The sequence below is a fragment of the Nicotiana tabacum genome, chromosome 6 (assembly GCF_000715075.1).
Source record: "Nicotiana tabacum cultivar K326 chromosome 6, ASM71507v2, whole genome shotgun sequence".
Lineage (NCBI taxonomy): Eukaryota > Viridiplantae > Streptophyta > Magnoliopsida > Solanales > Solanaceae > Nicotiana > Nicotiana tabacum.
The window spans coordinates 22,285,370-22,357,458 of record NC_134085.1 but is presented as its reverse complement, the minus strand read 5'-3'; the positions used below and the strand labels follow the sequence as shown (position 1 = coordinate 22,357,458).

Genomic DNA, 72,089 nt, shown 5'->3' with positions numbered 1-72,089 from the left:
AGATGCTGTGATTACAGGTATTATCTCAGTCTTCCATAGAGATGCCTCTATATTATTTGATCCCGATTCCACTTTTTCATATGTGTCATCATATTTTTCCCATTATTTGGAGATGCCCTGCGAGTCTTTTGTTTCATCTATTCATGTATCTACTTCGGTAGGCAATACTATTATCGTAGACCATGTACATCGGTCGTGTGTAGTGACTATTAGGGGTTTGATACCCGAGTGGATCTTTTGTTGCTTAGTATGGTTGATTTTGACGTGATATTGGGCATGGATTGGTTATCTTCGTGTCATGCTATTTTGTACTATCATGCTAAAATAGTGACATTGGCTATGTCGGGATTGCCACGGATTAAGTGGCGAGGTTCGACGGATTATATACCCAGTAGAGTGATTTCATTTTTGAAGGCCCAACGGATGGTTGGGAAGGGTTGTCATTCTTATTTGGCCTTTGTAAGAGATGTTAATGCAGAGACTCCTACCATTGATACAGTCCCGGTAGTGAGGGACTTTCCAGATGTGTTTCCTTCAGACCCACTAGGCATACCACCGGAGAGGGATATTGATTTTGGTATTGATTTGGTGTCGCGCACTCAGCCCATTTCTATTCCACCATATCATATGGCACCAGCGGAGTTGAAAGAGCAGCTTCAGGAACTCCTTGATAAGGGGTTTATTCGGCCTAGTGTGTCATCGTAGGGTGAGCCTGTCCTATTTATGAAGAAGAAGGATGGAACTATGAGGATGTGCATTGATTATAGGTAGTTGAACAAGGTCACAATCAAGAACAAGTATCATTTGCCTCATTTGATGATTTATTTGACCAGCTTCAGGGAGCGAGGGTGTTGTCCAAGATTGATCTCCGTTCAGGTTATCACCAGCTAAAGATTAGGGACTCGAACATTCTTAAGACAACTTTTAGGACCCGATATAGTCATTATGAGTTCCTTGTGATGTCTTTGGGGCTGACCAATGCGCCAGCAGCGTTCATGCATTTGATGAACAGTGTGTTTCGGCCTTATCTCGACTCGTTTTTCATTGTGTTCATTGATGATATTCTGGTGTACTCGCGTAGTCAGAAGGAGCACGCTGAGCATTTGAGAGTTGTGTTGCAGAGATTGAGGGAGGAGAAGCTTTATGCAATGTTCTCCTAGTGTGAGTTTTGACTCAGTTTAGTGGCTTTCTTGGGGCACGTGGTGTCCAGTGAGGGTATTCAGGTTGATTCGAAGAAGTAGAGGTGGTTCAGAGTTAGCCCAGATCATCCTCAGCCATAGAGATTCGCAACTTTCTTGGTCTGGCGGGTTATTATAGCCTGTTCATTCAGGTATATTCATCTATTGGATCACCCTTGACCAGATTAACTCAGAAGGGTGCTCTATTCATGTGGTCGGATGAGTGTGAGGCGAGCTTTCAAAAGCTCAAGACTGCCTTGACCACAGCTCCAGTGTTAGTGTTGCCATCAACTTCAGGTTCTTATTCAGTGTATTGTGATGCTTCGAGAGTTGGTATTGTGTGTGTTTTGATGCAGGAAGGTAGGGTTATTGCATATGCTTCTCGTCAGTTGAAGCCCCATGAGAAGAACTACCCCGTTCATGATTTGGATTTGGTTGCCATTATTCATGCATTGAAGATTTGGAGACATTATCTGTATGGTGTGTCTTGTGAGGTGTTTATTGATCATCGTAGCCTCCAGCGCTTGTTCAAATAGAAGGATCTCAATTTGAGACAGTGGAGATGGTTAGAGCTACTAAAGGATTATGATATCACTATCTTATACCATCCGGGAAAGTCCAATGTGGTGGCTGATGCCTTGAGTAGGAAGGTGGTGAGTATGAGGAGTTTGGCATATATTCCTATTGGGGAGAGACCTCTTGCAGTTGATGTTCAAGCCTTGGCCAATCGGTTCATGAGGTTGGATATTTTGGAGCCCAGTCGGGTATTGGCTTGTGTGGTTTCTTGGTATTCCTTATTTGATCGCATCAGAGAGCGCCAGTATGATGATCCTCATTTGCTTGTCCTTAAGGACAAAGTTTAGCACGACGATGCCAGAGATGTGAATATTGGTGATGATGGGTATTGAAGATGCAGGGCCAGATATGTGTGCAGAATGTAGATGGGCTTCGGGAGCTGATTCAGGAACAGACCCATAGCTCGCGGTATTCCATCCATCCAGGTGTCGTGAAGATGTACCAGGATTTGAGGCAGCATTACTGGTGGAGGAGAATGAAGAAGGATATTATGGGATTTGTAGTTCAGTGTCTCAATTGTCAGAGGTGAAATATGAGCATCAGAGACTGGGTGGCTTGCTTCAGCAGATAGATATTCCAGAGTGGAAGTGGGGTGGATCACCATGGACTTTGTAGTTGGACTCCCACGGACTTTGAAGAAGTTCGATACTATTTGGGTGATTGTGGATCGGCTGACCAAGTCCGCGCACTTCATTCCGGTGTGTACTACCTATTCATTAGAGCGATTTGTAGAGATCTATATCCAAGAGATTGTTCGCTTGCATGGCGTCCTAGTTTCCATCATTTTGGATAGATGTACTCATTTTACTTCATAGTTTTGGAGAGTCGTGCAGTGAAAATTGGGTACTCAGGTTGAGTTGAGCACAACTCTTCACCCTCAGACGGACGGTCAGTCTCGTACTATTCAGATATTGGAGGACATGTTGTGCGCTTGTGTCATTGACTTTGGAGGGTCGTGGGATCAGTTTTTACCGCTCGCAGAGTTCGCTTACAACAACAGTTATCGGTCGAGTATTCAGATGGCTCCATATGAGGCTTTGTATGGGAGACGGTGTAGGTCTCCAATTGGTTGGTTTGAGCCGGGTGAGGCTAGGCTTTTGAGTGCAGATTTAGTGCAGGATGCCTTGGACAAAGTGAAGGTAATTCAGGAGCAGCTTCGTACAACGCAGTCCAGACAAAAGAGTTATACTGACAGAAAGGTCCGTGATGTGTCTTACATGGTTGGGGAGAAGGTTATACTGAAGGTTTCACCCATGAAGGGTGTTATGAGATTTGGAATGAAGGGTAAATTGAGTCCTTGGTTCATTGGGCCTTTTGAGGTGCTTCAGAGAATTGGGGAGGTGGCTTATGAGCTTGCTTTGCCACACAGCTTATCGAGCGTGCATCCGGTATTTCATGTTTCTATGCTCTGGAAGTATATTAGTGATCCATCTCATGTTTTGGATTTCAACACGGTTCAGCTGGATGGTGATTTGACTTATGATGTGGAGCCAGTGGCTATTTTGGAGCTTCAGGTTCGAAAGTTGAGGTCAAAGGATATAGTTTCAGTGAAATTGCATTGGGGAGGTCGGCCCGTGGAGGAGGCTACCTGAGAGACCGAGTGGGAGATGCGGAGCAGATATCCTCACCTATTTGAGACTTCAGGTATGTTTCTTGACTCGTTCGAGGATGAACGTTTGTTTTAGAGGGGGAAGATGTAACGACCCAGCCAGTTGTTTTATGAGTTAACACTCCGTTTCCCCTATTTCTTCTTCTTTATGTCTTTTTCAGCTGTATTATGTGATATCGGGTTGGTTGGTTTGGGTTCGGAGTGATTATGTAGAGGAATGATACACTTAGTCTCTTAAGTTACCATTTAGTTGGAAAAGTCATCTGGAAGTTGACTTGTGAGTAAATGATCTCAGAATTTGGTTTTATGATTCAGATAGCTCCGTGAGGTGATTTGGGACTTATGAGCGTAGTCGGAATGTAATTTGGAGGTCCGTGGTAGATTTAGGCATGAATTGGCGAAAATGAAATTTTGGCGATTTCTGGTTAGTAGTGGAAATTTTGATATCAGAGTCAGAATGGAATTCCAGAAATTGAAGTAGGTCCATTGTGTCATTTGTTACGTGTGTGCAAAATTTCAGGTCATTCGGAGGGAGTTTGATAGACTTTTTGATCGTTTGCGAAATTCGAAAGTTTTGGAATCCTTAAGTTTGAATCCGAGGGTGATTTGATGTTTTGCCATTGTTTTTAGTGTTTCGAGGATTGGTACAAGTTTGGATAGTGTTATAGGACTTTTTTGTATTTTTGGTTGAGGTCCCGGGGGCCTCGGGATGATTTTGGATAGTTATCGAGAAGTTGGAAGTTAGAGTTTGCAATTGGAGCCGCTGTGTTCCTGTCATAACGCACCTGCGGTTAGGGGACCGCAGATGCGATGATTGTAGAAGCGAGAATCAGCCGCAGATGCGGCCACAAGTGAATAGTGGAGAAGTCGTAAGTGCGGAGAAAGGAACGCACCTGCAGTTATGCAGGTGCGGATATTGCGTCGCAGGTGCGGTTAGGGAATTTAAATGAAAAATCGCAGAAACGGTCTGATGGAGCACAGAAGCAGTCCTGCAGGTGCGGGAAATGGACTGTATGTGCAGTATCGCTGGGCAGATCATATAAATAGATGCCTTTGCGAATTTTTGGCTTATTTCACAAATTTCTCATTCGGGTTGGAGCTTGTAGGAGCATTTTGAAGAGGGAATTCAAGGGAATTTCGTGGAGGTAAGATTCTTGGAACTAAAACTTGTCTATATGGTGATATTTTACTGATTAGGCATGGAATTTGTGGAAATTAGTGGTTAAAAATTGGGGGTTTAGGGTTTGAAATTGGAGACTTTGATTTAGGGATTTGAAGGGTTGTTTGTGGTAGGATTTTGGTGTATTTGGTATGTATGAACTCGTGAGAGTGTAAGGATTCTAGTTTTGTTAATTTTATCAGAATTTGAGATGTGGGCCCGAGGGTCGGGTTTGACCAATTTCGGGATTTGTGATGTAATTTGATTATTTTCGTGTGGGCTTTGTTCCCTTAGCGTATATTGATGGTTATATACTAATTTTGATTAGATTCGTGGCATTTGGAGGTCGAATCGAGAGGCAAGGGCGTCGCGGGCTAGAGTTTGGCTTGGCTTGAGGTAAGTAATGCTTCCAAACTTGGTCTAAGGGTTTGAAACCCCGAACTACGTATCTATGATTACTATTGAGGTGTCGAAAATGCCAAGTGACGGGCGTGTGGGCATTCACCGTGAGAAACGCGGCCTGGATCATTCCATGGCATCGCTTAGAGACTCTTTCTTACTGATATTTGTGTTATAACTATGTGATTAAGTTAATGAGCTATAAGTCATGCTAATAATCATGTTAAGGCTTCACGCCAATACTGTTGAGACTCGAGAGGTCATTTCATGCTATATATCATTAGCTTCATTGCTATTATGTACTCAGTCCTGTTTATGCATATTATATCATGCCTCAATCTCGATTGTTGTTATTTGGCACATCATATCATTGTTCGGGCTAGTATCATGACATTTTGAGCCCGTGTGTGTGAGACTAGAGAGTAATGGCTGAGCGAGGCCAAGAGCTTGATATTGAGCGACAGTATGGGATCGGGCTTCACGCCGCAGCGAGATATTGAACATGCCTTCATTGGCTTGTTATAGCACTTGGGCTAAGAGAAGCCCCTTCAGAGTCTGTACCCCCAGTGAGTATAGTTGTGATATTGAGGGATGGATCTTCCCTGGACATGGATCTTATCTGAAGTATTGATATCTGGAGATGATCTTCTTCATAGGGCTGGAATGGCCTTCCTCGGTACGAGATGACTACGGTCAGTGATGTATATATATATATATATATTCCGGGATGGATCTTCCCTGGGTCGGATGACCATATACAGTACCGAGTGGTTGAGCACTTGTGAGTGGAGGTTTACGGATCATTGATCATGCTATTTGTGCATTAGTACTTTGGGGTTTCTTGAGCTTTATACTCTTTACTGTTCATATCGTGTTTAGTTACTGCTGAGAATTTACTTGAACTCCAAGCATGTCTACTTTCTGTACAATTAAATGTGTCTACCTGTTGATGTTTGGTTCGTCACTACAGTCTGTCCATAATTTGGACTTGTTACTTACTGAGTTGGTGTGCTCACGTTACCCCATGTATCTTGTATGCAGATCCAGGTGTTTCGGGCCACGATAGCGGTTGCTGATCATATCGGTTATTGATTTTCCTTGGAGATTGCAAGGTAGCTGCCTAGCGACCGCAGTTCCGCCTTCTACTTCCTTATCTTCCTTGTAGTACTTTTGTTGGATATTCTCAGACTATGTAATCTTGTTTATTTCGAACAGTTGTAGTATTTTTGTCATGACTAGTGACAATCGAGGTCGGGCTTGTATTTTCCGCTTGTTTGGATTTTCATTTTATATATCTTATCGGATTTCTGTTAAAAATTATTATTTTACTTAAGCTTTAAATGAAATATGGAGTAAATAGGTAATAGTTTGGAGTCCACTTTGATTAGCATGAAGTAACAAGAATCCATGATGAACGAAGTTAGCCTTTGAGGCTCAAATGTCACACTAGAATTACATGAGATGAGAAAGATGCACCTTTTCGAAAATTTGACACATTGTCTAAAATACACTCAGTATTGCGGATAATTGTTGGTCCCAACTGAGTATAAATGACTTGTGGGTGGCTCCTAGAATTGACCATAGAGTGTGAGAATGAGGGTGCTAATCTAGTTACTTGAGGACAAGCAAAAACTTATGTTTGGGGAGTTGATAACTGTGGAATTTAACCATTCATTAATGGTTTCTTGTTATAGTTTTTAGTTTGAAAGTACTAATTTTATCACCTAATCTAATGAAAATGATTGAATTTGCAGGTGTGCTGGAAAGTATAAGGTCAATTAAGAAGAATGACTCAAAAAAGAGATGATTCTTGCCATTTTAGTGAAGAGGAGAAGTGAAGAGAAAAGTGCAGTCCGCATAATTACAACTGCGGCCGCAAAAGCATTTACTGTCAACAAAAAAATAAAGTGTGGTCCGCAGAAGAAAATATATTATCGCACTTTGATACGCAAAATGGTTCGCGCTGACACACTTGAAAGATAAGAGAATGAGTAGTTGGTTGATTCTAAAGCTTCCCCAAATGCGGTATGCAGAACAAAAAGTGCAGCCACAAAAGCTTATGTACGGCCGCAATGCTTGAAGTACGACCGGCAAAACTTCACCCACTAAAAGCATAACTTCACCCACTAAAAGCATAGACAATGTCAATCCAGTAAAGTGTGGACCACAAAAACCCATTTGCCAGCCGCAAACCCTCTAAAGGCCATTTTTGTTAGAGATTTTGGGAGCCCTATAAATAACACTTTATAGCTTTTTAGGGCATCTGTTTCACTGTAGCAACTTAGAGTTAGTTACTTTTATCTATTTTGAGCAAGTGTGAGCTACAAATTGGAGAAGATCGTTTTCTTTTTCTTTATTTTTGATTTTATTTCGTTGATTTCATCTTTTTATATCTTTACATGACTTGTAGTATGAATAGCTAGACTTTAATCTAGAATTGTAATTCAACCCTAGTGTGTAAATCTTATGGGTTATTAATATTATGCTTGTTATTGATTGGGTTAAGTATTATTTAGCTTTATTTATGCTTTAAAGTTAGAATTGATGGTTGCAAATATTGATTCATGCCTTTTTGACCTTGTTCTTGCTTGAGAAAGAGGAACGAAGTCTAGAAAAACTTGGCTAACAAGGAATTAAACTAGTTAAGGGATTGATTAGTTTAATTAATGAATTTGGACTAGAGATAGAGATAATCCAACTTGGGGTCATAATCAATTACACTTATAGCTACCCATTTAGATTTGAGAAAGCTAAATTAGGCACAATTACACTTTGGTATTGAGAGAGTACTTGAGTTTTGAGGGTCATAAAAAACATCGATCTAACAAGCAAGTATAATTGCCTTTGCCCATTAGGTTTACACCTAGGTTAGGACTACAACTCTAGGCTTTTCTCCATTTGTTGCATCTTCTTAAATATATTGCTTATTATGTGTTTGTTAGTTTACTTCTTAAAAATGTACTATTTTAATTAGTAGATTTGATACACTACTTGCGTTTGAAAGATAAATTAAGCTATATCAAGTTGTCTACTTAAGTGTTTACTATAAGCCCATTATGAACTCTTTCAAGTTCGACCCCGACTTGCATTGGGTAATTATTATTACTAACGACCGCTTATATCCCTTATTAAAGTGTGACTTAGACGTGATCAGGCATCATGATCCAAATTCATACCCGACATTCGAGTCTCACCAGGCTCAAACTAACCAATAGGAGAACGACACTTCCTACATATAAAGCCTTATAGAGTGCCATTTGGATGCTGGACTGATAGTTGTTTTATAGGAAAACTATAAAGTTATTAAAAATTGGTCCCAATGGCATCCAAACTCAATAACACAAAGCTCTCAACATATCCTCAAGGATATGAATAGTCCGCTCAGATTGGCTATCCGTCTATGGATGAAATGCTATGTTGAGCTCCACCTGCATGCCCAACTCTTGTTGCACAGTTCTCCAAAATTGCAATGTGAACTGAGTACCACAATCTGAATAATAGAATTAGGCACACTGTGCAAATGAAAGATCTCTATAATGTAAATATGGGTCAACTTCTCTAAAGTGTAAGAAGTCATCACCGGAATAAAATGTGCGGACTTGGTCAACTATCTATAATAACCCAAATAGCATGTAACTTCCTCAAAGTCCATGGTATTCCTACCACAAAGTCTATAGTAATACGCTCCACTTTCACTCCGGTATAACTAACCTCTAGGTCAAACCACTTTGTTTCTGTTGTTCATACTTTACCTGCTGGCAATTTAAATATCGTGAAACATGACCAACAATGCCCTGCTTCATCTTCCGCCACCAGTAATGCTATTTTAAGTTACAATACATCTTCGTGACACCTAGATGAATAGAATACCTCAAACTATGAGCCTCTAGGAAATCAACTCCATCAAACTATCAATATTCAAAAATACAAATCCGACCCTGAAACCGCATAACACCATTATCTCTAATCTGCCTTCTTGGCACTACCTTATTGCACTGTATCCTTCAACACCAACAAATAAGCATCATCAAACTTGAAAGATTTGATGAACTCCAATAAAGACGGCTGCACCACAACACAAGCAAGGAATCTGCTCGGATTCAGAAATATCCAATCTCACAAATATCTTAACTAAGGCCTGAACATCCATAGCCAATAGCCTCTCCTCAGCTGGAATAAATTCCAAACTGCCCATACTCTCGACCTTTCTACTCAAGGCATCAACTACCACATTAGTTTAATGATACAAAATAATGATATGATATTCTTTCAACAATTCCAACCATCTCAACAACTTCAAATTCAAATTATTCTATTTGAACAAATGCTAGAGACCGAGATGACAGTATAGACCTCACATGACACACCGTACAAATAGTGTCTTCAAATTTTGAGCACGTCTACACTATTTGTCAACTCCAAATCATGAACTTGATAGTTTTTATCATGGTTATTCAACTGACCAGATGCGTAGGCAACATCCTACCATCCTGAGTCAAAATTTCACTAAGCCCCATGCACAAAGCATCACAAAATAAAGTATAAGGCCTCAGACATATGGGCAACACTAATACTAGAGCTATAGTCAAAGAAACCTTGAGCTTCTGATATCTCTCCACACACTTATTACACCGTTTAAAAGGATAACCCTTCTGAGTCAACGTTTTCAATAGAGTTGCAATAGATGAACACCTTAACAAAGGGCGATAGTAGCCTGCCAAACCCAGAAAATTTTGGATCTCTATAGATAAAGTAGTTTTAGACCAATTATGAACTCCCTCAATCTTCTCAGGATCAGCCTTGATACCATCACTAGACACAACATGACCCAAGAATGTAATTGAGTCCAACCAGAACTCACACTTTGAAAACTTGGCATAAAACTGACCATCCTTCATAATCTGAAGCACAATCCACAAATGTTGCTCAAGCTCCTCTCTACTACGAGAGTAAACATGAATATCATCAATGAATACAATCACAAAAGAATCCAAATACGGCTTCAACACTCGGTTCATCAATTCCATGAAGGTTGTTGGGGCATTAGTCAACCCAAATAACATTACCAAGAACTTATAATGATCGTAACGGGTCCTAAAGGCTATCTTAGGGACATGAAAATCCCTAATCTTCAGCTGATGATAACCGGAATTCAAATCAATCTTAGAAAACATCTTGGCATCCTGAAACTGATCAAATAAACCATCAATATGAGGCAATGGATACTTGTTCTTAATAGTAACCTTGTTTAACAGCTGGTAATTAATGCACATACTCATAAAACCATCCTTCTTCACAAACAACACTAGAACACCCCACGGGGAACTTTCCGTCTAATGAACCCTTTATCAAGCAAATCCTTCAACTGATCCTTCAATTTTATAATTAATAATATGTGTATTGTATAATATAATATATATTTTGGTATGGTATCGATCTTTTGGTATTTTATTTTAAAATACCAAATACCATACCTAATACAATTCTTTTAAAACTTAAATCAAATACCATACCGAATACTAAAATTTTCAGTTTCAGTACGGTAATTCGGTATTTACCAAATTATGCACAACCTTAGTCTCGTCCTCTCTAGCTATCTGAAGTCTAATACCATAAACAAGCCCCTATATAAATCTCCGCACCTTCTCCCTCTCAGTAGGGATAGAGATATTTGCATGACGAGACAAATCAAAAAATTTCTTCTCATATTGAGTGAATGTCATACCATCCTCTTGAAGATGCTCAAACTGGCTGCACAAGTCATCCCTCTGAGTGAGCGGGATATATTTCCCCAAGAAAAACTATGAAATTGAGCCTAAGTAAGAGGACGCGATCCTACTGGTCTGATTATCTCATAAGTTTTCCACCACCTCTTGGTCGAACCCTGCATCTAGAAGATAGTGAACTCAAATCCATTGGACTCAAATAGTCTCAAATCACGTAAGATCTCATGATAGATCTAAGAACTCTTGGGCATAATCAGAAGGTGCACCAATGAAGTGATGAGGAAACAACTTCGGGAACCTATCTATCCTCTTCAGCTTATTAGCTGACATCACGGGACTATCCTTGGGTTGTGCTGTAACAACATGATGAACTATACTAATAGTAACACTCTTAGGGTCTAATACTCATGCACGATCTGCTCTAGAATGTAGGCGGAAGGAGTCTGAGCTCCTACCTCGGCCTGAGAAGTAGCTGGTTCTATACAAAGCACACCTTCCTTAACCATGCTCTCCATAAGGCCAACCATACTTACCAAGGCGTTCTAAAGCACTGGGGTAGTAATAAACCCCGTTGGAACCTAAGATGGCCCTACCGTCTCAACCTAAATTGGAATCCCATATTCTAGTTTTATTTGGGGCTCGATAGACACTACCTTAACACGAGCATAAGTAACTATAGGTACCGCTGCACGCGCTCTAGGTTGTGCTCTACCTCTGCCCCTGCCTTAGCCTCTACCCCTAGTACCGGCTGCAACCTGGGGATTTGGCTCTTGCTCTGCTAAAGCTGAAGCGTGTGCCCTCACCATCTATGAGAGAATAGAGAGTAAAGATTTAGACTTTAGGATAGAATAAAGTTGCACGATAGAGTAAGAAAGAAAGGGAAGTTTCCTAAAAGCCTTATAGCCTCTTAAAGATATGTATAGATATCTCTGTGCAGATCCTTAAGACTCTACTAATCTTGGTCATGACTCGTGAGACCTATGAAAGCTAGGGGTCTAATACCAATTTTTCACTATCCAAAATTCCAACCAAAGGGTCGTGATGGCCTAACCTACTTACAAGGAAAGCGGACACATTTACAATAGGCAATGAAACAACAACTAAACGATTAATAACATCATATCATAAATAGGGGTAAAAGCTGTGAAATTATATAATAAGTCTAAACCAGTACACTGTCTAAACGAATCTCCGAGACTGGTGTCATTGAGTACACGAACTCTAAAGAATACTAAATACAAAGTCTAAAATAATATATAATACTATCTGATATAATAAACAATAATAGAAATAATGAAAAGGTGACTTCAAGTCTTGCGGACGAGAATGCAGTACCACCTCGAGTAACTGGTAATAGCTAAGTACCACTTGGGACTTTGCTTGTACCGATAACTGAATTTGCACAAGAAGTATAGAAGTATAGTATGAATAGAACTGACCCAATGTACTCAGTATGTATCGAGTTTAATCTCGACAAGGTAGTAAAGAGGTTATAACAACCTGCTTGCCATATAAACATGTACACTTAATAAACAATACAAATAGCAAGAGAGATAACAAGAGAAATAGAAAAATAATATCAGGATTAATGACAGATAATTGTAAAAGGATTCAATAAAAGAAGTAATAACCACGTTTCTCGAATAAAATAACCAAAACTTTTCTTAACAGCTCAAATCAACGGGAATAAAACGTCGGGGAACATATAGCAAACCCACAAAAGAAGACAATGTCACAAGTAAGACACCAAAATTTATAACATATATGTTGTGGCACACAGCCCATTCAGACACAAAAACTATTGTGGCGACAACTCGATCCCATGCCATATTGTTGTGGTGAGCAATCCAGTCTTATCCTAAAAATGTTGCAGCGACAACCCAATCTAACATACCAATTTACATGGGAATATATAACAACAAACGAAACATAACAAAGCTCAAAATCTAATATCAAAGAGAATAGATAAGCATAATTTATTAAGGAAAAAAATGAATGCGAACAAAGTGTAGTAGCAATCCAATATCCAAGAGCTAATCTCATACATATATTTCAACAAGAACTCAAACAGGGTCATTAATACATAAATAATCAAGTATTCACATAAGCTAACATATCATAGGACAATAAGGCATGAAACAAGTAAAAATATAAAACAAGTAAAGGCATGAAACAAATAAAGGCATGAAATAAGTAAAGGCATAAAATATACTAGTTATACCCGCATGATTTAACCCATGAAAATGTGTATACATTCGTCACCTTGCATATACTCTGCCCCCAATAAATTTAGCACTAGAAAATAAGCATTCAAAACCTAAATACCTCAAGTTAAGGTTAACCATGATACTTACCTCTTTTCAGAATAAATCAACAATTTAAAACATCTTTTCCTTTAGCATAGGCCTCCAAACAACTCGAATCTAGTTAATTAATACTACAGTAAGACAAAGCAAGCTTTAAAAATTATCCTAGTATAAAAAAGGTTCAATCTTTATTATATTTAGACAGGTCAACATAAAGCCAACTCATGCCTACTTGGTTAAAATCCAAAATCAAGATCAATCTGATTATTCATTCTTTCCCGAGTTCAAATATATGATCTGTATAAAAATGGAGTAAAATGAACTAAGGATCAAAGCTCTACACCTTTTCCCAACTACAGATGCCACAAGAGCAAGAAAAGGCTCGCAAAAGCAACTTCGCAAGTGTAACCAAATGGATCACAAGTGTGAGCCTGTATTTGTCACATGGCACGACTAACACCCGGGCCTTACTTACTAAGCACCAGTATAATGTAATTCAATAATCATTCTAGCGTATATAAGTGTGCCTGAAGGTTATCATACAATAATTCTGATAAAGCATGAGAGACTATCCAATAATAAATAACCCAAAAGGATATGCATAAGTGAATACATGGGACATATAGGCCGACGAGTCCGTTGAAACTTTTATATACAGGACATTTGTCTACAAGCCTTTAGAGAGTATATAAACATCATAGGGTCGAGACAGGCCCCCACCATACCCACAAGTATATGTACATAAACATATCGACTCAAAAGGCAACTTCGGAGAAAGTAGAACAAATAAGCTATGGGACTAACATCATCAATATATGTTTCATTAAGAGTCAAAGATCAATAAAATGGATTAGAAATACATCATGGAAGACAAAGTCATAAGCTTCTAAATTACTAAGAGTAGAGCCATTATACGTATCGTTCTTTTACGTTTCGTTCGTTTAGATCATGCCAAAAGAAGGAATAAGAGTTCCTTAACATACCTTATATTGACGTATCAAGACGGAATCATCCTCTTTCATGTCTAAATCTACAACTAACAATAAGGGTACTAATGTAAGTTACGAGTGGTTAAACAATCCCCTGCTAGCAGCAAGCTCATTCTATATAAAACCGGACAACATCTCCCCCTGTATACAGTGAAATCGGAGGGTCCAATTCCTCGTTATTAAAGTGTTTCGGGAAATCATCTCGAGATCTCAAGGCTGCGAGATTGCGGTTGAGTTCTCTCCCTCGATGTCCATTTGAGCTCGACCCAGCAACGATGCTAAGGATGGGGAGTTCCCAAGGCGAGCAGATAGCACTGGTAAAGCCTGGCGTCACATCTGGCTGTCCCGTCTCCATACCTTTACAATTAATGCATTTTGTACTATGTTGGGATTCCCCTCCTATATAAAGGGGATCCTTGCCATTTTGTAAGTGCCCCAGCTATTGCTCCAACTATTCTACAAGAAATATACAAGAACTCTCTTTATTTCCTCTCTAACATATTCTCTCGACACTATTGCTACTACTTATTACTTTCATACTTGTTCTTTATTTATTGCTTGTTATTGGACATAAAGAGCCCCCTTTAATTATATTCTAGCTGTTAGCCATCTCCCGATTATCCCCGATAGCTCAAGATTGAGCCCAAGCATCGACCTCGAGGCCCCTAGACGGTCGGTTCGAGACCCGAATATCTAACCCCTCGATTTGATTATAACTCTGCTTTATTTAATATTTCATCTTTAAGCTTCACATATCTAGCATCAACTATTTAAACAACTAGCATAAAAATAGATCACATATTTTTAGAGTCCCATCAACAAATTTAATTGTTATTACCATTTTTACGATAAACAGTTTGGCGCCCACCGTGGGGCTAAAAATAATAGTGATTATTTTCTTGTTGGTTTCGTCGCACAACGCAAGTTATCTTTCACACTTTTTCTTGTCTAAGGTCGTCGATTTAGGTCAAAATGTCTGGCTCAGTGAACAGAGTTGAGAACGACAACCTTCAAGACCACAGAGAAAACGGTGTGGCTGTTCCAATTATTGGCGCGCCACCACAGAACCCCGACAATGTGCCCGGACCGATTCCAATGGACGCGGGTTCACAAGACGCATAGCAGATCGACGAAACCTCACACACCGACAGGAGCATACAACATGACAACCAACAGGAAGCCCGAAAAACCCCAGCTCGGGAAGAACGGGAAGTTAGGCTTCATGTTATTCTCGAAATGTTGCAGGCACAACAGTTGGTTATCGTTCAGCTGCAAAGCCACCCAAAGATTCCTAGCACGGTAGCACCGGAAGCTACTCCCCTGGCCGAATAGGTACCAGAGAGGTCGAGCAACAACGGATTGGTAGCCGATCCTACCATTGTAAAAATGCTCGAGGACCTCACCAAAAGGATCGAATCGGGCGAGAAAATGATAGCAGCCAACGACAAGAAGGTCGAAACCTATAACTTCAGGGTCAACCAAATCTCGAGCGCACCCTCGGTCCTGAAAGGTGTAGATTTGAAGAAGTTCGTGCAACGACTGTTCCCAAAGGAAACGGCTCCGAAACCCATTCCAAAGAAGTTCAGAATGCCAGAACTTCCAAAATACAACGGGACCTCAGACCCCAACGAGCACGTCACTGCCTATACATGCGTAGTGAAAGGCAACGACATATAAGATGACGAGATCGAGTCCATCTTAATGAAGAAGTTCGGAGAAACACTCTCGAAGGGGGCCATGATGTGGTATCACAACCTAGCTCCCAACTCCATAGACTCATTCTCCATGCTTGCAAACTCCTTCATAAAGGCACACACCGGTACCATCAAAGTAGCAACAAGGAAGTACGATGTATTCAAGATTAAGCAGAGGGAGAATGAAATGCTACGGGAATTCGAATCTCTCTTCCAAACGGAACAAATGGAACTACCCCCGATCTCTAACGACTGGGCGGTGGAGGCCTTCACTCAAGGCCTAAATGAACGAAGCTTAGTGGCATCAAGACAACTGAAAGAGAATTTGGTCGAGTACCCTGTCGTAACTTGGTCGGACGTCCACAACCAGTACCAGTCAAAGATCAGAGTCGAGGATGACCAGCTGGGAGCCCCCTTGGGCTCAGCGTATCCAAGCAGACTCCTGGCAAAGGAGTCAAAACCGAACAAAGAGAGGTATCAGCCGTATCCCGAAGATGGAAGGAATGCCCCGAGATGCGACCCGCCTCGCAACGATCAATTGGAGAACCGAGGATAGAATTCTTGGGGACACATAAACAGAGGCGGATTCGACGGGGACATAGGGCCAACAGGGGCACCTCGCCTATCAAAATACAACTTCAATGTTGATGTATCAGACATCATGTTTGCCATCAACAAAATCAGGGATGCCAAATGGCCCAGGCCTATACAGTCGGATCCTTTACAAATGAACTATAACTTAATATGTGAGTTTCACAACTTGCACGGGCATAGAACCGAGGATTGCCGGCAACTCCGAGAGGAAGTGTCCTGGCTACTCGATAACGGGCACCTTCGGGAATTCCTCAGCGACCGAGCTAAGAACCAGTCCCAAGAAAGAGAAGCAACCAAAAAGAACAAAGCAGATGAGTCCCAACACATCATCCACACGATCTTTTAAGATGCACATTCGGTTGTGTTCAAATAAAGGACCACATCGACTCCGTCAAACGAATGCGGAAACCCGAGAGTGCCGTCGCCACTAAGGTATAATTGTCCTCCCCCTTTTCTGTTTTTTACTTTACGATAACTTTTGCGTAGGACATCGACCAAAGTAGTCGAGATGCCGATCCAGCTCGAAGACTTTGAGGTTTCGAAGCGTCCGTTGCACTCTTTTCCTTCGATCGAGTTTCTATCCCAAAATGGGTTTTTACCAACAAGGTTTTTAATGAGGTAACGTCCACACTCTACCTAAGGAGGATCCAGCAAGCATACGAGGCTCCTTTTGCAATTAACCCCGAACATTGGAGGGCATCCACTTGAGTGGTTATCCACTCGGAAGAACCAGGGAACAACAAACAAGGTTCCAATAGGAAATGATGTACCAGGCCAAACGGTCAAATGAACCGTGTCCGCTTAAGCCGGGCTCACGGCAACAAAACAATATGTACTTATGATAAACAATCAAAAAATATCTTTCGCCAAAGCATCTCATACTCCAAAGAAAATTCAGCATTTTCACAGCAAGGATTCCTCCACCAAGAACACCCCAAAATACTCGGAGACTAGCGTCAATAACTCAACACCCGCATGGCCTCAGTGTCAAAACTCCATACTCATAAGACCTCAACAAGGAGCACGAAAATCACGAAACATCTCCAAATGGGAAAATTGTCCCGAACACTTGGAGACTGACATCACAAACTTAGAAAGCATATGACCCCAGGGTCGGAATCTCCAAGATCATAATCCCTCAATAAGGCAATTCCGAGCTCACAAGTAATGGACCCCGAGCCTAAGCAAACTCGATGACTGTCACCAATCGCCATTCATTTAAAAACATGGGGTCGTAAGACCCTAAGAGGGCAGACTCGGTCTCAAAAAACTCGTACCGAGTATCGACAACTACACCTGTAAGACCTTAATGGCATGCAAAAATAGTAAGACCTCAACGGCATGAAAATACTATAAGACCTCAAGCAATGCATGAATCATATTTGTACCAAGTATCAACAAAACAGTAAGACCTCAAGTAAGGCATGAAGCATACTTGTACCAAGTATCAACAAAACTGTAAGATCTCAAAAGGCATAAAAATTTTGTAAGACCTTACTATAAGCATAAACTCAATCCCGAAGTTTAGGCTATATGTCGCATTTGTAAGACTCCCGAAAGGGCATACCATCGATGTAGACGTCTAAACTACTACACTCGGGATCAAACATGGTTCCGGACAAATACAAATGACTACGGTCATACTGTTGTACCAGCCGAGTTAACGCAACTCGGGGACGCCCGACCGTCGCTACAAAATTAGAGGTCATTACTTCGAATCTACTTTGAAAAGAACCAGTTAAACATGGTACCCTCGATAGGCAAAAGAGCTTCGACCATGTCAGCTCCAAATCACAAGGCTTCAAGCTACTCAGCCTACAAGCTAAAACTCTCGAGGTGCTCGAGCATCGCTGAAAACGACTTGAAATCGAGGTTCTTCTTGAACCGACGACGGGTCAGGAAAAATCATTTCAAAAAGTCCTTAACGGGATGAAAACAAAGCCTACATATGCTTAAGGTCAAAGCGTAAGATCCATTGTCGCTAGCCTAATGAGCCCCAAGGCCACACACAATAAAAGGGCGTAACGACCAAAAACATAATAGCCACTATCGCCATCTTAAAATTTGAAAGCTTGAGGGTCAAAATGAGCTCGAGTCGTAACTCGATTAGGAGACCAGACCCAAAATAGTTAACTATACATGCCTAAGGGCAAAGCATAAGAGCCATTGTCGCCAGCTTAATGAGCCTCAGGGCCACACATATAGAAGGTCACTTAGACCCAAGGCATAAGAGCCATTGTTGCCAGCCTACACAAATACAAAACTTGAGGGTCGATTGAGATCGAGTCGAAACCCGACTCGGAGACTAAACCCAAAATAGTTAAAATGTATATGCCCTAGGGAAAAGGGTAAGAGCCGTTGTTGCTAGCCTAACGAGCATCAGGGCCATACCATGGATTTAAAGATTTCTACTGGCTCAAAGGTTGAATTGACCTGATTGAAATCTTGACAAACAGAAACACAGAATGCACAAATTGCGGGGTTCCCCCTTATGCATACGGGTGATAAAATACAAGCTCCGTTTACAACATACTATGAAAGCTATGTACACAAGAACAAGGTAGGAAGTAAAACGTCCCCTATAACTATGGCCCGACAGCCCCTTCCTCGCCATATTCAGCATCGGACAGAAGGAACTTGACATCATACTCCTCCCATTTGGCTTGCTCAATCTCTTCCGAGAGATCAAAGCCCCTGGCATGAATCTCCTCGAGAACTTCCCTCCGAGATTTGCACCTCGCATACTCTTTGTTACTGCTCGTACGATCAAGGGCTCTCTTTAGATCAGCTTTACCAATGGCAGCACCCTTCAAATAGGCTTCCACTTTCTGTCCCACCCTGATGTTGCTCACCACAACCTCGGCCGAACATTCACCACCTCGGCCTTTGCCTTCGAAAGCTCAGACGAAAGCCTTGCGATCATATTCGCCCGTGCGGAATCATTTGCGTGAACGGTCTAGATTTGCACCTCAAGAGCAGAAACTATGGCTAGAGCACTCTCTTTGGCCGTAAAATGGGTACTTACATGCGCCTGCAGCTTGTTGAATTTGCGTTTGGCTCGACCAACCTCGCCCCAGAGCTGTCACAGCTCATCCGCTTTGTTCCTCAACAAAAATATTAAAACATCAAGCCGCCGTGATAAAAAGGGGAGTGCAAGCCGGCATGAAATGCAGGTTACCCATTATTCTAGGCAGATCTCATGGCTCCGGCTCCAGTCCACCTCGCATCGCAAAGAAACCAGCTTGCTATCTTTTTCCGCGCAAAGAAGCTTAAGGGATTTTTCCCTAACCAAAACCTCCCACAACGGGGCCTCACAGCGAAGCAGCTCGGATTTGATCCTGTTGAAGGCCTGTGAAATAAATCCAAATGAAAAATGAAAGGCATGGGACCGGAATAATCTTACAGCGATCAAAACTCACTATAAGGCCGAGCCGCTGAGAAGGAGTCGCTCCACTGCAGGCTTACTACCTTCAGAAGGTATCCAATCGATCGAATCGCTTCTTCTTAACCACTGAGAATGAGTCGCTCCACCGCAGGCTCCTTCGCACCCCGAGGAATCTTTTTGTTTGTCATCAATCTTCGATCTCGAGGCCAGCAATCTCTCCTCCTCCTCCGGAGGACACGGCCTCATTTAAGAAAAAATTCTGATACCTGCGGCAGTTGAGGTAATAAGCCGACAAGAAAAGCACCATTTTTAGGAAATAAAACACCGGACACCTACCACGATGCTTCGCCTCCCATCTCCCTTTGGACAGAACTCGCCACCGACGCCTATCTTAAATCCAGCAAGCTACCAGCTTACGAGACCATTCGGCTAAATCGGGGACCTGTTCGGAGACCAATGAGTTGCTACAAATATGGAACGGAAATATATCATTATGGAGCCTGCCTCCAATCAAAATGATGATAGTTCAGATGAGACACTTACGTGTGAAGTTCCATTTCTCAGGAAATGGCAAAAATTCTCTAGGGATGACATCGGTCTTTCGAATTCGAACAAACCAATTCATCCATTCACGATCCTCGTCCTCTTCACTACCGACGATAGGAGCTCGGGTGGATCGATGCTGGAGAGCAATCAAACCCTGATAATGCAGTAGCTGATATAACCTCACGAGATGGCTGAGAGTAAATTCTATCCCGGACTCATTAGAAAAATATCTCATCGTCTGTACTATTTTCCAAAGGAAGGCGTGAGCCTACGCCAATGTAACCCAATATCTCCAGCAGAAATCAAGCACGACCTGGTCGGGGGGACCTGACGCAAAAACATACGTGTATACGCTCAAAAAACCCCTCGACGTATGTCGTGACGCTCTCCTCGGAAGAAGGTACTTGTAATACCGCGCCTTCTCCCCATCCGCAATCTTTCCTGATCATTTCGAGGCTTTCCTCTCCCACTAATGAGATGATCCTCGACACATGCTCCCGGTGACCCGGAACATTGGGAGGCCTCCCCGGCGTGACGGCTCTCCTCGAGGCAAGGAACCCCAAGGCCCACTCACCGAGCACCGGCGGTGCGTCACTATCACCAACCAAATGCAGTTCATAGGAAGAACTCCCCTCTCCCTAGCGGTCGGACGTCGACGTAGTAGTCATGACTACGATAGAAAATGGGGAGAAAGATGTGCATCTGAGCAAAAATTGTGAATTGAAGCAACAGAAGGACTAACACAAAGCGTCATGCTCTGTGGAAGAAGTAGTCTCTCAAAGCAGCAGAATCACCAGTGGAAAGGCAAGTGAATGAATATATAAGGGCAGAACAGCAACTGCCTGCCTACCTAAAAGGAAAATTAATTCTGGCCGCGTTAACATCACCCTCTCCTAGGGAAATACACTGACAGAATCGCCCTGGGGCCCCCTTTACCAGGTCGAGCAAATGTTGCAACCCAACAGAATTCGAGAAGCTGGGAGGCCTCGGGGGCTTTTCGGTATCACCGGCACCGGCTCGTTAGAAGCTGTTGATTTAACCCCGGGGCATGGCCCAATTTGAGGGTCCCGGTCGCTCCAAGAACGGATTTTGAAAGGCTAACATCAAAAGTCAAAAGTCTCAATCCGCAAAAATAGAGGAACAAAAAAGAAAAAATGAAAGGAGTAAAGTCCCTCTTTTACATTGCCAAAAACGTATCCACAAGAGACATCTTTAAAAAATCCATCCCCCGGGGACTGAATACAAAAGGAAAAAGAAAGGATGCAAATGACTTGGGGACTATTCTTCATTACCACTATCTTCGCCCTCATCTGGGACAATTAAAAGTGCCAGTTCCCTCTCCAATTCGCAGGCTTCCTCGAGATCAACTAACAGATCGATGCCCCGGGCTCTAATCTCCTCTAGGGTTTCTCTCCTCGCCTCCACCTTCGCATGATTAATAGCCCGATCTAGCTTCTGCTAGGCTGTTATCGATATGTCACGAGCTATTTTATGTGTCGTGGCTACGTCATCCAGATAAGTAGCAGCATTTCTTTCAATATCGGACTTGGCCGCGACCAGGGCAGCAACCTCCTTATGAGTATGCTCAAGAAGATTATGGGATGACGCCAACTCCTCAGTAGCTACCTCACTTTGCTTCTTCAGCCCAAGGATCTCTGCGTTCAGTCGACTAATCTATGAACCATTTTGCTTGACCTGTAAAAGAAAGATAAGCCAATTTGTGTCGGAATGTGGGAGCAAAGGTCGGGTATGAGCAGGGCGAGATACCTGTGCAGCAAGATCAGCCTTTTTCCGGAGCGCTCTCTCCAAAGCAGCTCGGAGCTCTCCTAATCCTTTCTCTCTTAGGGCAGAGTGAGCCTCCGAATCCCGCAGCATCGAGGTAAGCTTCTTATACTCCCTTTCGCGGTAAGAAAGCTCCTCGCGGAGCTGAACGAGGGCTTGATCATATATATCTTTGCACTGCGACATAACAAAAATGTTAGAAAGACGAAGAATGATGCCCAAGACTAAAAGCAATATACGAAAGACAACTATCACATGCCGCATGAATCTCTCCACTGCCTTGATAGCGCCAGGAACGTCAAGACCGACACTATCGCTAACACCATCAAAGATGTTGGCAAGGTACCTCCCCCTTGGAAAGGAATCCCTACTTTGATAGCGTTCGCTTCTTGAGCATCCCTCAACTCCCCTGACGAGACCTGAAAGCACGAGATGAAATCATTCATGTCGCTAATTTCTCCAAAAGGTAACCCTTGCTCCTAAAAAGCTCTAGGCCCTGACCCTTCAGGATCGATAGCAGCGGTCCCCCCAACGGAAAATGTGCCAAACTCGGTCATGCGATCTGAGGCCACATTAACACCCCCCTCAAGGGTCTCTAGTCTACGGGACTGACCTGAGTCGGCCGTTCCAGACTCAGCATCCTCTGATCGAGGCACCTAAGATGCTCCCACACTCGACCTCATCCTCCAGGCCAACTGGAATTCATCATCATCCTCGTCCTCGGCGCCAGGATTTGCCCCTGAAGTTGAAGCAGAGGTCCTAGCAGTGGCTTGATGTTCGAGTGACCTAGATTTCTTTGTCGTAGGAAGGTCGACAACCGCCTTGCCTTCCATCTTCTTGCCCTTGCCGAGCTCTGAAGCCTCCGTCCTGCCACCAGGGGCGACCTCATCACCATATTCTCGCCAAGGCCTGCACAAGCACAATAACCTTAATTTTTCAGCACAAGGGATGTAGGGAGAAATGTAAATCTAAGACATAGGCAGCAAAGAAGCCCTACCATGATTCTTGGCCATTCATCGCTCCTTGGCCAGGTCGGTCCAACACCGAACATGATACAGGAATGTAGCGTCTAACCGTCTAATCCACCCTGACAAGTCCGAAACTGCCTCAAGGTACCAAGCAGCAGCTGCGTGAAACAACAAAGAAATCATCAATCCGGGGAAAAGGGAAGAAAATTACAAAACATGGTTGAGAGAGAGTTGCTTACGCTGTGTGTTCCACCTCTCTGGGAAAAGCATCCTTCGGGTCGGAATGATTTTCGAGGTCCTTACCCGGACGAACCTACTCATCCATCCTCGGTCCTTCCCCTCATCGATGCTCGAGAAAAATGATTTTTTGGATCGATTATGGAGCCTGATCAAACCTCGATAAAATTGAGGGTTGTACAGCCTAATCAAATGGTTGAGGATAAAAACCTCGCCTGTAGCCCCTTTGGTGAAATAACGGAGCATCAACACTATCCTCCAGACAAAGGGATAGATATGGCCGAGTGTCACTTGATATTTGTTGAAAAAAATCAAGGATAACCGGATCTATTTCCGGGGGAGAAGGTTTAGAAGATTCAGAGGACTTAGCAGGACCTAAGGTTAACGGGTAGGTATACACATGAAGGAAGCCGTCCTTGTAGTCCGTTATATTCTCTTCAGGGCCGAGAATTTCCACCTTCACTGCCTCGCCCCATTGACATTCTGTCTTCCCTATTTCGATATTGGTCACGACACTAATGTATCGGGGCACATGTTCACATCGGCCCGGTGTGATGAAGTGGCATCGACGGTAAAATCTTTTGACATGTCAAGCTTGAAGAGAGTGCACTGTTCCAATGTAGGTACCGCTTTGGCTTTCTCCTTGGATGACCGAGATGAAGATGCAGCTTCATTCCATCGAGGAACCATTCTAGAAGTCCTGGCCATATCAATGGTAATTTCCTCTCAGAAAGCAAGACAGAAGAGTGCAAAAGAAGATGTGTGTGGACTCGTGAATTAAAAGATGCTACAAAGATGAAGATTATCAAACAGTCGATGTATTTATAGGAACCGCTTGGGCAGCGGAAAGGATGAGCCAATAGCAGTTTGTGGGTTCCTCGATAATCGCATTTGACGGCGACCCTTGCACGGTTTTTTGTGACATGGAATTTAATGCTCTTGACGTCACAACAATGATGCTCTTGGAACGACGGCTCAAAATCGTTCCCTATTACTTCGTTCCAGCAAATGCGGAGACTATCTATATACGTGAAATCGCAGGGTCCAATTCCTCATCATTAAGGTGTTTCGGGAAATCATCTCGACATCTCAAGGCTGCAAGATTGCGGTCGAGTTCTCTCCCTTGATGTACATTCGCGCTCGACCCAACAACGATGCCAAGGATGGGGAGTTCCCAAGGCGAGTAGATAGCACTAGCAAAGCCTGGCATCACATCTGGTTGTCCTGTCTCCATACCTTTACAATTAATACATTTTGTACTATGTTGGGATTCCCCTCCTATATAAAGGGGATCCTTGCCATTTTTTAAGTGCCCCGGCTGTTGCTCCAACTATTCTACACGAAATATACAAGAACTCTCTTTCTTTTCTCTCTAACATATTCTCTCGACACTATTGCTACTGCTTATTACTTTCATACTTGTTCTTTATTTATTTCTTGTTATTGGCCATAAAGAGCCTCCTTTAATTATATTCTAGCTATTAGCCCTCTCCCGACTATCCCCGGTAGCTCAAGCCCGAGCCCAAGCATCAACCTCGAGGCCCCTCGTCAGTCGTTCCCAGACCCGAATAGCTAACCCCTCGGTTTGATTATAACTATGCTTTATTTCGTATTTCATCTTTAAACTTTACATATCTAGCATCAACTGCTTAAACAACTAGCATAAAAATAGATCATGTATTTTAGAGTCTCGTCAACAAATTTAATTGTTATTACCATTTTCACGGTAAACACCCCCATTTTCCTTACTTTTTCAAGTCCATAAAAATAACAAGAACACATACAACCTTCAACTATATACTTTCAGCACCACAACATACCTGACAACCCAACAACACAAATCAATCTACACAATAACAAGTGCACAAATGTCATCAACAAAACTACTATTTAACACGACAAGCAGCAAGATCGGACTGGAACTAAACTCTAACTCTTATTCCCATATCCCCCATGCTTAAAACACCATCAACATGTCCAGTTTATAAACATATACATTGACATGACATTCCAGCCTTATATCTATCTTAAAAGTAACATCAAACAACCCAACATTAACAACTTCTAGGTATTATATGTCCGCTTCTTCTCCTAATTACAATATCATCAACATGCTCAACATATTAACAAGCAAAAAAATAATAAAAATATTATAACTAAGCTATTCCCCATGATTTTCAGCCATATGAAGTCATATATACAACTCCAAAACATTCCAACAAGAGACAACAACAACTTATACCACTTCAAGTGATATCTCATAGTTATTCATCCAAACAATTTAACCAACACATAGATACGCTTAATCAAAAGTAATAGGGTGTTATAATTACCTTAAATAATCAGAACAACCCTAAACCAAAGCTTCTATTAACTTACAAGTGCCCTTAATGAAATCACAACACCATAAAGACTCTTTTCTTCACGTAGGCTTGTGAGTGTGTGCTTTTTTCCCTATACGAAATACTCCTATAAAATCAAAGAAAATAGACTTCTTCCTATTATTTGCCATTTTATAGGATTTTTGTAGGATTTATTAATTGTTTGCATTTTTGTGCACGTTTAATTTTTGTTAAAATCATAAAAAAATATCAAAAATACCATGCATTGCATTTAGATTTTGTTTTTACATTTTTAGGATTAATTAGTTAATTAATTATTTTATTAAAAATGAAAATCACAAAAATGTCTCATTTTTACATTTTTACCTTTTATTGTAATTAGATAATTAGTTTAATTTTATAATTTAGATTAATTTAGGAATTTAATATAGGATTTTAATTAAAGAAAAACAAAGAAAAAGGAAAATAAGAGAGAATTTGAAAGAATGGATTTTAATTGAATTTGGGTTGTTTCAATACCCAAAACTAACCCCAAACCCGTTACCAAACCCAGGCCCAAAATAGCCTTACCCGATCCACCCCCTTTCATAGCTAAAACGATGTCGTTTCTTTGCCTTCCAATCACAGCCGTTGGATTATTTTGATCCAACGGCTTGGAACTAGGCAATCAATGGTAATATAACTGTCCTAAAACTAGTCACCCCCCCCCCAAACCCCTGACATCAGTCCATTTCCCTTCTCAAACACTCTCTAATGAGAAACCCTAGCTGCCCCTTTTACCCTCGCCGTCTCCGCCGTGGTCCGCTAACCGGAAATCGCCTCACGGCGGCGGACCACCTCCAAACTCCACCAAATTAACACCAGATAACCACCATAACTTCCTCATCCTATATCTATCACCAATTTCTCCAAAATCTTTACCTATTTGCTCCAACTTCAAATCTAAAACTCTGAAAGAAAACCAAAACCCTAAACTGTCTTTTTCTCTTTGATTTTTATGGTTTCAAAGGCTCGATTTGAGCCAAAGTTTATGCTAATCGATTGTTCTTGACAAGAACAATCGATTAGCGTCAGTTTTGGTTTATTTCAAGACCTTCCGGGCTCCGACCAAGCACCCACTGGCCCGCCAAAGCTCTGTGGCTTACACAGCTCATGCACCCGCCTCAGTTACCTACTTAATCTCCCAGTCGTTTGATCTTCTTTCCCTTTTCTTTTCTGTTTCTTCTAATGTGTTATTATTTCTGCAACACTATTTTAGGTTTCAAGCCCATCTTTATTTTTCTTTTTTTAGCTTTGCTTGACTACTGCACTACAATAAAGTTTTAGTTCGAATTTAGTTGCATAGTCTTCTAGTTAACAACATTGTTATTTAGTCAACCTCTCTTCTTTTAATTTAGTTTGAACCAATTTAATTAAAATAGTTTCTGTATTTAGATTACTCAAATGCTTGATTAGTTAATTCAGATTACATGTTTGTTTAATAAGCCCTAAGGTTGTGACCACATGATGTCTTAGATTATTTAGAGGTCTGATGTGTGTTTGCTACTTTATTTTATTAATTGGAAATCAGGAGTATGAACAAGTAATAACAAGAACCTAAAAGGGGGTCAATTGGGAAATGAGATAGGGGTTTGATATCAGAAGCTTCTAGAAAGAGCTAATGAGTAATCAAACAAGCTGAATTTAGGTCAGAATTGGTGGGGATTGAAATAATTAGTAAATGGGAGGGTAAAATTGGGTTTTACATAGATTAAATATCAGAAGGTTCTAGGTCTTTGGACAGTTGTCCCCATTTTTAGCAAAAGATGCTGAAATTGGGTGGGAAAAAGGACATATATTTGTCAAAGATGATGTACTATCCTGAAAATTTGGAATTTAGGTTAGAATATACTTTTTTGATGCCATCTTTGTACATCTATAAAAGGAAAGCATTCACTCATTCTCACAAACATTCATCAGATGCTCCAGATAGAAACTCTTTGTCTAATTTCAAGAAAATGTCTTCGGAGAGCTTCCGAGAGTACGCCGTCAAGTGGCGTGAGCAAGCTGCTAGGGTGAAAACCCCGATGGATGAGACCGAGATGGTCAGTGTTTTCTTGCAAGCCCAAGAGGCTAATTACTTCCATAATATGATGTTCGCTATGGGTAAGTTGTTCGCAGAAGCTATAAAGATTGGGGAAATGGTAGAGAATGGTTTGAAAACGGGTCGCATCCTGAGCCAGTCGGCTATAAGAGCTACTACTCAAGAAATCCAGAGCGGGTCAGGGGGCGCAGCAAATCGGAAAAAGAAAGAATAAGTGGCAATGATGGCTTCAAGTCTGAGAAACCCCCATCAACCCCGAGGATACTTCAGTTCCTCCTCAAACAGCCCGCAATATTATTACCCTCACCAAGATGCAGCATACACCATGACTCCTCAACCCTATGCAATGATGAATGCCCGGCTGTATGCTCAACCATAACAGCAGTATAACTAGAATCGAGCTCCACCTCCCAGAAATAACCCTCCTCACCAAGCTCAATATAATCTTCGTCCCCCACAAAAAAATTTTCCATACAATGCCCATGCCCATGAGCCTCCTAGAAGAACCAACTTTACGCCCATCGGTGAATCATACTCTAGCCTTTTTCCATAAGTTGGTCCAAATGGGTTTGTTGCAGCCCGTACTTCCAAACAGACAAAATCCAGAGTCGCCCTCCTACCGACGTGGTACCCAATGTGCTTACCATTCAGGGGTAGAAGGGAACAACACTGAGGATTGTTGGACCCTAAAAGGGGCAGTTGAAAACCTGATAGAACAAAAACGAGTAGTTCTAAGGGATGAAGAGGTCCCCAATGTAATAAACAACCCATTATCAGCTCATAACAACAGGCCGGGTATTGGGATGATCTATGAAGACAAAGAGTTTGACCTGGCTTTGAAAGTTATCATTGCTATTGCCGATGTTGAAAAGAAGCCCAAAACGGTAGCAAAGCAAGATAAGGATGAGAAGAAAAACAATCCCATTTCTCAAAGTGTAGAGAAGGTTGTGGAAACCAAGACCGGGACAGAACCACCCAAAGACACCATTCTATATGTTCCCAGGGCACCCAGGAAAGAACAGTTTGTGTTAAGCTCCCCCAAAAAGTTTGAGCAAAATAAGGTCACGCTGACATTACCAAAAATATACGTACCAAAGGGTATTTATGTGGCGCGAGGGCTGGTAATTTCACCCAGGCTGACAGAGTACGTGGTTATCAGTCGCGCACCACAGAAGCGCATGAAGGATCCCACTGTCATCCCCTGGAACTACAACAAAGCGGTAGTGACATAAAAGAGAAAAGAAATCATGGGGGAAGTGAATGAAACAACCCCATCTGAGAAGTACCTCAATCTGGAAGAAGTGAACAAGGCCAAACAGAAGTGGTTTCCTCTTAAAAAGCCAATCACTACCGAAGAGGTAGAGGAATTCTTCTGAAAGATGAAAACTGTGGACTACGATGTAATTGACCAACTCCGAAAGTCTCCTTCCTAGGTCTCACTTTTGTCTCTACTCATAAGCTCGAGTGAACATTAGAAAGTGCTGATAAAAACCCTTAATGAGGCATATGTTCCGGTCGAGACAATTGTTGAGCAATTGGAAAGAATGGCGGAATGATTTTTTGAAGTCAATCAGATCTCCTTTAGTCAAAATGATCTGCCGCCAGAAGGGGCTGCCCACAACAAAGCTCTTCATTTAACTATTAAATGTGAAGGGTACCACGTGAAAAGAGTCATGCTGGATGGCGGGTCTGGGGTTGACATCTGCCCTCTCTCAACTTTGCAAAGAATGGAAATTGGGACTGAGAGAATTAGGCCAAACAATTTTTGTGTACGTGATTTCGATGACGTCAAGAGAGACACAATAGGGGAGATTGATTTGATCTTAACTATTGGTCCTATGGATTTGGAAGTGACATTTTAGGTCTTGGACATGGACCACCTCCTACAATTTTCTCCTAGGGAGGCTTTATATCCATGCGAAAGGGATCGTACCTTCTACTCTCCACCAAATGGTGAAGTTTGAACATAAAGATCAGGAAATTATGGTACATAGAGAAGATGAGCAATCAATTATCGGGACTCGTCAGTCCTATGTCTCGAGGCTAAGGAAGGTAGCGAGCACATAGTCTATCAAGCTTTTGAGATTGTGGTTGTGGATTAGTGTGAGGAAGGAAGCACGTGTCCTCAACCCTTTTTGTCAAATGCGTCAATCATGGTCACTACTGAAATGATCAAACCTGGGTATAAGCCCAGAAAGGGCTCGGGATAACTTTTCAAGGTATCACGGAACCTATCACTTTAGCTGCCAGTCAGAAATTCTTTGGCGTGGGTTTCCAAGCCAAAGAAGATGATGTAACACGGGAAAATGAACAAAAAAGCAATGGTTGGGTGTTGCATCAACCTGTCCCACATCTCTCCAAAACATTCACCAAGCCAAGATACATAGAGGAAGAAGATGAGTCCTTCATGGCCGAGGAAATTGAGTGCATATGTGGAGCCATGAGGCAAATGTTGTATGAGGCTCACATGGTCCAGCCGGGAGAAGGCTCAAGCACTGCTGAGGTGCAATATATGGGGCCTGACACCAAGCTTTAGAATTGGAAGGCTACTCCATTCCTAGTCAGGCGGGAATCCCGGTAGTCCAGTCTTGCCACCTTTTCTACATTCCGAGTTATTCCAGGGTGTAACTCGAATGTTTCTTTTAGTTTATTGTCTTTAATATTCCAATGTAAACCCTTCTATCTTCAAATTTAATGAAATGAAATCAATATTTCATCGTTTATGAATCTCTTTCTTTATTCTTTCTGATTTTTTGTTACTTTTCTTATTTCTTCTTTTCAGTTCTAATAATGCGGACTTAAATAACATAACATGCTTGCGGACTTCATGCCCAGATGTTAGCACACTGCCTAACTATGAAATAATGAATCAAGAACCAGAATATGATGAAGATGAGGCTTTTAGGAAAATAAACCGAGAATTGGAACAATTTGAGAATAAGCCTAAGCCAAACCTAAATGAAACTGAGCCAGTTAACATGGGTAGTTCAGAAGAGATTCAGGAAACCATGATAAGCATTCTCACTGATGAAAAAACTATGGATGCATTGATCCAATGTTTGTTCGAGTTTAAAGATGTGTTTGTCTGGTCCTATGATGATATGCCATGACTGAGTATTGATTTAGTGGTGCACAAATTTCCAACTTACCCCGATCATCCCCCCTGTCCAACAAAAGCAGAGAAAGTTCAAAACTGATATCAGTGACAAGATCAAAGAAGAGGTCACCAAACAATTGAAAACGGGTGTGATCCGAGTGGTCCAATACACCACATGGTTGGCTAATGTAGTCCCAGTGCCAAAGAAAGACGGGAAAACCCGAGTGTGTGTTGACTATCGGGATTTGAACAAAGCAAACCCCAAGGACAACTTCCCGTTACCAAACATCCATATCCTTGTTGACAACTGTGCCAAACATGAGATACAGTTGGATTGTTATGTTGGGTATCATCAGGTCTTGATGGATGAAGACGATGCAGGAAAGATAGCTTTCACCACCCCTTGGGGTACTTACTACTACAGGGTCATGCCTTTTGGTTTGAAGAATGCCGGGGCAATGAGAGCTATGACTTCCATCTTTCACGACATGATGCACCAAGAAATCAGGGTGTAGGTAGACGATGTGATCATTAAATAAAGAACAAAAGACGACCATGTGCGGGATCTGAGAAAGTTCTTCGAGCGTCTGCGTAAGTATGACTTGAATTTAAATCCAGCTAAGTGTTCATTTGGAGTACCATCTGGAAAACTTTTAGGGTTTGTATTTAGTCGGAGGGGCATTGAGCTAGATCCAACAAAGATAAAGTCTATTTAGGATTTGCCTCCTCCGAGAACCAAGAAAGAGGTTATAAGTCTGCTGGGTATTTTGAATTACATCAGCAGATTCATTGCTCAATTGACTTCCACGTGTGAGCCCATCTTTAAGTTGCTGAAAAAAGATGTGGCGATTAGATGGACAGATGTCAGGAAGCTTTCGACAAAATCAAAGAATATTTGCCGAATCCGCCAATGTTGGTTCCACCTGAGCCGGGAAGGATTTTGTTTTTGTACTTGATAGTGTTGGAGAATTCCATTGGATGTGTTCTCGGGCAACATGATGTTATGGGAAGAAGGAACAAGTCATATACTACTTGAGCAAGAAGTTCACTAGTTATGAAGCCAAATACACTTTGTTGGAAAGAACTTGTTGCGCCCTGACCTGGGTCCCTCAAAAGCTTAGGCATTACTTGTTGGCCTACACCACCTACCTCATAACCACATTGGATCCTTTGAAGTAAATATTCCAAAAGTCGATGCCCACTGGAAGGTTAGCAAAATGGAAAATCCTGCTCACCGAGTTCGACATAGTCTATGTCACCCGCAGAGCGATGAAAGCTCAAGCTTTAGCGGATCATTTAGCTGAGAATCCTGTTGATAACGAGTATCATCCTTTGAGTACTTACTTTCTGGACGAGGAAGTAATTTCAGTTGAGGTAATTCCAGAGGACACTAATGCTTGGAAAATGTTCTTTGATAGAGCTGTCAATGCAAAAGGTGTTGGGATTGGGGCAACTTTGATTTCGCCCACTGGTCAGCACTATCCGGCCACAGCCTGGCTTCGGTTTTTCTTCACGAACAACACTACCAAGTATGAATCCTGCATTTTGGGCATGAACATGGCAATCGATCAGGATGTGGAAGAATTGTTAATCATGGGAGATTATGACTTGATTATCTGACAAGCACAAGGCGAGTGGGAAACTATGGATGTCAAGATTCTTCCATACAGGAAATATGTGGAAGATATTAGCAAACAGTTCAAATCCGTCGAGTTCAGGTACATTCCTCGATTTCACAATGAGTTAGTCGATGCACTAGATACTTTGGCCTCGATGCTGACCTATCCAAGCAATGTCCACATTGACCCATTGGAAATCGAAATCCGAGAAAGACATGGTTATTGCAATACAGTTGAGGTGGAACCAGATGTTCAACCATGGTATCATGATATCAAAAGATTCTTGAAAACAAATGAATATCCCGAGAAAGCTAGTGGAGACCAAAAGAGAACCATTACAAGGCTTGCCAATGGCTTCTTCTTGAGTGGAGAGGTTTTGTACAAAAGGACTCCAAATATGAACCTTCTAAGATGTGTGGTGTCGCGCCCCCTTTTCCCTCTTTGCATCGGAAAATCGGGTTTACGACATTTTGGGTGTAGGACAACTCATTCCTTTTGGGAATTGGGTTTTGCGTTTGAAGAGTCGCCACCTAATGAGTTAAGGTGCATTAGGACACCTATAGGGTTCATTTCCAAGTTTGCTTGATAACCAGAGATAGGGTAATGGGTTGAAATTATCCTAAGGGGAAGGTGTTAGGCACCCCTCAGGATCCACTAGTGTGGTTCCCGGCCAGACAGCTTTGTGAATTTGTACAATTAGCAAAGAGACAAGTGTAAGCTCAAGTAGTAGGGGATTTGAGCTTAAACACATAAGGGTTTGAAAGAACAATCATTAAAGGCAAATTTTGAAATGGAGTTACATTTTTTACAAATACTTGAAAATATAAAAGGAGAGAGGAGTCCTAGATTTATTTATGATATGGATCACATCAATGTGATACCCGGTATGACACTCCTCAGAAGAGGGGATACACGTGGTATTAGCGCATCAGTCATCATATCCATATCTACCCTTCCTACCCCGTTAAGGTATTAAAGCGCGGATTGGTCTCGACCTTTATTGCATGCCATTACCCGTCCCATTCCTATCAGTTCCAGAGGAATTGAGGACTACTATTCCTATAAGAGGGAGGATTTTAGGCTGACTCTTAGGTTTTAAAGGTAAAATAATAAGGCGACATTCAAAACACATAGGACTACATATTAGGGGAAACATGTAAGCAACCAAAATGCTCATATATACCTCCTCAAGTAAAGCACATAAGTAGCAAGACTCAAACACATTTAGGGTCAGAATTTAAAAATACTAAGACAGGAGAGGTTTAGTTGTTGAAGAAAACCAGTTTATTACATAACTCAAATAAGAAGTCCGAATCAGGTCTGCCTGCTGGTTGTAGCAGTTACTAATTAACAAAGGCGGATTCAGTTTTGTTGTTATCACCTAAGGCTTGCCTAAGTGTGTTGGTGATATCCTATAAGCATGATATCTATTACTGATTCAGAATGTAGCAAGGTAGTAACAGTCTTAAACGAGCGATTTAGAGATCCTATAGGAATGCTTTCTAAACCGTATTAATAAAAGGAGTAGGTTGTTTAAGACTGATTCAGAATAATACGAGTTAAACTAATTTTAAATTAGACTGGTTTCAGATCCTCTAGGCATGATCTCTATTATTGCTGATTTTTAATCCCTATAGATATGATATCTAGTTGAACGTGAAACGAAGCAGGCAGGATTTACTTGAAATTCCTATAGGCATGAGAGGCTAAGGGTGATTTGAAAATAGTAGTAGTAAAACTTAAATTACACAGAATCAGTAATTGCACAAAGGGGGTCATGGGTTTCAGGAATACATTGCATGAAGCATATGACCCCAGAAAGGGTCAGATTTGGACATGCACATCAATAAATGATACTGGCATGCCTACAAACCAGCCAAAGAACACAAACACAAAAAGGGGATGTGGGGTTTGGGATTCATACACATAGGGGAGCATTAATTAAAAGGGGTAGGGGACATATTTCACATGTTAGTAATGTAACTTGATTGCAGAAATATAAGCGAAATGGACAAGAATAAAAGAAGTTGGGACAATCAAAGAAACATGTTGTTGTTGATGCTTGAAGATTAACTAGGACGTACCAGTAAAAAGCAAAGTGCAGAAAGAAAAGTGAGCCAATTTCCACAGCCTAGCCTTGGCTTTCAGCCAGCTAGGCGAAGTAGTAGCACAAGAAGTAGTAGAGAAAAGAGAGAGAGAGTTTTTGAGTGAAGTGTGTGTTCTGAACTCAGATGGTTCATTTGTGTCTTTGAAAGAAAAGAAAGCGGGTATTTATAGTTCTGAAAACAGGTGAAGAATAAGGTAATAAGTAAAGCCTTAACACAAATATAGAAACAATCACAAGTCAGAATCAATTACACAAGTGATTCCATTCAATTAAGGAATCACTGATTAACGGGTAGTAACAGGTTCAAATAAGGAAAGAAATCAGTTTGATTATTGCCATATAAGGGATAGTAAAAGCATGCAGTGAAGAATCAAGTCTGAGTAAAAAAATATGCTTATTTTTGGAAAGGATTCAGCAAGGTAAAACATCACAGCAAAGGGAAAGAAATCAATTAATTTTAAACAGGCGAGTAAAATTAGGGCTCATATAAGAAAAGCTTTTGAAATCAGTCACAAAATCAAGGTCAATCAAGGAAGAAACATGCTTCTGTACTTCAGTATATAAATAGAGTGAACAGAAACATCAGACATGTGAGGCCAAGCACATTGGCAAAAGAAACAACATACAATAGTAACAGAAATAAGCATAGGATTTAGTAGTGAACAAAGATAGTCAGGGCTCACACGAATAGCCAAAGTGAGGAAGAAAGTCACAACAAGTAAAGGTCTCACAGTGACAAGTGACAAAACCCTTTTGAGAAATCAGGGTTTCAACAAGGATTGAGTTGAAGAGATAGTAAAACTCGGAATCAGATAAGTCACATAAAGAAGAGAGAGTTAGAAACAAAGAACTTTAATCAAATCAAGTGCATACTCAAACAAGCAGTTTCAGACCAAGAAGACCTAGGGTTTTTCAACAATAATCGAGTTTAAAAGATGATAAAACAAATAAGTCAAATAAGAACGAGGAACTTAATCAAACAAGTACACATCTAACAAACAGTTTCAGAACTCGAATGAGACCACAAAAGGAACTAGGGGGTCAGGTTTGAGTGGGAATTGGGCCGGGAAAATTGGGCTCAAATTGGGGTCAGATTAGGCTATAATTGAAATGAAATTGGGCTATCATTTAAATAGTCATTTTCGCCTTTTAAAATTATAAATATAGTAAATTAATTTATGGAAATAAATTGAAATTTTTAAAATGATTTATGACATATAATTATCAATTAAAAAATATTGGACTTAATTTTCATGAATATAAACGTAATTAACTCCTAAAAGAGGCTAATATTGCAATTATATACAATTTAGCTTAAAATTACTAAATAATTTTGTAAAGATATGCAAAAAATTACATTAGCTATATTTTAACATAAATATAAAATTCCAATAAAGGAATTACAAAAATAATAATTTTGGAAATAGTTATTGGGTTTTTAAGGATAAAAGAGGGAAATAAATTGATTTAAAAACCTTTAAAAATTATGAAAAAATAATAAAACATTTGGATATGCTTACATATGCATATATATGCCATTTTGAAGGGTATTTTGCATACTGAAAATATATAGGGAAAAATTGGGTATCAACAGTTGCCCCTCTTTACCCGGAAAAGATGAAAGAGTTGTCAGGTAAAGATATGATGGCCAATTTTGACTGAGCGAAATGGTTTGAAGGGGTTAAACCGCACCTTGGCTTCTGAGTTGCCTACATATCCCTGCTTTTACATGAATCAGGCCGTATGTAGTTTAGGATTCGTCGGCGGAGTATGCTGATGGAGACTTTTCAAGAACGGACACAATATCTAGATTCGGGTGAGTGATCAGTTTACGGGAATGGTTAGGTTTTATATGGCTGCGGGAACTGGAGCGGGATCTCTCCTGCCCGGTTTACCTATAATTAGAAACAATAAAAAGCGTATATTGTGCATAAATTTAAACATGATGCAAGTTCCTGTTGGACCATGAATATTGTCTTTGGATGGTTTGGAATGGTGTCCTCAGACCATGATGTCCTAGGCCATGAAGCGTATGATAAAGGATTCGCAGGCCATGAAATGATGTTCTCGAGCTATAAGGATGGTGCCTCCGAACCATGATGCTTTTGAATAATAATATGCAAGAGATTGAGAGAGATCCTCAAGCCATGACATGATGTTCTCGGGCTATGAAGATGGTGCCTCCGAACGATGATGCCTTTGGATGAGTTGGTGATATTTCAGCCCATGAAAGCTGCAGTAGTATGGTGCGGACAAGACAGAGCTTAGTCTTGTGAATTTAAGGGCTGATCTTAGCCCGTAAGAAAAGCGAAATAAACAGTTCTTGAGATAGTGCTTAGTATCAAAGAAAATGGGAGGCAGAGCTTAGACTTGGAAGGCATAATGATAGCCTTATGCAAAGGTGCGAATGCAGATGGAGGTAGAGCTTAACCTCGGAAGGCAGAATGGTAGCCTTATGCATATTGGAAGGCAAAATAGTAGCCTTATGCAATGCAAATGCAGATGGAGACAACGTTTAGTCTCGGAAGGCAGAATAGCAGCCTTATGCAAATTAGAAGGCAGAATAGTAGCCTTATGCAATGCAAATGCAGATGGAGACATCGTTTAGTCTCGGATGACAGAATAGTAGCCTTATGCAATGCAAACGTAGATGGAGACAGCGTTTAGTCTCGGAAGGCAGAATAGTAGCCTTATGCAATGCAAACATAGATGGAGACAGCGTTTAGTCTCGGAAGGCAGAATGGTAGCCTTATGCAAGAAATAAGATAGCAAATGACAGTAGAGTTTTTTTAGCTGATAGCAGATTGCGGCATTGTGATGACTGGAGCATTATGACTGCAGAGCATTACTTGTGCGTGCTGATAGCAAATGTTGGCAAGTGCAACGATTAGGAGGGTCGTATTATCGAACGATGTTTGCCCCATGGGTATATAGTGTGTTTAAAGATTTCGCAATCCTAGTGCCTGCATCCAAAGAAAAATCATGAGTTTTGTAGGGGGAAGGTTAGTTCGTATCCCTGTTGGTTTTGCTTGACTTGTTCGGCTTTGCTCTGGTGATACCGTATGTATTATTGGGGTAGCGTTGCTAAACAAAGCAGTTTCAATAATAAACATGCATGATTTTGTAAAAGTATGACATAAATGTATAATTTAAAATAGCTTTTAAATGAACCAATGACTGTGATGTGGTTCGGGACATTGCAACCTCTCTTGCTACGGAATTTTGAGGGTCCTCCTCAAAATTCTGCCCCAGTTTGATGGGTTGACGTTTCTGACTGTTGCTTGTGCGATGATCGGCTGAAGTTACTTCGGAATTTTGAGGGTCCTCCTCAAAATTTTGCCCCAGTTTCCAATTGCGGGGGGAAATGAGAATTTTATTGAATTTTGACCGAACCCATAGGGCTGCCTACGTATCCCCTCTTAAATGGAAATCAGGTCAGGCGTAGTTCAATTTACATCATATAAGGAAAGCATAAAGATTATGCATAGTAATGCTTGACTGCATCTGAATTGATCGGCTTTGGCCAGACTTCTCCGTCCATTTTTGCGAGTATGAGGGCTCCTCTTGTCAAAACCCGGTGAAACATGTATGGACCCTTCCAGTTGGGAAAGAACTTCCCTTTGGCTTCATCTTGATGTGGAAAAATTTTCTTCAACACCAGCTGCCCCGGTGTGAATTGTCTTGGCTTGACTCTTTGTTGAAGGCTCTCGACATTCTGTTTTGATAGAGTTGACCATGGCAGACTGCATTCATTCTCTTTCCGTCTATAAGGGCTAGTTTCTCGTAACAATTTTACCCACTCTGCATCGTCGAGCTTAGCTTCTTATATGATCCTTCGGGAAGGGATTTCTACCTCAGCAGAAATGACAGCCTCTATACTGTAAACCAGCATATAGGGGGTTGTCCCGGTTGATGTGCGAACTATGGTATGATACCCCAGAAGAGCAAATGATAACTTTTCGTGCCACTGTCTGTGATTCTCTATCATTTTCCTCATCCATCCAGACCTGATGATAACTAGCGAAGCAATCTACGAATGACTGTAGCTTATACTTGGCGCAATTGTCAATCAGGATGTGTATATTTGCAAAGGGAAGTCGTCTTTCGGACTGGGCCGATTGAGATCCCGGTAGTCGACACAAACTCTGACCTTCCCATCAATTAAAAAATACTGGACATAATTTTCATGAATATAAACGCAATTAAATCCTAAAAGAAGCTAATATTGCAATTATATACAATTTAGCTTAAAATTACTAAATAATTTTGTAAAGATATGCAAAAAATTACATTAGCTATATTTTAACATAAATATAAAATTCCAATAAAGGAATTACAAAAATAATAATTTTGGAAATAGTTATTGGGTTTTTAAGGATAAAAGAGGGAAATAAATTGATTTAAAAACCTTTAAAATTATGAAAAAATAATAAAACATTTGGATATGCTTACATATACATATATATGCCATTTTGAAGGGTATTTTGCATACTGAAAATATATAGGGAGAAATTGGGTATCAACAGTTGCCCTTGTTTACCCGGGAAGGATGAAAGAGTTGTCGGGTAAAGATATGATGGCCAATTTTGACCGAAAGAAACGGTTTGAAGAAAATAGGCTGCACCTTGGCTTCTGAGCTGCTTACATATCCTTGGTTTTACAAGAATCAGGCCATATGTAGTTCAGGATCCATCGGCGGGGTATGTCGATGGAGACTTTCCAAGAATGGACGCAATATCCAGGATGGGGTGAGTGGGCGGCTTGTGAGAATGGTTAAGGTTTGATATGGCTGCGGGAACTGGAGGGGATCGCTCCTGCCGAGATGGTCGTTGCTCGTCGGCTTACCTGCAATTAGAAACAATACAATCGTATATTGTGCATAAATTTAAACATGATGCAAATTCCCGTCGGACCATGAATATTGTCTTTGGATGGTTAGGATGACGTCCTTTAGACCATGACATCCTGGGCCATGAAGCGTACAATAAAGGATTCGCAGGCCATGAAATGATGCTCTCAAGCTATGAGGATGATGCCTCTGAACCATGATGCCTTTTAATAATGATATGAAAAAGATTAAAAGAGGTCCTCAGGCCATGACATGGTGTTCTCGGGCTATGAAGATGATGCCTCCGAACGATAATGCCTTTGGATAATTTGGCGATCTTTCAGCCCATGGAATGTAGTATGAGGCTATCTTTCAGCCTATGAGATGCATTAGGAGGCGATCTTTCAGCCTATGAGATGTAGTAGGAGGCGATCTTTCAGCCATGCAGATGCAGTATGAGGCGATCTTTCAGCCTATGAGATGTAGTATGAGGCGATCTTTCAGCCATGCAGATGCAGTATGAAGCAATCTTTCAGCCATGCAGATGCAGTATAAGGCAATCTTTCAGCCATGCAGATGCAGTATGTGGCGATCTTTCAACCATGTGATGTAGTATGTGGCAATCTTTTAGCCATGTGATGCAGTATGTGGCGATATTTCAGCCATGCCGATGCAGTATGTGGCAATCTTTCAGCCATGCGATGCGGGATGAGGTGATCTTTCAGCCATGCAGATGCAATATGAGGCGATCTTTCAGCCTATGAGATGCAGTATGAGGTAGTGCTTAGCCTTATGCAAGGATGAAGGCAGATGGAGGTAGAGCTTAACCTTGAAAGGCAGAATAGTAGCCTTATGCAATGCAAGAATGCAGATGGAGACAGCGTTTAGTCTCGGAAAGTAGAATGGTAGCCTTATGCAAGAATGCAGATGGAGACAGCATTTAGTCTCGGAAGGCAGAATGGTAGCCTTATGCAATACGAAATGCAGATAGAGATAGTGTTTGGTCTCGAAAGGCAGAATAGTAGCCTTATGCAAGAATAAAATAGCAAATGGTAGTAGAGTTTTCTTAGCTAATAGCAGATTGCAACATTGTGATTGCTGGGACATTGTGACATACGGAATATCACTGGTGTGTGTGGATAGAAAATGTTGGTAAGTGCAATGGTTCTGAGGGTTGTATTCCTGAATAATGTTTGTCCCATGGGTGTATAGTATGTTTGATGATTTCGCAGTCCAAGTGCCTGCATCCAAAGAAAACGCGTGGCTTTTGTAAAGGGGGAGGTTAGTTTGTATCCCCGCTGGCTTTGCTTGACCTGCTCGACTTTGATCTGGTGATACTGTATGTATCATTGGGGAAGCGTTGCTAAACAAAGCAGTTTCAATAATAAACATGCATGATTTTGTAAAAATATGACATAAATGTATAACTAAAAAAAGCTTTTAGATGAATCGACGACTGTGACGTGGTTCAGCACATTGCAACCTCTCTTGCCACGGAATTTTGAGGGTCCTCAAAATTCTGCCCTAGTTTGATGGGTTGATGCTTCTGACTGTTGAATGAGACGATTGGCTAAAATTACTTTGGAATTTTGAGGGTCCTCCCCAAAATTCTACCCCAGTTTCTAAATTGCGGGGGAAATGAGATTTTATTGAATTGTGACTGAACCCACAGGGCTACCTACGTATCCCCTCTTAAACAGGAATCAGGTCAGGCGTAGTTCAAATATACATCATATGAGGAAAGCTTTAAACACTACACATAGTAACGCTTGACTGTATCTGAATTGATCGGCTATGGCCAGACTTCTCCGTCCATTTCTGCAAGTATGAGGGATCCACCCGTCAGAACTCAGTGAACCATGTATGGACCCTGCCAGTTGGGAGAGAATTTCCCTTTGGCTTCATCCTAATGCGGAAAAATTTTCTGTAACACCAGCTGCCCCAGTGTGAATTGTCTCGGCTTGACTCTTTTGTTAAAGGCTCTGGACATTCTGTTCTCATAGAGTTGACCATGGCAAACTGTATTCATTCTCTTTTCGTCGATAAGGGCTAGTTGCTCATAATGACTTTTCACCCATTCTGCGTCGTCGAGCTCAGCTTCTTGTATGATCCTTAGGGAAGGAATTTCTACCTCAGCGGGAATGACAGCCTCTATACCATAAACCAGCATATAGAGGGTTGCCCCGGTTGATGTGCGAACTGTGGTGCGATACCCCAATAGAGCAAATGATAACTTCTCATGCCACTATTTATGCTTCTCTATCATTTTCCTCGGTATCTTCTTGATATTCTTATTGGCGGCTTCTACAACTCCATTCATTTGAGGCTTGTAGGCTGTGGAATTCTTGTGTTTGATCTTGAAGGTTTCACACATAGCTTTCATCAAGTCACTATTGAGGTTGGAGCCATTATCAGTAATGATCGACTCTGGAACCCCGAATCAACAAACAATGTGGTCGCGGACAAAGTCTGCCATGACTTTCTTAGTTACTGCTGACGCTGCTTCGACCCATTTGGTGAAATAATCGATTGCCACTAGGATAAACCTGTGCCCGTTGGAAGCGGCAGGCTCGATTGGTTCAATATCGTCCATTCCCCAGGCGGCGAACGGCCATGGTAAGCTTTTTGCATTAAGCTCATTTGGAGGTACATTTATTATGTCTGCATGTATCTAATAGTGATGGCATTTCCGGACATACTGGATGCAGTCTGTTTCCATAGTCATCCAAAAGTAACCAGCTCGGAGTATTTTCTTTGCTAAGACAAAACCGTTGATATGTGGACCGCATGTCCCAGCATGAACTTCCTCTTGTAGCCTGGATGCTTCTTTTTCATCGACATACCTTAGTAATCCCAAATCAGGAGTCCTCCTATACAGGATTCCTCCGATATGAAAGAAGTTGTTGGACAATCTCCAAAGTGTGCGCTTTTGAGTAGGATTTGCAAGATCTGGGTACTCTTCTTTTGCCAAATATTTCTTGATATCATGAAACCAAGGCTTTCTATCTGCTTCCTCTTTGACATGGGCACAATAAGCTGGCTGATCATGGATCTTTACTGGAATGGGATCAATGAAATTCTTGTTTGGATGTTGTATCATAGATGACAGGGTAGCCAATGCGTCAGCGAACTCATTCTGAATTCTGGGAACATGTTGGAATTCCGTCTTGTGAACCTTTTCCTTAGTTCCTATATATGATGCAAATACGGGAGTATCTTGGAGTTCTTGGTTGCCCATTATTCTTTTTCCTTATGTGTAAGTAGGTCTAAATCTCCAATTACTAGCAACTCTTGAACATTCATATTGATGGTCATTTTTAGCCCTAGGATGCAGGCTTCATACTCGACCATGTTGTTGGTGCACGGGAACCTAAGATTGGTGGATGCCGGATACTGCTGACCGATTTCTGATACTAGGACTGCTCCTATGCCAACTCCTTTAAAGTTTGTCGCTCCATCGAATAACATTCTCCAACCGTCATAGGATTCTGCAATGTCTTCTCCTATGAATAATACCTCTTTGTTAGGAAAATATATTTTCAGGGGTTCGTATTCTCCATCCACGGGATTCTCAGCAAGGTGATCTGCTAGTGTCTGTTCCTTGATTGCTTTCTGAGTCACGTAGACAATGTCGAACTCACTCAATAGCATTTGCCACTTGGCTAGCTTGCCGGTGGACATGGGCTTCTGAAAGATGTACTTAAAAGGATCCATCCTTGATATGAGATATGTAGTATAGGCACAAAAGTAATGCCCCAGCTTCTAAGCTACCCAGGTCAAACCACAACAGGTGCGCTCCAACAGAGAGTACCGGGGCTCGTACAGGGTGAACTTCTTCCTGAGGTAATAGATGGCCTGTCTTTCCTCCCCGTTTCATCATGCTGCCCCAGAACGCAACCGAAAGCTCCATCCAATACTGTAAAGTAGAGTAATAAGGGTCTACCTGGCTTGAGCGGGACCAAAACTGGTAGTGCTGACAGGTACTCCTTGATTCTATCGAAGGCCCTTTGGAAGTCATCAGTCCATCTGGTAGCGGTGTCCTTCTTCAACATCTTAAAGATTGGCTCACAAATAACCGTAGACTGTGCTATGAATCCGCTGATGTAATTGATCCTTCCCAAGAAGCTCATCACATCTTTCTTGTTCTTTGGTGATGGCAGTTCTTGAATAGCTTTGACTTTTGATGGATCCAGTTCTATTTCTCGGCGACTCATAATAAACCCAAGTAATTTCCCAGCAGGAACCCCAAATGCGCATTTTGCGAGGAGTTTCAGGTTGTACCTCCGCAATCTATTGAAGGACTTCCTTAAATCTTCCATGTGATCCATGGCCTTCTTGGACTTGATGATGATATCATCTACATATACCTCAATCTCTTTGTGTATCATATCATGGAAAATGGTGGTCATGACCCTCATGTAGGTGGCCCCTACATTCTTTAGACCGAACGACATTATCTTGTAACAGTACATTCCCCACGGCGTAATGAAAGCCATTTTCTCAATATCTTCTTCATCCATCCAGATCTGATGATAACCCGTGAAACAATCTACAAATGACTGCAGCTCGTGCTTGGCGCAATTGTCAATCAGGATGTGTATGTTCGGTAAAGGGAAGTCATCTTTCGGACTGGCCCGGTTGAGATCCCGATAGTCGACACAGACTCTGACCTTCCCATCCTTCTTTGGCACTAGCACGATGTTGGCTAGCCATGTCGGGTATTCTACTACCCTGAGAACCTTAGCTTTGACTTGCTTAGTGACTTCTTCCTTGATTTTCAAACTCATATCAGGCTTGAACTTTCTGAGATTTTGCTTTACCGGAGGACATGTCGGATCGGTTGGCAGTTTGTAAGCCACAATAAACGTACTCAGACCAGTCATGTCATCATACAACCAGGCGAATATGTCCTCATATTCCTTTAGAAATTCTGTGTATTCCTTCTTTTTTGACGGCGACAAGTGGACGCTGATTTGTGTTTCCTTGACGTTTTCTGCATCTCCCAAGTTAACAATTTCTGTCAGGTCTAAGTTGGACTTGGGTCTATTCTCAAAGTTCTCAACTTCTTTGACAATCTCATCTGGTATGTCATCTTCCTCTAAATCAATGTCTGTTTGTTGTGTTGTCTCATTGCATGTCATAGTCATTGGTTCATCAAGACAAGTAATAGTAATACTATATAGGTAAAGTAATGAGAGAAAATGATAGCAATAAGTATTGATTCATAATAAAAATCAATAATGCTTTTGATGAATTGAATAACTATTTTGAACATCGAAGATCTTATTGTTGGATCTGAAAAATGCAAAAAGAAAATCATTTAGTAAATAAAACAGTGAATAATGCTTATTTTAGCCTTGCTACCCCGAGGCTCGTCGGGCTTTGGTTGTCTTGATAGTCCAGTTATTGAGGCATGCCCCTCTGCTCACAGCCTGTATGGAAGGGCCTTCCTCCTCATCCTCATCGAGAACAACACAATAGTCCATGTCATTGTCTTCCAGGAACAAGTTCTTCACCGCGACCAGTGCTTCTTCTTCCTCTGACCCATAAAAAATGTCGGCCTGCTGGAAAGTCTGCTCCAAATGCGGTATTGGTTGCTCTAGTGGATAGTAAGGACCGCGCCATGGTGGCGACTAGTTTTTGAATTCTTCCCAGGTGTACTCATATCCTAGACCGAAAGTGGTGTCATATTTCTTGAGCTTTATGGGCTTAGCGATTCCTTGGAGGTTCTTTTCGAGCCCCTTGCCAGGTTCGTACCCACTCCAGTTTAGTATACTCTCGATTTTGTTATCCCACAATTTATCTTTGTCAACAGCATTTACCCTTTCAATGTGATGGTAAGTCTCTCCACCTAACTTCCTTCTTCCTTCGATTGCCGGAATGGTCTGGAGACTGTATATAGGGTTGCTACCGTCGCCGTGAATGATCACCTCTTGATGATTCCATTCGAATTTTAATGCTTGATGCAGTGTTGATGTTACGGCCTCAGTAGCATGAATCCACGGTCGTCCCAACAGCAGGTTGTAAGATGCCGACACGTCTATCACCTGAAAATTGATATCGAACCATGTTGGTCCCATTTGTAAGCATAAGACAATCTCACCAATGGTGGACCTCTGAGAACCATCGAAGGATTTCACATTGATTGCTCCATCCTTTATCTCGTGCAGTCCTTTACCCAACTTCTTAAGTGTTACCAGTGGACAAATGCTGAGATTGGAACCTCCATCGATCAGGATTCTGGTGACAAAATTGTCCTCGCATTGCACAGTGATGTGCAGTGCCTTGTTGTGCCCCAAACCTTCAGGTGGCAGCTCGTCCTCATGAAAGGTGATCTTATGGCTCTCCAACACCTGTCCTACCATATTAGTCATTTCCCCGCCAGTGATGTTACTTGGTACATATGCTTCACTCAGCACCTTTAGTAGAGCGTTCTTGTGTGCCTCAGAATTTTGTAGCAAAGCATAAATGGAGATTTGCACTGGTGTTTTATTCAATTGGTCGATGATCGAGTATTCCTTGGCCTGTATCTTTCTCCAAAGATCGTCTGGACCTGTCTCAATAATGGGTGGCCGGTTGGAGGCCTGCTTGCTTGACTTAGATAGATGTTCAGGGGTATAGACTCTACCAGTTCTTGTCATACCCTATGCTGCAACAGTCTTTTCAAACCTGACCTTGCCTTTCCTCCTTGCCTCAGCTGTATAGTCCCAGGTTACAACATTTGTGTGGAATGGTGTCATGGTCGACATCGCCACCGGGATTGGCGTGGCTACCCTTACTCCGAACGAAGCATGTGCCTTGGGTGGTAAACTGCAACTTCAAATGGTGTGGGTGCATTTGCCGGAGACACGAATTCAACCTCAATTAGTGCTGGTGTCTTTGTAGACGATGGCGCTTCAAACTCGAGTGTTACAGACATATTTACTTCAGCGTCCCCGGATGGTTGGATCTGGACTATGATTGGATTAAGAGTAACTATTGGCTTCTTTGGGTAATCACCTTCTGCGATTAAACCAATTGACCCATTGGGATCCTACTCATCCTCTATTTCAATCATGTGTCCACCTCCACCTTTGTGGTCTGGCAAAGGGTTGTTGCATATATTTGGAGCGGATTCCTTTGCCACAATAATCTTGTTATCAATTAAAGTCTAGATCTTGTCTTTCAAGGAACGACATTAGTCGATGGTGTGCCCTTTCATGCCGGAGTGGTATGCACAGGATTTGTTTGGGTTAATCCACTGAGAAGGGTTCTCAGGAGTTGCAGCAGGGATAGGGGTGACATAACCAGCAGCTTTAAGCCTCTCATACAACTGGTCAATGGGTTCAGAAATGGCCGTATATTATTTTGGAGGTCTGCGATCAAAATTAGGTCAGGGTCTAGGGAAGTTTTGGCATGTAGTAGGTGATTGATAGTCGGATGGTTAAGCATTATAGGTTTGGTAAACATGAGCGGGTTGGGAGTATCTAGGTGAAGTAAGTTGATATGTGGGAGGTAGAGGTGATTGATAAGTGGGTGGTAGAGCTTGGTATGAGGGTGAAGGTGTTTGGTAATTTGGGGTTGGCTGATATATGAGTGGAGGTGTTGGGTAAGTTTGGTATTTGAGGGGGGATTTGGTTCTCTGTGCAACCATTACGGTCCCTACGTCCTTTTTCTTGGACACACCACCAGACTGCAAGGCCTTATTTGTAGTTTGTAAGGCCTCGAAGTTTGTAACCATTCCGCTTTTGATACCCTCTTCAATCCTTTCACCCAGTTTGATAATGTCGGAGAATTTGTGGCTCTCGATCATCATTAGTCGTTCATAATATTGTGGGTCTTGAGCCCGGAAAAAGAATTTGTTCATCTGTTCTTCCTCTAGGGCAGGTCTAACCTTAGCAGCTTCGGACCTCCAGCAAGTAGCATACTCGCAAAATGTTTTTGTAGGCTTCTTCTTTAGATTCTGAATATAGAACACATCTGGCACATTCTCTATGTTAAATCTGAACATGTCCATAAAGTCGGACGCCATGCTTACCCAGCTTGAATACTTCTTTGGATCTTGGCTGATGTACCAGGACAACGCATCTCCTTTCAGACTCCTCATGAATAGCTTCATGTGGATTCTCTCATCCTTCCCTACTCCAACCAGCTTGTCGCAGTATGTCCTTAAATAGACCCTTGGATCACCTGTACCGTCAAACATTTTGAACTTCGGAGGTTTGTACCCCTTGGGCAGTTCGACATCGGGTTGTATGCAAAGATCTTCATAGTTCAGCCCCTCAATTCTCTTGCTTCTTTCAACGCCTTGAATCCGGCTAGTCAACTTCTTAAGTTCCTCAGCCAAGTTCCTGATGAGCAAGTTTTTTTCATCAAACTCGGGTGTGCTTGAGATAGGTTGGGTGGAGTGTGGCATGGTCTCCACGTAGATAAGGGTGTTATGGTGGGTGTGAAAGTGGTCATTTGTGGAGTTTTGTAGTTCCGGGATGAGTACTGGAGTGTTGTTTGGGGTATAGCAGGTGTTGCATTGGGTCTTTAGTGGAATAGTATGAAGAGTGGGATTATTCTATTGCTTTGGGATTTTTTGAGGCGGTGTAGGGTTTTGAGTATTGGGAAAGGTGATATCTGGGGTGCTGAGGGAAAATGACAGGCTTGCCAGATTCCAAACTTGATCAAGATCTTCTTGGAATTTCAACAGCTTTTGTTCAAGTTAGGATACATTCTCCTTAGGAACCTAAGTGTACCATGGCCATTGGTGGCCTCTACCCGTTCAATTGAATTCTCCTTTCTAACGTTGTTCAAATCTTCAATTTTGCCTTTGTTCTTATTTTTGACAGGACTAAGAGGAGGAGTGGGTGGAGGGCCCTTGGATCTTGTGAAATAGGAGGATGTTGCCAGAGTGCACGAACTAACCTTTGGGGAGGAGGATAATAAAAACAAAAACAAAGAATAAAACAAAAGGTAACCAAGTTAGTGAGGATCATAAAAAGTATTGCAGTATTTAAACACATAGTGCGGGAATGTAAAGTGTGTCCTAATTTGGGAACCTCTTTGTCCCCAAGGTAGGCCTAGCGACAAATAGATTTGGAGAACTTCAAATGCTAAATGCCTCATTTTATTGACAAAGATAGGCGAATCTCAAAACGACACTAAATAAGCAAGAAATAAAAGTCACTAATGGTCATTTGCCTTATTACATTCATAAAGCGAAAAAGTAAATTCCTATCTATTTGGTCCCAGAAGGACCTTCCTCCGGTTGAATTCTCTTGTTGATCAGATCCTCCAGTTAGCATAGGTTCACCAGTAAAAATGCCTTTGCCAGGTGTTCTCCTTCGTTTCCCTCAATGTTCTAGCAGTCGGTAACTCTCTTCCTCACTTTTCCATCCAATTCCAGCAGACTGTATTCAAGATATTCCAACTTTTTGCTAGCTTTGGCGGCCCTCTTTTTCCACTTATTGATTTGGTCATTTGATGGAAGACTCCTCAACCAGTCTAGCAAGAGTGGGGGCGTGCTAATCATACCGAAACTGGGGACTCGTGCCTCATTTTCTGCAAAATAAAAGTGTTAAACCCTACCCCCACCAGACTCGACTATTTATCATCAACAATTAGCATGAAGCATTTAGTTCTCCAAATAAATGCATAGAACGTGATGATGTCCGTTTGGGTTTAGGGAAACTCAGTGGACTTTTGGACAAGGCTATCTTAAAGGATCATTATGTGGACAACATAACTGATCCGACTAGGTTTGACCATGATGCATGCACAATTTGAACAGAGTAAAGTTTCTATGGGGCTTTAGACTAGTACCCTTGAGCGGACAACTCAAGGGGGGAAGGCACGGAACCGTTGACTGCACCGCTAGTCGACTGGTTTTACCGCAACTATGCCTTTTCGAATTTAGGGGTAATAATATATGAAGAGTGCAACCACTCATTATATGCGTTGCTATGGTATTTGTTTGGCACAAGTGGAGTATGATATTGAGCATGATTATGCAATAATTAAAACATGTTGGCACGTATTTGCACGTTAAGAAAGTGATAAATACAACAGTTTCATAATTTAAAGCAGTAATAAAGGAAAGAAACAAGAAGATATATCGATTTTACAGTTGAAAAGGATATTAAATGCATAAAGGAATTAAACAAGTAATTGCACATAAAGAAGTATAAATTCACAAGACAATCTAAATTGGTAAAAGCCTAAGATTCGCCTGCAGAGTCGTCATGCTGTCGCGCCCCCTTTTTCCCTCTTTGCATCGGAAAATCGGGTTTACGACATTTTGGGTGTAGGACAACTCATTCCTTTTGGAAACTGGGTTTTGCATTTGAAGAGTCGTCACCTAATGAGTTAAGGTGCATTAGGACACCTATAAGGTTCATTACTAAGTTTGCTTAATAATCAGAGATAGGGTAAGGGCTTAAAATTATCCAAAGGGGAAGGTGTTAGGTACCCCTCAGGATCCACTAGTGTGGTTTCCGGCCAGACAGCTTTGTGAATTTGTACAATTAGCAAATAAATAAGTATAGGCTCAAGTAGTAGGGGATTTGATTTTAAACACATAAGGGTTTGAAAGAACAATCATTAAAGGGGAATTTTGAAATGGAGTTACATTTTTTACAAATACTTGAAAATATAAAAGGAGAGAGGAGTCCTAGGTTTATTTATAATATGGATCACATTAATGCGATACCCGGTATGACACTCCTCAGAAGAGAGGATACACGTGGTATTAGCGCACTGGTCATCATATCCATATCTACCCTTCCCACCCCGTTAAGGCATTAAAGCGCGTATTGGTCTCGACCTCTATTGCATGCCATTACCCGTCCCATTCCTATCAGTCCCGGAGGAATTGAGGACTGTTATTCCTATAAGAGGGAGGATTTTAGGCTGACTCTTAGGTTTTAAAGGTAAAAGACTAAGGCGACATTCAAAACACATAGGACTGCACATTAGGGGGAAACATATAAGCAACCAAAAGGCTCATATATACCTCCTCAAGTAACGCACATAAGTAGCATGACTCAAACACATTTAGGGTCAGAATTTAAAAATACTAAGACAGAAGAAGTTTAGTTGTTGAAGCAGACCAGTTTATTACATAACTCAGATAAGAAGTCCAAATCAGGCATGTCTGCTGGTTATAGCAGTTACTAATTAACAAAGGCAGATTCAGTTTTGTTGTTATCACTTAAGGCTTGCCTAAGTGTGTTGGTGATATCCTATAAGCATGATATCTATTACTGATTCAGAATGTACCAAAGTAGTAACAGTTTTAAACGAGCGATTTAGGGATCCTATAGACATGCTTTCTAAACCGTATTAATAAAAGGAGTAGGTTGTTTAAGACTGATTCAGAACAATATGAGTCAAACTGATCTTAAATTAGACTGGTTTCAGATCCTATAGGCATGATCTCTATTATTGCTGATTTTTAATCCCTATAGACATGATATCTAGTTGAATGTGAAACGAAGCAAGCAGGATTTACTTGAAATTCCTATAGGCATGATTTTTATGAGAAATACTGATTTTTAACCTTATGAACATGATGTCTAATTATAGTCATTTAGATATTATAGGCATGGTGTCTAAGTGTTGTAATAAAACATGCCGAATTTAAAACAGGTCCTATAGGCATGTTATCTAGATGTAGAATTAAAACATGCAGAATTTAAAAAAACAGATCTTATAGGCATGTTCTCTACCCTTCTAATAGCTAAACATGCATAATTACCCATCCCTTTTTTACTAACCAGCCCCCAATATTGTTATAAATTATTACAAACCAAATACTGAACTACATCAAAACAGTGTAAAACAAGAAGTTACAATCATAGGAAACCTGATTCTTGACTTCCTCTCTGAGTTATGGAATAAACCACCTCAAGCACCACTTGTTTCAAAGCTTTCTCAGACTTGGGTGTGTCAAAGTTCCCTAAAGGTCTCAAAGGACCCCGAGCAGTGCTTACACCGAGGTTTGCATAACCAAATAGAAGTGAGTGCAGTGTGAAAGGGCTAGCCTTTATGCGTCCAAATTCAGAGGGAGCTCATGGGTCCTAAGGCAAGGCTCACACAAAAGGGCCAGAACTTAAGTTCTAAGAGTGTAGTGGAAGTGCAGAAACATAGATTTATTTTAAGAAAGGATTGAGAGTAGTAAGGGGAAAGGGTGATTTAAAAACAGTAGTAGTAAAATAAATTACATAGTATCAGTAATTGCACAAAGGGGGTCAGGGGTTTCAGGAATACATTGCATAAAGCATATGACCCCAGGAAGGGTCAGGTTTGGACATGCACAACAACAAATAATGCTGGCATGCCTTCAAACTAGCCAAAGAACACAAACACAAAGAGGGGATGTGGGGTTTGGGATTTATACACATAGGGGAGCATTAATTAAAAGGGGCAGGGAACATATTTCACATGCTAGTAATGTAACTTGATTGCAGAAACATAAGCGAAGTGGACAAGAATAAGAGAAGTTGGGACAATCAAAGAAACATGTTGTTGTTGATGCTAGAAGATTAACTAGGACGTACCAGTAAAAAGCAAAGTGCAGAAAGAAAAAGTGAGCCAATTTCCACAGCCTAGCCTTGGTTTTCAGCTGGCTAGGCAAAGTAGTAGCACAAGGAGTAGTAGAGAAAAGAGAGAGTGTTTTTGAGTGAAGTGTGTGTTATGAACTCAGATGGTTCATTCGTGTCTTTGAAAGAAAAGAAAGCGGGTATTTATAGTTCTGAAAACAGGTGAATAATAAGGTAATAAGTAAAGTCTTAACACAAATATAGAAACAATCACAAGTCAGAATCAATTACACAAGTGATTCCCTTCAATTAAGGAATCCCTAATTAACGGGTAGTAACAGGTTCAAATAAGGAAAGAAATCAGTTTGATTATTGCCATATAAGGGATAGTAAAAGCATGAAGTGAACAATCAAGTCTGAGTACAAAAATATGCTTATTTTTAGAAAGGATTCAGCAAGGTAAAACATCACAGCAAAGGGAAAGGAATCAATTAATTTTAATCAGGCGAGTGAAATTAGGGCTCATATAAGAAAAGCTTTTGAAATCAGTCACAAAATCAAGGTCAATCAAGGAAGAAACATGCTTATGTACTTCAGTATATAAATAGAGTGAACAAAAACATCAGACATGCGAGGCCAAGCACATTGGCAAAAGAAACAGCATACAATAGTAACAGAAATAAGCATAGGATTCAGTAGTGAACAAAGTTAGATAGTCAGGGCTCACACGTATAGCCAAAGTGAAGAAGAGAGTCACAACAAGTAAAGATCTCACAGTAACAAGTGACGAAACCCTTTTGAGAAATCAGGGTTTCAACAAGGATTGAGTTGAAGAGATAGTAAAACTCGAAATCAGATAAGTCATATAAAGAAGAGAGAGTCAGAAACAAAGAACTTTAATCGAATTAAGTGCACACTCAAACAAGAAGTTTCAGACCAAGAAGACCTAGGGTTTTTCAACAATAATTGAGTTTAAAAGATGATAAAACAAATAAGTCAAATAAGAACAAGGAACTTAATCAAACAAATACACATCTAACAAACAGTTTCAGAACTCGAATAAGACCACAAAAGGAACAAGGGTTTTAACATGCTGAAATAGATAGAAGAACGACATGAGAAAAACTTAGAAAAATCACAAACACATTAAAATCAGAGATCTTTGAAAAGCAAAACTTAAAAGAAAACCCTAATCGGAGAAGATGAAGGGTCATTTTGAAAGAAAGTTGAAAAACTTTCAAGAAAATACTTAAAACACTCATAACAAATACATATCTAAAGTAGATCTGAAAGAAAAATCAAAAGATCTTAAAGATTAGGGTTTCGGAAAACCCAGAAAAAGTGAGAAAGACCTTGAAAGTTTCCGATCTAACCAGGAAAGTCAAGGATCTACCTGGAAAGGCCATGAATGGACGGAGAAAGGTCGTGGATGGCCGGAGAAAAGTCATGAACAAAAGTCGAGCAAGAACTGGACCAGACTCCTTCGAGGGCTGGCCATGAAACCAAAGAGACCAACACCCAAGAGCCGTGGGAGGCTGATACATGTCTCAAATGACCACGAGGGGCCATGGATTAAGAAGGTATTAGGGTGGGATTAGAGGGAGGCGGCTAGGGTTCATGAGACTTTCAGAGAGAGTTGAGAGAGAAGGGGGATTCAAGGGCGGCGGTAGGTGAGAAATGAGATAGGTTTAGGGGTCGTTCGGGGTTTAAAAAGGAAGGGGAATGGTGGTCGTTGATCTAAATGATCAACGGCCAGGATTAAAGGGGTTAGGTGGGAGACCGGGTTGGGTTGTGCAAATTGGGTTAGGGGGTCGGGTTTGAGTGGGAATTGGGCCGTGAAAATTGGGCTCAAATTGGGGTCAAATTAGGCTATAATTGAAATGAAATTGGGCTATCATTTAAATAGCCATTTTTTCCTTTTAAAATTATAAAAATAGTAAATTAATTTCTGAAAATAATTTGAAAGTACTAAAATGATTTATGACATATAATTATCAATTAAAAAATACTGGACTTAATTTTCATGAATATAAACGCAATTAAATTCCTAAAAGAGGATAATATTGCAATTATATGCAATTTAGCTTAAAATACTAAATAATTTTGTAAAATATATGCATATTTTAACATAAATATAAAAGTCCAATAAAAGAATTACCAAAATAATAAATTTGGAAACAATTATTGGGTTTTTAAGGATAAAAGAGGGAAATAAATTGATTTAAAAACCTTTAAAAATTATGAAAAAATAATAAAACATTTGGATATGCTTACATATGCATATATATGCCATTTTGAAGGGTATTTTTCATATTGAAAATATATAGGAAAAAATTGGGTATCAACATGTGGATGCCTAAGAGTCCGGAAAAATCATGAATGAAGTGCACGCAGGAGTGTGCGGGACCCATATGAATGGATACGTCCTTGCAAAGAAGATCCTTCAAGAAGGTTATTACTAGATGACTATGGAAAAAGATTGATTCAGTTTTGTCCGAAAGTGTCATCAGTGTCAGGTACACGGTGACTTGATTCATGCACCACCTTTCGAATTATATCCTATGTCAACACCGTGGCTGTTTGTTGCTTGAGGTAAGGATGTCATTGGGCCGATCGAACCAAAAGCTTCAAATGGGCACAAATTCATATTAGTTGTCATTGACTACTTCACAAAGTGGGTCAAAGTCGTCACTAAGAAAGCAGTGGTGGATTTTGTGTATTCCAACATTATCTGTCATTTTGGTATTCCTAAAACTATCATTACAGACAATGATGCAAACTTGAACAGTCATTTGATGAGGGAGGTATGCGAACAATTAAGATCACGCATCGGAACTCCACCCCTTATCGGCCCACAGCCAATGGTGTCGTTGAAGCAACAAACAAAAACATCAAGAAGATTCTTAGAAAAATGATTCAAAGTTTTAGACAATGGCATGAAAAGTTGCCATTTGCATTATTGGGATATCGCACAACTGTGCGCACATCAGTTGGAGCAACACCCTATCTATTGGTTTATGGCACTGAAGTCGTGATACCCCCAGAAGTTGAAATTCCATCTCTCCAAATCATTATTGAAGCTGAGATTGAGGATAATGAGTGGGTCAAAACCCGCCTAGAACAGTTAACCCTGATTGATGAAAAGCGGATGGCCGCAGTTTGTCACGAGCAGTTATATCGACAAAAAATGGCCCGTGCCTACAACAAGAAAGTGCGGCCTAGGAACTTTAAAGTGGAGCAACTCGTTTTGAGACGTATTCTCCCACATCACAAGGAAGCAAAAGGAAAGTTCGCTCCAAACTGGAAGGGTCCGTAAACTATAAGAAAATTATTGTCGAAAGGGGCATTGTACTTGGGAGACACGAAAGGAAATGACCCTGAAACAACTGTCAATGCAGACGCGGTCAAAAGGTATTATGTTTAACCCTTCTGTGGCACCGATATTATCCGATTGGGATGACGAAGGCTTTCATTCTCGCTACCCCAAATACTTAAACCCTTTGCCAACCCTTTGAGCCGGTCACATTTCCTTGATTACCCTCTTTGGAACCCGAAAACGTTTGTAAAAAAAAAGAAGAAAATCAAAAACAAAGTTTTCCTAAACTACGTTCGACTTGATTCCGAAAGGATATGTACGAAGCCTCTCTATGGGGTTCAGTCACACCAAAACAAAAATCCACATTCCCCTCCAAAGTTGAAACTTGGGCAGAATTTATATTGGTTCGGCAACTTTCCGCCTGAAAGGTTCCAAAGTTGTAATTCAATCCAAACTCTTTTTACCCTAAATCTTGTTCAAAGTCTTTCTAATCAATGAGTAAAGAAGTTCAAAATGGGAGGATGTTGGTTATTTGGATTTTGATACAATCAATTGACAGAAATATAATGAGAGAGTCTTATTGGTGAAAACCCACACGGGCACCGTAAGGCAATGGTGAGCAGAGAAATTGAAAATGAGAGAGTCTTATTAGTGAAAACTCGCAAAGAGCACTATAAGGCGACCGCGAGAAGAGAAATGAGAGAGGTCAGTTGGTGAAAAACTACAAAGGGCACCACTGATCGAAAAAGGGAATCACTTACAACCATCGACACTGATAAGAGTCCTGGCAAGGTTTCTCGGTTTTGAGATATGGATTATGAAGGGTCTTTATGAGATTGGATGGTTGCACAGATTGGGTATCCAGCCCAAGAAGCATGTCATGTCTATTAAAATCTGTAGGCACTCTAGATAAGTCCTTCTTTCCTTTCCTCGAAAGGGACACTTCTCGTTTGAGTTCTTTATCCTGTCCTTTGTTTACTTTTCTTTGAATCCCTTTCGGTCTAATCCTCCTCCGAAACTAATACAAAGAAAAGATGGCAAGATTGGTTTTACAGGTTTATGCTTAACAAAAGCTAAAATTCAGGGAAAAGCACCCATCCTTAGCAGGTGTATCAAGTCGATCTCGACTGGCCATGATAGCCAACACTCCATGGTCAAAATTATCGAAAAGAAAGTAAATCTGAAGTCAAGTGCCCATAAGGGCAAAACAAGATGAAAAGGCCAAGCCCCACACGGGCTATCCATCATGTGAAATTTTGAAAAGTTAAGATCCCTGGGTTTAGAAAAGAGACAGATTTCCAGAAAGCCAGCGAGCAATGAAGATTTTCATCGAAAGAGTCGGGCCGAGATCAAGTGATCAAAACAATCAAGGCCACAAAACCAACCGCCGTTTCAAACTAACGAATTGTTCTTTGATTTGCAAACAGGAAAACATGTGCAGTCCAAAACAACCCTGCAAGAAGCATGTGCAATAAAAGCAAGGCACACAGAAACCAAAATGATTCTGCAGTAAGAGTTGACCCGAACAGGGAAGTCCTTTTAAGCTCTTCATTCATTCTCCTAGATAAAATGAAAAGTGAAAAAAAAATCAAAACCATGGTAGCATAGGGTCTCCAATCTCTAGCTACGTCTTTTCCAACATAGGGTCTCATTCCCTTGTCGCTGCCAACATAACCTGGAAACCTTTTTCAGAATAGGATCCCACTCCTTAGTTGATCCCCGGCATAACCCATGGACCTTTTCCGGCATAACCGGATGACCTTTCCCGGCATAACCCATGGACCTCCCCGGCATAACTCGAGGACGTTTTTTTTGGCATAACCCGATGACCTTTCCCGGCATAACCCGTGGACCTCACTGGCATATCCCGAGGACCTTTTCCAGCATAACCCGATGACCTTTCTCGACATAACCCTTGGACCTCCCCGGCATAACCCGATGACCTTTTTTTCGGCATAACCCGATGACCTTTCCCGGCATAACCAATGGACCTCCCCGGCATAACCCGAGGACCTTTTTCCAGCATAACCCAATGACCTTTCCCGGAATAACCCGTGGACCTCCTCGGCATAACCCGAGGACCTCCTCGGCATAACCCGAGGACCTTTTCCGGCATAACCCGATGACTTTCCCGGCATAACCCGTGGACCTCCCCGGCATAACCCGAGGACCTTTTCTGGCATAATCCGAGGACAATTTCTGGCATAACCCGATAACCTCCCCGACATAACCCAAGGAACTTTTCCGGCATAACCCGATGACTTCCCCGGCATAACCCGATGACTTCCCCGGCATAATCCGTGGACCTCCCCGGCATAACCCGAGGACCTTTTTCTGGCATAACCCGATGACTTCCCCGGCATAACCCGAGGACCTTTTCCGGCATAACCCGGTCATTTTTCTAGCATAACCTGGTAATCTTCCCAACATGGGCCTCCGATTCCCATTTGATTTCACTTTAGATATAGGGTCTTTACTCCTTAATCTTTTTCTCTCAGGGATACACAATCCCGATTTTATTGCTTTCAATAAAGAAATAGTTTAGATTTCGTTACAATAACTCACGAAATTTTCTTAGTGAAAACTGGGGCAGAAAAATTTTGTTCTTTTGTTTGTTTTGGTGTCTGAGCAGGTTACACCTCAAGACACAGGGTTCGAGATAACCAAAAGAAAAGTCTCAATCCAGAATAAATAAAAGAAATAACAAGAAAAGAAGTGATCTTCAAGTGCAGAAGCTGAGAAAAGATGCGGATTACTCAAGATGCGATTGAATTTGCGAGCTTTGCATGTCCCGCCTTTATCCAAAAAGCTGAAAAAGAACGAACCAGTGTTTGCAGCTAATGAGCATCAAGATTCAAATCGGAGTATGTAGGAAGAACCAGCCAAGACTCAAGATCAAGCTTTATAAGGTTTATAGATAGGAATCTTGTAACTCATAGTTGATAGGTTTAGTTAGTTTAGTTTTTCATCTTTTATTTCAGTGTAATAAGGAGCTCAGCAAGTAGAAACAATAGCAACAGCAGTGAAATCACATTTTCTCGGTAGTCCTAGCTACCAAAACTTCCAAAACTACACTGACTTGATTCCTTTATAGCCAAGGATATGTAGGCAACCTCTGAAGCAAGGTTCGGTTAGGCTTTTTTTCAAAAGATGTTTCCCATGGAGTTTCAAAAGGGCAAAAATCGCTCGTAATTGCTCATTTTATCTTTACCCGAAAACCTTTCATGTTTCCGAGCATTGAGGGGTAGCTATGAGCATGTGATTTTTTCCCTATACAAAATACTCCTATAAAATCAAAGAAAATAGATTTCTTCCAATTATTTGCCATTTTATAGGTTTTTTGTAGGATTCTATTAATTGTTTGCATTTTTGTGCACGTTTAATTTTTGTTAAAAAATCATAAAAAATGTCAAAAATACCATGCATTGCATTTATATTTTGTTTTTACATTTTTAGGATTAATTAGTTAATTAATTGTTTTATTTAAAATGAAAATCACAAAAATGGCTCATTTTTACATTTTTACCATTTAATTTTTAGATTAGTGATTTTCCTCTTTTACTTTAGGATCAAGTAATTTTTATAATTATTGTAATTAGATAATTAGTTTAATTTTATAATTTAGATTAATTTAGAAATTTAATATAGAATTTTTAATTAAAGAAAAAGAAAAACAAAGAAAATGGAAAATAAGAAGAGAATTTGAAAGAAGGGGTTTTAATTGAATTTGGGCTGTTTCAATACCCAAAATTAACCCCAAACCCATTCCCAAACCCAGGCCCAAAATAGCCTTACCCGGTCCACCCTCTTTCATAGCCAAAACGACGTCGTTTCTTTGTCTTTAAATCACAGTCGTTGGATTCTTTTGATCCAACGGCTCGGAACTAGGCAATCAATGGTAATATAACTATCCTAAAACTAGTCAGCCTCCCCCCCCAAACCCCTAACATCAGTCCATTTCCCTTCTCAAACACTCTCGAATGAGAAACCTAGCCGCCCCTTTTACCCTCGTCATCTCCGTCGTGGTCCGCCGATCGGAAATCGCCTCACAGCGGCCAACCACCTCCAAACTCCATCAAATTAACACCAGTAACCACCATAACCTCCTCATCCTATATCTATCATCAATTTCTCCAAAATCTTTACCCATTTACTCTAATTTCAGATCTAAAACTCTGAAAGAAAACCAAAACCCTAAACTGTCCTTTTCTCTTCGATTTTTATTGTTCAAAGGCTCGATTTGAGCCAAAGTTTATGCTAATCGATTGTTCTTGATAAGAACAATCGATTAGCATCAGTTTTGGTTTATCTGAAGACCTGTCGGACTCTGACCAAGCACCCACTGGCCCCCCAAAGCTCCGGGGCTTACATAGCTCGTGCACCCGCCTAAGTTACCTACTTAATCTCCTAGTTGTTTGTTCTTCTTTCCCTTTTCTTTTCTGTTTCTTCTCATCTGTTATTATTTCTGCAATATTGTTTTAGGTTTCAAGTACATCTTTATTTTTCTTTTCTTTTTTAGCTTTGCTTGACTACTGCACTACAATAAAGTTTTAGTTCGAATTTAGTCGCATAGTCTTCTAGTTAACAGCATTGTTATTTAGTCGACCTCTCTTCTTTTAATCTAGTTTGAACCAATTTAATTAAAATAGTTTCTGTATTTAGATTACTCAAATGCATGATTAGTTAATTCAGATTACAAGTTTTTTTAATAAGCCTTAAGGTTGTGACCACATACTGTCTTGGTTTGTTTAGAGGTCCGATGTGTGTTTGCTACTTTATTTTATTAATTGGAAATCATGAGTCTGAAATAGTAATAACAAGGACTTAAAAGGGGGCCAATTGGGAAATGAGATAGGGGTTTGAAATCAGAAGCTTCTAGAAAGGGCTAATAAGTAATCAAACAAGCTGAATTTAGGTCAGAATTGGTGGGGATTGAAATAATCAGTAAATGGGAGGGTAAAATTAGGTTTTACATAGATTAAACATCAGAAGGTTCTAGGTCTTTGGATAGTTGTCTCCATTTTTAGCAAAAGATGTTGAAATTGGGTGGGAAAAAGGACATACAGTTGTCAAAGATGTTGTACTTTCCTGAAAATTCAGAATTTAGGTTAGAATATGCTTTTTTGATGCCATCTTGTACACTCTATAAAAGGAAAGCATTCACTCATTCTCACAGAGATTCATCAGCATATTTCTACATAAAAGGTCCTGAAAATACAGAGATAAAACATTCTGAGAATTACCAAAAGTAAAAGAAAAAAGCACTTTGAAGATCCGGGGTTTCTTTTGTTCATCACTACTGATTTTTGAACTAAAACCTATGAAAATTCCTCATATTATGGCAAAAACCTGATCCGGTGTTTCTTTTAAGTTTTGGTTTCTTTGGCTGTAGACTGCTGGTTAAAAACAGGTTCATTTTGCTAGCATTCTGAGTGTTATTTTACTGGGTTTGTTGCTGCGTTTGGTTGCTGAAACTTCTTGTTATTTTCCTTGACCTTTATTTGGTCATTTTGTTGTTTCTCTTTCAAGGTATGTAACCAATCTTTACATCAAATGAAATCCTCAGTCTAAATCCATACTTCATGTATATTTTTATTTAATCGCATGATTCAGTGGTAGATACTAGTTTGTGTTTGATTTTTATCAACTCTCTTGTCAATGTCTTGCATGATTTCCAGTGGTATGAAGGTGCTATTAGGTTTGTCCATATTCTTATAAATTATAATGCTGTTATAGTAGTTTTATGTTCAAAAAATAACATTAAGGATGTGAATCTGACCACCTGTTGGTCATATTCATTCCATAACAATCCATATCTAATTTTTTTAGAAAAATTAGTAGAAGAGTGGCAGGTGGTTGACCTTGTAGTAAAGTGGCATGTGGTTTTGGTTTGTTTAAAGCTGATAGCATTAGCAACTTAAAAAATTTCTTTTCCTTTTATTTATTTTTAATTAGTTTAAGGAATTGATTTTTATGTATATTGAAAATTGTAGTTTATATCTGTCGCATCTATTTTGTATCCCTTTGTAAAACTATTATATCCCCTCCCCTTTTAAATTCTGGATTATTGTAATGGACTGGACTATTTTAGCATTTAATGTCCAATAGTTTCTGTTTTCTTGAATTGGATATGGAGTCCATGCTGGTCAAGTCTTCTAAATGAGGACAAGATGAGACAAGCCAGACTTATGAAATGGCCCAATAAGCCTGAACAAGTTTGGACTCTAGGTCGTTAGGCTTGGGGTGTGAAGCCCAATGGTTTACCATTTTCGTTAGTTCTGGAATTTACCATAATCCTGAAATAGTTGAGAGAATTTTCACTGGTATTAAATTCAAACGCTATTAGTTTTTATGTGTCATCTTAGTATGAATGAAGTTCAAGCTGATAGGTTGTGTTTTCCCCTTCTTTAAAGTTGATAAACGTGATTAGCCCAGTGTACTAGCATGAAACTGGGCCAGATTTACGAGTTATTTTAGTAAGCCCATTTTCTTATTTTGGGCCTCTACCAGTTGATTGATAAATGATTTCAAAAGTTCAACATTCTATAGCCCAAAATACCTCTTTCATTCTTTAGTTGATATTGCAAATAACTTAGGAAAACCAATAATCATGAGCATTTGTAGTTAACATAAAATTGAATACAATCCCTTTTTTTTTTATAAATTTGAGGTGTGTCATTCATAACTAAATCACCTAATTTATGGTCCTCTTATTAATATTATAACTTAGATATTAGAAATGAATACTCGTAGTTTGCTTTAGGCGCGACCTAGATGGTGATTATGTATACGTTCGCGTAACATAATTACGAATTTTGTTTTAAAATAAATCGAGGGATGCATTCGCGCAACTTCAACCAAAATTTCTTAATAATTAATAAAGCGTGATTAGTTATGGACACGTACATGTGGCATAATTTTTGACACGCCAAACGAAATGAGTACACGTACGCATGACTCAAATCTTTAATTACGAATAAATCAAGTGATTAAAAGCGGTTAAAGAGGTAAATGCACATAGGTTCTAAAATAAGTAATTAGACAATTTAAGCTAGGTATAAATTGTTAAGCGACTGTGCTAGAACCACGGAACCCGGGAATGCCTAACATCTTCTCCCGGATTAACAGAATTCCTTATCTAGAATTTCTGGTTCGCAGACTTTTAAATAAAGTCGAAAATTTCCTCGATTTGGGATTAAAAAAAATAAATCGGTGACTTGGGACACCAAAAAAAAATTATTCCAAGTGGCGACTCTAAAAAATAAATAAATAATCTCATTTCAATTTATGTCACTTAAATTGGGAAAAATTCCTTTATATCCATCTCGGGTGGTAAAAAGGAGGTGTGACAAGGCTAACTTTCGAGGTTCGTAAGTTCAAATTTCCAACTCTCAACTAGAAGCGTCTAACCGGCCTTGGGTAACCCAGGGCCCCAACCAAACATACGTACAAATCCAAACTTATTATACGAATCTACCAGAATCATCAAAATATTGATCTGAGGTCATTTACTAAGAATGTTGATCATGGTTAACTCCAACAACATATAAACTCTAAAATCAAGATTTGTCTTTCAAAACACATCTAAACTTTTCGAAAATCGAAATGTACTAAGCACACAAGTCATGCATCATCAAATGAATATATCTAAGATTTCAAATCATGAAAATGGAAAGTTATAACTTAAAATAACCTATCGGATCGTTACAATAATTTTTTTAATTTGACCGATAGTACTTCTTCTTCGAAGTCATAGTCAATAGAAACTTCTTTGCCCTTCCTTTTTGTCGTTTAGAGACAGATGGACCTTCAATTACTTTAGTATTTTGCCTGTATTTATCTTTGTCCTAGCCTCTGCCCTTATTTCGTCAGGAATATCAGGCATTGTTTGGCCCGTTCTCGCAAGGCGATATTTCAATTTTACATTTTGCTCTTCTTGTGTAAATACGTTTAAGTCAAAACTAGGTGTACCATCATAACTCGACTCGCTGTGTTTCTGTGGACTTCTCATTGATGTTGCTTTCTTTGTCATTGTAAGACGAAATATGAGCTTGAGAAGAGATGAACAACATCTGAAATTGCGTTGAATTTAGAGAGAGAAAGAGTAAATTCTTAGAAAGAAAAAGGAAACAGTTTTGAAAGTATTTGAAAAAGGGGGAAAAATTAATTACAGTGGTGATTTTTGTGAGACGTGAGTGAGAGTGAGAGGCGTGGATTGAGCGAATCTTACTAAATTAAGTGGCTATAATTAAGGAATACTTATTTGATACCAATTTGTATAAAATTGTTAAATTTATATATCAAGTTGTAATTAAGTAATAACTTTTTTATTAGGAGTAAATAAGTTTATAACGTGATAAATATAGGTAAATCTGATGATCCAATATGTCATCTAGAGTTTATTCCCATAATTTTGCATATCAAAACCTCAAATAGCTCTTTTTAGCTTCCTCGATTTGCATGCGCAGTCCGTGTCTGTTTCCGAAAATCATTTATGTGAAAAAATGATTAAAATTTGAATTCATGCCTTAAAAATTTATTTGAGTTGACTTCGATCAACGTTTTAATCCAATGGATCAGGATCCGTATTTTGACGGTTCTGGTGGGTCCGTATTGTGATGTGGGACTTAGGCGTATGCCTGGAATCAAATTCGGAGGTCGCTAGTTCGAGTTATCGCATTTTGCTAAAATTTGAAGTTTAAAGGTTTAAAGAATATAATTTATAAATTTGACTAAAGTTTGACTTTGTTACTACCGGGTCCGGATCTTGGTTCCGGAACTTGGTATAGGTCCATTACTATATTTTTGACTTGTCTGCAAATTTTGGTGCAAATCGGAAGTGATTTGATGTGATTCAGACATTCGGTTGTTAAAATGGAAGTTCTTAAGTTTCTTTGAAAAATTCATTCGATTAGGTGTCAGATTCGTAGTTTTAGGTTTTATTTTGGTACTTTGATCTTGCCAGCGAGTTCGTATCATTTTTTGAACTTGTGTGCATATTTGGTTTGGAGCCCTGAGGGCTCGGGTGAGTTTTGGATAGGCTACACAGTGAATTTGGATTTTGAATCATAACTGATGCCTTTTTGCTTTTGGTTTCTGTTGCAGATCTCGCATTTGTGAGATCTGGCTCGTATTTTCGAACAAGGCTTCACAATTGCAAGCTTGGGTTGGCTGGGAAGGCTCACATTTGCGAGATAAAAGTTTGCATTTGCGAACTTGCTAATTCCGCTTTTGCGAAGGCATAGTTGTATTTGCGACTTAGCATGTTCTTGGCAATCTTCGCATTTGCAAAGAAAAGTTCTGCATTTGCAAGGACTGGAGGGTTCGCATTTGCGACCAATACATCGCATTTGTGATGACTGTATTTCTGAGAGGAGTTCGCAATTGAGACCTCTTTCTAGCAATTGCGATGTTCGCAATTGTGAATAAAATGTCGCAATTGCAATATCCGCGGCTGGGTAAAAACTAAGGTTGACAGAAGTTTGTTCATTCTTTCAAATTTTTAACTCTAAAAAAACCTTAGAGGCGATTTTCTCAAAAGTTTTTCTTCCTCAATTCATTGGTAACTCACTCTAACCTATTTTCTTTCAATTACCCACTACATTTCATAAGATTTAAACCTTAAATCTAGGATTATCATGGTAGAAACTGGGGATGGGTAGATTTAGAAATTTTGGTAAAATTGAAAATTAGACCTTGAATTGAGGTTAAATTTCGAAACAAATTACATAATCGGGCTCGGGGGTGAATGGGTAATCTGGTTTTGGTATGAATTTCAAATTTTGACCAAGCGGGCATAGGGTTGACTTTCGTTGACTTTTTTAATAATGACCTAAATTGAACCTCTTTCATTCGTGGGTAGTTCCTAAGGCTTATTTTGAATCGTTTAGTTAATAATTTGCTAGATTTGGATGGTTCGAAGGCTTGTTCGAAAGATAAGGCCGTAGTTAATCTTGACTTGAGGGATTAAGACTTGTTTTCCTATTTTCTACGTGTTTAAGTGGTAGCGTACAATGTATATGTGAGGTGACAAGTACTTATGCGTTGTTGTTGGATTAAAGCATGTAAGTGGGACTTGTTTCCTTGTAATTTATTTCCTTATTTGATTTTGATATCCATGCTTAGACTAGTTTATTACTTAATTGATCTTTCTTTTCGCATTTATGAACTATTTGTGATGGTTGAGTATTTTTGAAGGTTGAGGTTTGGTATTTTGGAGCCGTTATTGACGCAAGTTTTATTCTTGCTTATTCTATCTCCCAATTGTTATTATATTCATTATTACATGGTAATGGAGGGTGTTAAAGTATGAAGGGTGATATTGTGCCGTTTATTGCTTCATTTACTGATTAATACATGGTGAGGAACAGAGTTAAAGCACGAAGGGTGATGTCGTGCCGTATTTATCGTTTCATGGAGAAAATGAGAGTAAAATCATGAAGGGTGATGCCGTACCGTATTTATCATTTCATGGAGAGTTTGAGAGTAAAAGCACGACGGGTGACACCATACCATTTTTATTGTTTCATGGTACGGTTGAGAGAAAAAACACGTTGTGTGATGCCATGCAGTCTTTATTCATTGGTTAGTGATTTACTTGGCTGTCTTATATTTACATTCATATTATAGCTATCGTATCTAGTTCCCCTTCGCATGTCCCCTCCCAATCGTACGTGTTTAATCTCTTTTTGTTGTTATGTTGCATGTATATCTTTGTTAGTACAAGTTAAATTACGTGAGTATCCTGTCATAGCCTCGTCACTACCTCACCGAGGTTAGGCTCGACACTTACGGAGTACATCGGGTCGGTTGTACTCATACTACACTCTGCACTTCTTGTGCATATTTTGGTATTGGTCTCAGCTGTACATGAGATGCATCAGCTCGGATTGACCTATTTGGAGACTCAAAGTAGATCTACTGGCGTTCGCAGACCTTGAAGTCCCCTTCATCTTTTCTTATTTACTGTTCATTTCTTTCGAAACAGTCGTATTTGTGGAACCTCTAGAAGCTCGTGTACTTGTGACTCCAGATCCGGGTTGTATTTAGATATGCTGATTATTATGCTACTTCGTACTTCATTTTAGTTTCATCTCAGTTTAATTGGTTTATTCATTTGAACTGTTTAAAAATTGGTTTAAGAATTTCTCCAACGTTAGCTTGCTTAGTGAGTGAAATGTTAGGCGTCATCACGATCCCGAGGGTGGGAATTTCGGATCGTGATAGTAAAATTCCTTTTAAGAAATGAGCTTAAGTTTAAACAGTGAGTGCTTGTGAAATAAGTAGACAAAAATCAAAATAATAATTAAAAGGTATAAAAATTTATAATTATTTATAAAAAATGATTATCTTATATATAAAAAATTATAAAATTTATGCATATAATTTAATTGGTTTAGTTCGTTTTTTTTTACTAGAATCAAAATCCAACCAAATTTTATCGCTTTTTAATTTAAAACTGAATCAAATCAAGAAAAATTTCAAATTTTAATCGGTTTGATTCAATTTCCGGGTTGGATCGATTTTGCGCTAGATGGTGAATACCCCTAATTAACCCCTACAAAAGCAAGTAACCCAATCATGTATTTGCACAATTTCAAATATGGATGATTTAATCTAAATAATTGTTCAGCTAATCGCTTAGACAAAAAATAGCTAGCGAAATATATATATATAACAAATATATATCGATTAGGAAAATAAAACAAGAAATTTGACACTACTTGTGTAAAGATCCTTTTATGATACGCCCTTTGGTCCACTTTAATTGATTTTTTGGTTGTTTTCACATATTTTACCTTTTAGCATTAATTAAAAATAAAATTGATCATATTAATCTTAATTTGTTCATGGAAAATATAATAAATACTCCTAGACTCGTAACTCTAAGGACAACTTGAAAAAAAAAATTAATACATTCTTGATATCTGAAAAAATCAAATATTAAATAATATAAACAGAACCAAAAAATCAATTAAAGCGGACTAGAGGGAGTAACCAACTCAACACATGGGCCCATGCCAGGTGTAAGGCAGATAGCCCACAACAGAATGAGGGCCTTTTCGTCATTTCATGTTTGACTTACTAATAATTAGCCCTACTATAAACCAATTGGACTCTTGGGATTCAAATACGCAAGGAATATTTACTGCTAATCATAGCTAAATAAAAAGACGTTGCAACTGGCTCGTCTTCCCAGAGACAAAATTAACCTTCATTTTTTTATAATAATTTTAAAAATTAAATTTTATTATAAAATAAAGACTGTAAAGTAAAGACAAATACAGAGAGAAACTGTTATATTATTCGAATTCAAACTGATGTACATAATGAACTGAAATCTCTTCTATTTATAGAAGAAAGGAAGCTGATGTGTAAGTTGCTACTATACCAGATATGGATAATCTTCTACTGAGAGCAATGTTTATCCATAACGGAGTATTGAAAGGATAAGCTCATTATACCCGATATGGATAATCTTCTACCGAGGGTAATATTTATCCATAACTGGGTACTGAAAGGATAAGCTTATTATACTGGATAATCTTCTATCGAGGGTAATGTTTATCCATAACTGGGTACTGAAAGGATAAGCTTATTATACCCGATATGGATAATCTTCTACCGGGGGTAATGTTTATCCATAACTGGGTACTGAAAGGATAAGCTTATTATACCTGGTATGGATAATCTTTTACCGGGGGTAATATTTATCCATAACCGGGTACCGAAGTGATAAGCTTCTTCAGGAAGCTTATTTCCAATAGAGTACTAAATAAATAAACATATTTACGGTGGAGTCCCATATGGATTGAAGAAGCTTATTTACAACGGAGTACTAAATGAACATTCATAATATAATATATTTATAACACTCCCCCCTTGGATGTTCATTAAAAGATAATATGCCTCATTAAAACCTTACTAGGAAAAACCACGTGGGTAAAAATCCCAGTGAAGGAAAAATAGTACACATATTTAGTAAGACGCATTGTCAGGTACCTCAAAAAACCTTATAAGGAAAACCCCATGGGAAAAAACCTTAGTAAGGAAAAAAGAGTGCATCGCGTATTTTACTCCCCCTGATGAAAACCTTGTTTCAAATATTTGAGTCTCCGCATTCCAATCTTGTATACCATCTTCTTAAAAGTTGAAGTTGGCAAAGATTTAGTGAATAAATCTACTGGATTATCACTTGAACGGATTTGTTGCACATCAATGTCACCACTTTTCTGAAGATCGTGTGTGTAGAATAATTTTGGTGAAATGTGTTTCGTTCTATCTCCTTTTATAAATCCTCCCTTCAATTGGGCTATGCATGCAACATTGTCTTCGTATAAAATTGTGGGTATTTTCTCACATTTCAAACCACATTTTTCTCGAATAAAATGAATTATTGATCTCAACCATACGCATTCCCTACTTGCTTCATGAATAGCTATTATCTCAGCGTGATTTGAAGAAGTAGCAACAATAGATTGCTTTGTGGAGCGTCATGATATGATAGTACCTCCATATGTAAATACGTAGCCGGTTTGAGATCGAGCTTTATGGGGATCAGATAAATAACCTGCATCTGCATAACCAACAAGGTCTCCACTATCTTTGTTAGCATAAAACAAACTCATATCAAGAGTTCCCTTTAAATATCGCAATATATGCTTAATCCCGTTCAAATGTCTCCGTGTAGGAGAAGAACTATATCTTGTTAGTAAATTAACAGAAAATGCTATGTCAGGCCTTGTAGCATTAGCATGATACATTAGTGCATCAATTGCACTGAGATAGGGTACTTCGGGACCAAGGAGTTCCTCGTCCTCTTCTGGAGGTCGGAACAAATCCTTATTCACTTCAAGTGATCGAACAACCATTGGTGTACTCAATGGGTGCGCTTTGCCCATGTAAAAGCGTTTTAAGACCCTTTCTGTATAGGCAGATTGATGGATAAAGATCATGTTTGCTAAATGTTCAATTTGCAGATCAAGACAAAGTTTTGTCTTTCCAAGATCTTTCATCTCAAATTCTTTCTTAAGGTATTCAATTGCCTTTTGGAGCTCTTCTGGAGTTCCAACAAGATTTATGTCATCAACATAAACAACAAATATAACAAATTCTGATGTCATTTTCTTTATAAAAATACATGGACAAATAACATCATTTATGTAACCTTCTTTCAGCAAATATTCACTAATGCGATTATACCACATGCGCCCAGATTGCTTTAAACCATACAAAGATCTTTGTAATCTGATTGAATACATTTCCTGAGATTTTGCTTCAGGCATTTTAAATCCTTCAGGGATTTTCATATAAATTTCATTATCAAGTGAACCGTACAGATAAGTTGTAACTACATCCATTAGATGTATTTCAAGCTTTTCATGTAGTGCTAAACTGATGAGATATCGAAATGTTATGACATCCATAACAGGTGAATATGTTTCATCAAAATCGACTCCAGGTCGTTGTGAGAATCCTTGTGCAACAAGGCGAGCTTTGTATCTTTCAACTTCATTTTTATCATTCTTTTTTCGCACAAAACTCTTTTATGACCAATTGGTTTTATACCAGCAGGTGTTTGGCCTACTGGTCCAAAGACCTCTCTTTTAGCAAGTGACTTCAATTCCGATTGAATTGCCTCTTGCCATTTTGGCCAATCAGATCTTTGTCGACATTCTTCAACAGATCGAGGTTCAAGATCCTCATTATCTTGCATAATATTAAGTGCAACATTATATGCAAAAATATTATCCACCACTATTTCAGATTGATTTAAATTAATCCCATCACCGATCGAACTTATTAAAAGTTCCACACTAACATGAGCTTCGGGTTCATTGATTTCTTCAGGAATCTCAGAACTAATCAGATTTTGGGTCTCTTCAAGAGATCCCTTCATAGTATCGTTTTGATCATTTGTCGATTTTCTTTTTCGAGGATTTCGATCCTTAGAACCCAAAGGTCTACCACGCTTCAGGCGTGCTTTAGGTTCACTATCTCTCATGCTAGTAGATGATCCTACTGGGACATCAATTCGGATAGGCACATTCTCTGCTGGGATATGTGACTTAGTTATCCTTTTCAAATCAGTAAATGCGTCTGGCATTTGATTTGCTATATTCTGTAAATAGATGATCTTCTGGACCTCCTGATTACATATAGGGGTACGGGGATCAAAGTGAGATAATGATGAAATTTTTCACACAATTTCTCTTTTGATTTCCTTTTTCTCTCCCCCTAATTGTGGAAAATTTATTTCATCAAACCGACAATCTACAAATCGAGCAGTAAATAAATCTCCTGTTAATGGTTCAAGATAGCGAATAATAGAGGGTGATTCAAACCCAACATATATTCCCATCCTTCTTTGTGGTCCCATCTTACTACGTTGTGGTGGTGCTACTGGCACATATACAGCACATCCGAAAATTCGTAGATGGACAATATTTGATTCATGACCAAAAACTAATTGTGACGGAGAATATTTATTATAATGTGTCGGTCTGAGACGGATAAGTGATGTTGCATGCAAGATAGCATGGCCCAAGCAGTAGTGGGCAATTTTGTTTTCATAAGTAGTGGTCTTGCTATCAATTGCAGACGTTTAATAAATGACTATGCAAGGCCATTTTGAGTATGAACATAAGCTATAGGATGTTCAACTTTTATCCCAACGGATAGACAATAATCATCAAAAGCTTGAGATGAGAATTCTCCAGCATTATCAAGGCGAATAGCCTTTATAGGATAATCTGGGAATTGTGTCCTTAATCGAATTATTTGGGCTAATAGCTTTGCAAACGCCAGGTTGCGAGATGATAGTAGGCACACATGAGACCATCTTGAAGATGCATCTATTAGGACCATAAAATAGCTAAATAACTCACTTGGTGGGTGAATAGGTCCACATATATCCCCATGTATACGCTCTAAAAAGGCAGAGGATTCAATACCAACCTTCATTGGTGATGGTCTAGTGATCATTTTTCCTTGATAACAAGCATCACAAGAAAATTCGTCATTTGTAAGAATCTTCAAGTTTTTTAATAGATGCCCACTCAAATTTTCAGTAATTCGTCTCATCATTATTGATCCGGGATGACCCAAACGGCCATGCCAAAACACAAAAGTATTTGAATCCGTAAACTTCTGGTTTACGATAGAGTGTGTGCTTCAATTGTACTAATTTTTGAATAGTATAAGCCAGAAGATAAAGTTGGTAACTTTTCTACAATGCATTTCTGGCCAGAAATATTCTTTGTAATACAAAGATATTCCCTGTTCATTTCATCTATTGTCTCAACATGATACCCATTTCGGCGGATATCTATAAAACTCAACAAGTTTCTTCGGGACTTGGAGGAGAACAATGCATTGTCTATAATAAGTTTTGTTCCCTTAGACAGAAATATTATGGCTCTTCCAGAGCCTTCAATCAAACTTATATTACCATAAATTGTTGAAACATTTGCTTTTTCCTTATGCAAATAAGAAAAGTATTTCTGATCGTTGAATATGGCATGAGTTGTTCTACTATCAATAACAAAAATATCTTCATGATTTGTCTTTGATCCAAACATAATTTGAGGGTTATCCATATTTTTCAAAATAACATAAATAAAATATATTATAGTAAACATCATTATCAAAGCATAACCTTTATTTATGTACAACAATTACATAACCATACTACCTATTACAAACAATAAAAATTAAAATATTTACATTTCTACAAATTCACTACCGATTACATGACTTGTTTCTCCTTCTGGGAGTACAAAGTAATCAGCTACATCCAAATGCATGAAGTCTAAATTATCTTCAGAAATAAAATTTGCTTCATCATTTTTCTCTGTTTTCTTCAGGGAGGCTTGATAAAGCTCAACCAGGTACTTTGGCGTACGACAGGTACGTGACCAGTGCCTTTTTCCTCCACATCTATAGCATGTATTTTCTGCATTTGGCGCTTGCACCGCTTCATGCTTTTGTTCCTTTCTTTTCCACTGTTGGTGGTGAGGAGGCTTCTTTGGTGCATTATTATTA

At 39.9% G+C, this 72,089-nt stretch overlaps 1 protein-coding gene across 1 annotated transcript; it reads left to right on the top strand.

Annotated features, from left to right (window-relative positions):
- Nucleotides 1-31,939: 31,939 nt before the first annotated feature.
- On the top strand, nucleotides 31,940-60,298 carry LOC142181734 (uncharacterized). Its single transcript, XM_075255211.1, has 3 exons — nucleotides 31,940-32,141; nucleotides 32,295-32,662; nucleotides 60,074-60,298. The coding sequence occupies exons 1-3, from the start codon at nucleotides 31,940-31,942 to the stop codon at nucleotides 60,296-60,298; spliced, it is 795 nt and encodes a 264-aa protein (XP_075111312.1).
- Nucleotides 60,299-72,089: the final 11,791 nt, after the last annotated feature.

What these genes read in the sequence shown, in the direction of transcription:
- LOC142181734 (XM_075255211.1), top strand. Translation starts at nt 31,940, where the DNA reads ATGAAAGCTCAAGCTTTAGCGGATCATTTAGCTGAGAATCCTGTTGAT. An exon ending in AACTTTGATTTCGCCCACTG is followed by an intron (nt 32,142 to 32,294) that starts GTCAGCACTATC and finishes TTATCTGACAAG; the next exon opens with CACAAGGCGAGTGGGAAACT. An exon ending in GCTTCTTCTTGAGTGGAGAG is followed by an intron (nt 32,663 to 60,073) that starts GTTTTGTACAAA and finishes CTCCATTTTTAG; the next exon opens with CAAAAGATGTTGAAATTGGG.